The sequence below is a fragment of the Rosa rugosa genome, chromosome 4, assembly GCF_958449725.1.
Source record: "Rosa rugosa chromosome 4, drRosRugo1.1, whole genome shotgun sequence".
Classification (NCBI taxonomy): Eukaryota; Viridiplantae; Streptophyta; class Magnoliopsida; order Rosales; family Rosaceae; genus Rosa; species Rosa rugosa.
This window is the reverse complement of record NC_084823.1, coordinates 32,722,936-32,795,024: the sequence shown is the minus strand read 5'-3', so window position 1 is coordinate 32,795,024 and position 72,089 is coordinate 32,722,936. Positions and strand designations below refer to the sequence as shown.

Here is a 72,089-nt window from a genome sequence, read left to right as displayed (position 1 = left end):
TGGCAGACAGACTAGAGCTCTAACTGATCGTTTCCACCTACCCGGCGCGAGAGCGTGGTTCACGATTTAATACTATTCAGTTCCACCTACCCGGCGCGAGAGCGTGGTTCGCTGATAGTATGCCATGGTCACCCCGTGACCTATTGATCTCCACAGATCACAACAATTTATTGTTCCTCAACAATAAAACTCAACATCTCTCTCAATATATTGTTTCACAACAATAAACTCAATACCCCTCACAATATATTGTTTCTCAACAATAAACTCAATACCCCTCACAATATATTGTTTCACAACAATAAACTCAATACCCCTCACAATATATTGTTTCTCAACAATAAACTCAATACCCCTCACAATATATTGTTTCTCAACAATAAACTCAACACAACTCCAACAATACATATTATTTCACGTAATAATATATATACAGACATTCACACAGGAATGTCTAATACACCAACAATAGTTCATATGATTGCAAAATAAAGCAATTAAATATATTGGGTTCGTAATATGAACCACGTGAGGTTTACTCACCTCCAATTCCAGCTGCGTCTTCTAAAAGCCACATATCCATCTGAATCGTCCACCAACTCGATTCGTCAATCACCTAATCAGATACTATCTTGACTTAGTAAATTACTCATAAACCACACATATACTGAAATCCAACGGTCGGATTCTAATTATATGATGATCCGACGGTCGAATCTTAATTTAATGATGATCCAACGGTCAGATCCTCACGGATCGCCCTTAGGATCATCCTCCAAAATTATAATGAAGATCCAACGGTCAGATCTTCTTGAATCGTCCTTACTAACATCTTCACAAAATTATACGAAAATCCGACGGTTAGATTCTCACGAATCGCCTTCCGAATCACTATTTCACAATTATACGAAGATCCAACGGTCGGATCTTCGCCCATGACCACACAAAGTCATCGGGACAGTCATACGATCATCGTATCAAAACTACAAGTCCATCTGACGGTCCTAACTTCACATATCACAAATCTAACGATCGAAATCGATCGAAACTTAAAAATTCATAACTTCATCATACGATATCCAAAAATTATGAATTATATATGCAAACGATCGTATCGACACGTAGAACACAAAAATGGACAGAAACTGTCCTTGGGGTGGCCGGAGGTCGCCGGAAACCACCATCACAGTGGCGGCACCGCCACCCATCCAAAGTCAAAATTAGACAAAACTCCCAACATGAAAGTTCTTCATCTTAACTCGAATTGAAACTTTCATAACTACACCAAAGTCAGATTATGAGCCAAAAAGTAGAATTTTACCTCGCAAGTTTTGAAACCCGAAGAACCCTAGTTTCCCAATCTTCAAAATTCGATCACCCCGGATCAAATCGCTGCAAGCCTTCTTGGGGATAGCTTCTACTTCCTCTGGGCTAGAAAAGACCTCAAAGAACTCGAGCTATAGTGGCCGGAGCTGGGAGAACCAAGGTGGCGAAGGAAGACGATTTCCAGCTCGGGCTGTGCGGCTTCTCGGTCTTCTAGCGGCCACCACGATGGTTATCTCAAGTCGATGTCTTCTGGAAAGTTGTAGAAAACTTCACGGTGAGAAAAATTGCTTTTGGAATCAGGTCGATCGGAGGCCTGTAGAGGAAGATATGACCAGACAAAGTAGAGCCCAGAAAAAGTGGGGAAGAGCGATTTCGTCTCCGACGAGGCTCTCTTCTCGACCTTGTAGAGCCTCATACAGCTCGTATTTCACTTCGATTTCTTCTACAAACTCGTAAAGGGGGTCGAGACCAGAAAACCCCACTTTGTTTCACATCAATCGGTGGCCGGATGAGGAAGAACGAAGGTGACGAAGGGAGGGGGTCGCGGCTGGGCTCGGGAGAGAAATGGGGAGAAATTTCTGGAGTTCCAGAAATTCTGTCCTCATTTGCAATATTCGGATTTTTTTTCATATTTATAGAAAATCCCAATTTTCAAATATTCGTAACTTATTCATACGAACTCCGAATATTGCGTTCCATATGTCCACGAACTCGTATCGACGCGCTCTACAACTTTCATGAAGGAAGTTTTCCGAAATTCCATACGTATAAAAAGTCAATTTTTGAGACGCTCCTAAATACGTACGATTTCGAAATAAAATCGTTCAAACTAATTCCACCACTTCTCCAAGCCTCGTACTCGCTCCCACTATCGTGAAATCATTTCTAAAAAAACAACGGAATTTAATTTGGATTTTTTTCGGGGTATTACAGCCTTATAGCTATTAATCGTTCCATCTGCATTAAGCTTCACAGTAAATGCCCAACGACATCCTACAGTCTTCTTTCCAACTTGCATAGGTATTAGCTCCCATGTTGCCTTCTTTTGAAGAGCTTCCAATTCTTCATTCATCGCCTTTGTCCATTTTTGATCCATCAATGCATCCTGCACGTTACTAGGAATAGATATAGTAGATAATTGATCAACAACAAGTGCATGTGACCCAGAAATCCTATGGTTAGACATAAAATTAGCTATAGGGTATTTAGCTTTGGCTTTGATATCTGGTTCATATTGTTTCTTAGGAATTCCCTTGGTAACCCTTTGTGATTTCCTAGGTTCGACACTTTCTAACCCAGAAGACTCATTAAAGTTTAGGGGTACCTGAGGTGGATCATTCTGACCGGGATCTTCAGTTGGTGATGCAGAAGGGGGAATATCTTGTGTGTGAGCTTCAGATACGTCTTGAATTTGATTCAAACTATCCAGAAAAGTCGTCTCTTCTGTCTCGGAACTCACAACGCTCTGTTCGGCAGTTGCATTTTCTGTCTCAGAATTCACAACGCTCTGTTCGGCAGTTGTATTTTCTGTTTCGGAATTCACAACACTCTGTTCGGCAGTTGCATTTTCTGTTTCGGAATTCACCATGCTCTGTTCGGCAACTGCATTTTCTGTTTCAGAATTTCTACCTTCAAATCGTTCCTCCAAATTTTCCAAGTCTTCAAAGGCTTCAAAATCAATAATAGAACGAGGATTCCCTTCACAACCTCTCTCCCCCTGAAGGGAAGACTGAGAAGCTCCCCCTGAGTAATAAGGCTCGGATTCACGAAAAGGAACATCAAGAGAGACATGTATAGGGCCAGTAAGAGGATCATAACATCGATAACCCTTCTGGAAGTCAGCATAACCAACAAATATACACTTACGGGCACGGGGATCAAGCATGCTGCGTTGAGGCTTGGGAATATGAACATAAGCTGTGCACCCAAACACTCGGGGCTCCAAATTAGGCATAGAAGGGATGGTCAAAAGTGTATGAAGCTTCTGATGAGGATTCTGAAACTCAATCACCCGTGAAGGAGTACGGTTGATAAGATATGCTGCTGATTTCACTGCTTCTCCCCAATAGGACCGAGGTACATTCATGCCAAACAAGGAAGCACGAACAACTTCCATCAATTGCATGTTATTCCGTTCTGTTAAACCATTCTGTTGAGGAGTATAAGAATTGGAGGTTTGATGACGAATTCCAGGTGACCGGCAAAACTCAATCATAGGGCCATTCACAAACTCTCCACCATTGTCAGACTGAAACACTCTTATGGATTGTTGATACTGAGTTGCCACCATTTTGTGAAATTCTGTAAACATTCCAAATACATCACTCTTATTCTTCAGTAATGACACCCATGTCATGCGAGTGCAATCATCAATAAACGTTACAAAATACCGAGCTCTAGAAAGAAGGAATTTTCGCAGGACCCCAGACATCAGAGTGAATCTTCATAAAAGGAACATGACTTTTATTAAGACTTGGTGAATATGAAATACGGTCACTCTTGGCCAATTCACAAATGTCACAGTGGAAATCCAAATCACTAACAATTGAAAACAAATGAGGTTGCAGCTTCTTAAGATAACTAAAGGATAGATGACCTAAACAGCGATGCCATAACCATACAGCTTCCTTCGCATTCTCTACCCCATTGATCTGATTAGCTTGTCCCAAAAGATGCTTCTGTTTCTTTCCAGTCTCTGTCAGATCCAGATAGTATAATTTCCACCTTCTAACACCATAACCAACAATCCGACGAGTCAGAATGTCCTGAAACACATCAATTATCCATGTACTATTAAAAGTAACCTTACCCTTCATACCTGACTGCGCTACATTAGCGGAGGCATTGTCTAGGTAAACTTCCTCTGTAGTAGCAACAGCGGCCTTGCCCAGATTCTTTCGCGGTTTCTTGGTGAAGTCCCACCAATCAGGGTAACCAATCACTTCATAGCACCGCTCTTTGCTATGACCTAATTCCCCACAGATAATGAACCTTTTGTTTGCATATGGATTTGGTTTACCTAGAGGACGGAGTGGAGAAGGTCCTGAGAAGCCTGGAGGAGGACCCTGTTTGCGTTGAGCCATAATAGAAAATTCGGTAGTTACCGAATGCCCCATACCCTGTTTCTCTGATTGCACCATTGAGGAATTCAGGATTTTCGCAGGATTAGATTTTCTAGGGTTTCAAGATGGATATGAATGTTTTGGAAAAAAAGTTGTTTTTTTTTTCTTTTTCTGAAAAAAGGTAGGGTGATGGTGGTTTGAAATTCAAGATGGTTTGATTTCAACGGTGGTGGTACGCAGCTGTTTGTGGTGTTCTTCGGGATTCAGGATTCAAAGGATGCAACGCAAGTTCAAAGGATTGAACCTGCTCTAATACCAAGTAGAAAAGAATACTTCAATTCAGGGTTAATTCGATAATTCTATTCATCCCACAATGAGGGTATATATATAAGTACAAAGGAGTAGTCTAACTCTAATAGGAAACAAACTTTCCATAATTACAGGATATCCTAATTAAATAAAATCCTAATTACATACAGATTTACAGCGATTCTACAGTGAGTGTGTCATTCGAAACATAGTGAGTATGCCGTGTTGAGATATAGCGGATGTAGGTCGCCTGAGACATGGGTGAGATGCCGCTGAAGCAGGAATAACATATCGTGGAGCATGTATATGACATCGCTGAAGTATGGATAGTGTATCGCTGAAGCATGGATAATATATCACTAAGGTCTAGAGAAGATACCGTTGAAGCGTGGAGAACATGTCGATGAAGCATGAAGGATATATCTCTGATGCATAGATGACGCTGAAGCAGAGATAATTACTGCTAAAAGATAGATAATATACAGCTGAAGCATAGGGGAGTTACTGCTGAAGCATAGGTGAGATACTGCTGGAGCATAGATGAGATATTATTGAAGCATGGAGAAGAGACTGCCAAGGCCTGGATAATATACTGCTGAAGCAAAGATAAGATATCGCTGAAGTGTGGCGAGCATTGTGTGTGTCATTACAGCATGACGACTACATCGTTGAAGCATTGGGAGCTTGTCATTACAACATTGCGAGTGTATCGTTGAAGTATTGGGAAGCATTGGGAGTATGCCATTGCATGGCGAGTGTATCATTGAAGCATTGGAAATGTGTCATTGAAGCATTGGGAGTGTATCGTCGAAGCATTTTGAGTGTATCGTCGAAGCATTTCGAGTGTATCGTTGCAGCATTGCAAGTGTATCGTTGAAGCATTAGGGGTATGCCATTGAATCATTGGGAGTATGTCATTGAAGTGTGGAGAATACAACGTGGAGGCATAGATGAGATACAGCTGAAGCATAGAGGAGATACTACTAAAACATAGAGAAGATATTGCTGATCTGTAGATAATATACTGCTGATGTGTAGATAATATATTGCAGAAATATGGGTGATATATCGCTGAAGCATGGATAATATGCTGCTGAAGTGTAGCGAGTATAGGCCGCTGAAGCATAGGTAATAGACGAGGCACAAATAAGATGTTGCTGAAGCATAGATAATATGTTGTTGAATCATAGATAAGGTACTGCTGAAGCATGGCGAGTACGTCAATGGACACTGTTGGAGCATGGCGAGTGTACTCCACCGGAGCATGATGTCATTGGAGCATGGTGAGTGTCGTCATTCAGGCATGGCGAGTAGGGTGTGCAAGTCCCCCAGTATCAAGAACATTTACCAGGATGGGTGTATGACATTCAGGCTTGGTGAGTTTGGTGTACAAGTCCCCCTAGTATCGAGAACATTTATTGTGGCTAGAGCGAGGACTATTCTTGCTAGTGGGATTTCATGTAGATATGAGCAATAGAGGTGCTAAGCATGTAGCAGTATGTGGAGCAAGTATCGCATGTATATATGTAGCAATGTAATCAAGATAAAAGCATGGCCTGTGTTTATCATGTAATCGCAGTGGAGATACTAATAACATTGTGCAGCGCATTTTAGTCATGCTTGATAATCATGGAGACATTTAAACATTGCATCAACATTAAGGCATAGTAAATATGCTAGTAAAATTATCGCATTTTGTAGGCATGCTTAGATTGTAGCAATCAATGAAACATGTGAAGTATAGTAGTAGCTCAAATTAAAAGGGTGCAAATGAGAACTTATCTGGAGCCGTTCGTAAGTGGTGAAGATATCGTAGAGAGATTGGAGTTGTCCATGTATAAGACTCCATATGATCGGTAAATGGTCGTCGACAACTTGCTTGAGCTTGTTCATATAAGAATATGCCCGATTGAGTGAGTATACCTCCTCAAAAATAAGTAAGCAATTAGCAACTTGTTCTTTGTAGTTGAGATTCCATGTATTGAAGCATAGTATAGTTATGACTTCATGATATTAATTGACAACCAGATGCTCGATTCTTATAAGCATAGCTGAGTGCAAACTTGTATGTCATTTGAAATGTGAAGCCAAGGCTGAGAACTGATTCAACTTGTGAACATGGCATATTGAGCTTTGAATGACGTAAGAAGTCATGTGACATGCGTGTAATAAAAAGTACAATCATCAATCATGGAGGATAAAATGCAAACTCACAGCAAGGCTACTTGGAGTTTGACATGGATGCTTAATTGCATATGAATGTGTTTGGAGGAAATAAATAATTGGAAAGCCAACTCGTATAATTGACTAATTTATCAGTTAAGTATATATGTGTGCTGTAGTGGGTCATCCGTATAGAGTACATTTAAATTGGCTACATTTGTGCTGTAAGCGTGCACAAGTAAACAAGAGTATTATGTTCATGTGTGTCATCAATTTAGAGCATGGCAGATCACACGTAAGATTGAACCATGGCAAGTGTGCTTCAATAGCTTACTGAGAATTTTGCATGTAGTTTTCCCAGTACAAAGAGATGTAATGGCATGAGGGAAATGATTATAGAGACCTTTGTATACTATATGTATGCATATATGTGTCAGTGACTAGCATTAGTAGTATGATTAACGATTAACTCACAAGTTTGTGTGATATGCACATATGAGCACGGGGATGCGCCATATATAATGCCAGTATCACAAGCTATGTCTATGTACGAATGCATGAAAACATCTATAAAGGAGCAACAAATATATATACGTGCCCTATGCATAGGCAAAGTTGAATGTCAATTGAATCATCCTCTCTTATATGTGGCAATAAAGTAGGAGTCGTTTGTTTTAATTAAACACGTGTGTGTGTATGAGTAGGGAATAGACAAATCTAAAGCAAGAGGCTCAGCTCTGACCTTCAGAAGAGTATGAGCTCGTATGTAAGAACTGTGATTTAGCTTATGCGCACAAGCTGGAGAGCTAAACAGGGAAGCATACTTATCTGATTGCTGCAATTGAAGCCTGGAAGAGTGCTATTTGGGACTGGAGTGACCTTGTGAGCACTCATAGAGTGTCCATAGTAGCTACTTGGGTGCCGAGAGCAAGACCCCTTGTTCTCCTTTGCTCTCTCTCTCTTTTTTTTTTTTTCTTTTTTTTTTTTGTTTTGTTTTGTTTTTTTTTTTTTTTAGCTCGGAAGAGAATTCCCTATACCAACACCCCTCGATGATTGTGTAGGCGGCCAAGTTTACAGCAGCGTTGTCGGGTAACCGAGAGCGAGAGAGTTACCGAGAGTTGGTGCCAGAACCCACCCATTGTCGCTACCAGTTTTGATCAACGCCACATCTAATCTCGGAATGCGTATTAGGCGAGCCTCATATTGCGATACGGAGAGCGATAGTTGAGATAGACCGTAGACGCAACGGGAGAACTCAAAAACGGCCATGGGCTCAAAGAGGAGATTCATGGGTGTTCGTAGCAGAAAGTTGTGTTTTGTTTCCTCCTCTTTTCTTAGCGGTGAATATCACCGAGACGCCTGGACTGCCATATTGAGACCTTGTTGGAGTGGTGAGAATGAGTTCAGCGCTTCCAAAAAGGGAGTTCAGCGCTTCCAAAAAGGAAGTTCATTGTTTCTGGATGCCGAGATTGAGAGCCTTACCAATGGGAAGGAGACTGAGATCACTTGAAGGATACCGAGAGCGATATCAATAGGAGGAGACTGAGAGTGAGATCACTTGCAGGCATTTTATGACTGATACAAATGTGTAAGGGGAAGTGTTGCAGGCATCCAAATGACAAGGCTACGAGACCAAGTTCAGGTCTTAAAGGAGTTTCTAGGTGCCAAGACCGAGTTCGAGGCTTAAAGCAGATGCTCGTTTGAGTTCTGAAATCGACAAGCAAGACTGGTCAGCGAGACCGAGATGGGTCGGGGCACAGTTCGATTCAAACACTGAGTGCAAGGTAGCAAGACCAGGATGGCGAGCTTGTTCGATGCTCATGCATGTGACAAGTTGATGAGGCCGAGATCGAGAGTTGGAGCTTGTTGATACCGAGAGGGGATGGTACAGAGTATATACTGATATGGAGTCAAAACTTGCATGGTCTTGCTAGAAATAGATAGACACAAGAAGCAGGGTCATGAGCATGTAAGAATGTAATATCGCATATCCTTATCATTGATGGTAATGAACTCAACTGAAATGATGTAGAGTTTGATAGCCACTAGACATTGACTGAAACGATACTTTAAACCATTAGAGGGAATCAATTAAGTAATGTGGTGCCTGTTTATGTACAATTAAAAATGTCTTACGCATGAGTATTAATTGAACGAGCAATCATAAAGGGGCAGTTATGCGTGAATGCCTCATGCATGTTAACATGTGGAAGCAAGTGTGAGTGTATATAATGTGTGTGGCCTTGTGTAGTAAGCACACGTAGTCACTTGATGATTCTAAGATGTCAAAGTAGAGAAACAGAGAGTAATATTGGTTTTGAGACTTAGCTTTTGGTTGGCTGTGTCGGGCATCGTCCTCTGCTTGAGACAAGGTCTTGAGCCCGAATTCGGACTCCAGAGAATATTGCAGTGGGTGAGAGTGGGATGCTCGGAGAAGAGCATAAGACTATCCAGATTTGCGCAAGTAGTGATACCTTCCTATCGGGACCAACAATCAGGTCGTGAAAGAGAGACACTGGGCATGGCAGGAGCTACAGTATGCTTAGGTCGTTGTTGCTGCGTGTACTGAGCAAATCATCGTCTTTTTCATTTTTTTATTTTTTTATATTCCGGCTTGAACTCGCTACCGAGCATCGCCGGAGGTGTGAGGGTTGAGGCTGACTCATCGATGGCCTGGGATGATGGCAACGATGGTGGTGAGCCACCAACGCGACCAGAACTCGTCGCCCATCAGAGAGAAAAAGAAGCCAGATTTCAAATCCAGAAATCGGTTTGGGAGTGCTGCGATTTCAGAGGAGTGAGAGAGTGCTGTGAGAAAAGCAAGAGAGTACTGTGACGGCTATGGTTTAATTCTAGTTTAGCACTTTGATTCCAAATCTCGAGCTCGTTTATGATTTGCGTTCATCCTTCCCTCAGCTCCGAGAAGTCATGGAACCCTCGAGTTTGTTGTCATTAGTGTGTAGTTCGGAGTTTGTTGGGCAAAGAGAGAAGATGCGAGATTTAGTGTCTTTCTCCCATCTCTCTTTGTCATCAAAGAACTCGACCCCGAATCTTGTGTTGGAAAATATGGACTTCACATTATCTCATAGCATTAAGTAAATGATAACTGATTTAGTTTAAGATAAATAACAAGAAATATAATGCTTTAACTCTATCTAGTTACCTATTGAGAATGTATATCTCCTAATACTCTAATAGGAGTTAGAAGTTCAAGTTAACTTTACCTGGTTAACATCAAGTTAATGCGATAAACTTAAGTCTCCTAATCGATAAGTTTAAGCAGATAACATGGACTCTTTTATGGAGAGAGGACTCTTTGGATTGATGCCTATTTATTAGCAGGAGAAGTCCCTGCCTCTACTACGAGTAACAAGCAGTTCATTTCCAATTTTCCATAGAGTGAGGTTAAACAGTAGTAGAAGGTAGAAGACTTTTCCTTGGTAAGTTGCTGTGGTTATCATCTGCAGAAATGGATGTCAACATGGTTGCCCTTGGTCAGACTATCTTGGATGGAATCAAGAGTGTGGATGCAGGTGGGTGTCCTAATAAAATTAGGAATTCTCTTCTGCAGATATCTTGTTCATACGTTTATGTAATTGAGTATGTGTTTGTGTATTTATGATTTGATCTTTATGTTGTGATGATTAAGTTGCTGCATCATGGCTTTAACATCTTGTAGATTGAAGAAATTAGCAGTGCTAGGAGATGAGCGATGGCAATTTGGAGAAAAGGAGAGTTCTTGCAGTTGTGTGCAGAGCCTGGATAGTAGGGACGAAGAAAAGCCAGATGCCCAGACAGGGAGATGGGTGTCCAGAGTGTTTCTGGGTATTGATATGCCGGCGCGTGAGCCGCTTTCCGGCGTCGCTGGAGGATGGCAGAGGGTAGGCTAGACTCGCCGGAGGACGGTGAGTGCGCTAGTGGTGGAGATGAGCTGCGTTGTAGTGCTAGAGACCAGCCATGGAGGAGAGAGAAAATTTGGATCTACTTTCTCTCTCCTCTGAGCTTTCTGTAAACTTGAAACACAGCAGATAAATGACCTGATTTTTGATAATGGGTTGTTGTCTGAGCTTGATTTTCAAAACCCATAACCTTTTGATGTTGAGTTGAGAGTGTGTGAAGGAGGTGGGCTGCGTAGAGACTAGTTATGGAGGAGAGAGAGAATCTGGATCTACTTTCTCTCTCCTCAAAGCTCGTTGAGCAGAAACCCAGAAGCTCAAAGAAGCTTGATTTTGATTTTGATGTAAGAGAGATGAAAATCAAGAAGAATATGTGCAGATAAAGATGTGTAAGGAGAGAAAACATAGGATGCCCGGAAAAGAAAAATTTTCCGGCTAGATGATGAAATTGCTCTGTGGTGAGCTCGTGGCACCACCGGAGCCCTCCTTCTAGCGCCAAATGTTTCTGTGGTAGAAACGGGGTTATCGTGAGAGCTTCTACCTTCGAGATCCGTACCTGCCAACCATGAACAGAGGTCAGAGAGAAGACCGGGCTAGCCGGCCTTCGACCCTCCGATGCCTAAGTCAGATACATGTAAGAATGTAAACTAGGTAAGAGTAAATGGAGAGTGGTGGCTTACCTTGAATGAGTAGAGAGACATGTATTTATAGTGTGGGGATGAGCTTGTCACCCCTTTGTTTCCAATGTGGGACTAGGTGTGGCCTACCTGATACCACTAGTGTATGGTATCGGCATCATGTCTGGGCGTTATCGACATCATATTAAGTAGCTAGTAAGCCTTATACTTCCGATATTTGTGCCTAGGCGGTATATATACCAACACGAATCGCCTCCTAGAACACCGATTGTAAACCGAGCCTCCTAAAACGGGCATTCTAAAAATAATTGTTGGATCTAACTCAAACCTCCACGGATAGAAAAAGGGAATCAAGACAAATCTTTAGCCTTTCGCGGATCCTAAATCGGAATTACGGATAAAAAATTATGATCCGTTGAAGTTTTAGAGAGAGAAAGCCAGTGAGAGAAAATGTAGAGAGAGAAACTCGCTCAGAGAAAAATCGATACGGAATGAAAGAAAAGCAGTTGGTTCAATCTATTTATATGGAAAGATGACCCATAGAAATAGGCCACTTGTCAAAACCAAAAGCCATCCACCAACATGCTTATGCCACTTGACTCAAGAATACAAAAAAAGCTTATGTCAGCACTTAACAAATGGCAAAATGACTAACCACTTTGATGACATCATCATCATCTAAGTTGCCAACAGGCCACATGTTATATGTTACCCAATAGCCAATTAGAATTCGCCACGTCATCAAACTATTTTATTCCAATTAAACTTCAAAAATTCCTTAAAAATAGTTCGGGTACCCGAAAAATTCACCGAAAAATGTTGCGAACTCATGGCAACTTCTACTTTTCATTTCCAAGCTCAAAAATAAAATTCGACCAACTTCAAGATTCGGAATCTCACAACCCAACCTCCTTAAAAGAATTTCGTCTTGAAATTCACTTCACTTCAAAATACCCAAAACACTTATTGCTCTACGTTATGTCACTACAATCCTAATCTACCACAGATCCTGGGGTTCTAATTGCTGGTTAGCTCTGATACCATTCTGTCACGCCCCAAACCCGGTGTCGGTGGATTTTAAGCACCTAATCCTGAATTTGATCGAGGTGTGAGTATTACAAAGCAGGATGTAAATAAGATCTTCCTTCTAGGCTCGTCCAACCCACTTCGGCTCGTCAAAATCTAAATACTTCTCTGCAAAAGGTATTAGAAATGGGTGGGTGAGCAAAACTACGCGCTTAGTGAGTAGATCATCTAATATGCCAGTAAAGCCATGTCATTTTACACATGAAGGGTGATGCTGGCAGCTAGGGCTAAGGCTCTGAAGCCAATTGTGGTACCGGCAGTGGGTCCGTCCAAGTGCTGGAGTGCTGGAGGAGATGGATTTCATATTAGGAGCGAGTTTGGGGATCTTGGTGCAAGCCCAAACCCTAGGGTTGAGGTTGTTGCAACACGGCTTGTGAGTACACCTATGTCAGGCGGTGGAGCACTAACTATGTTGACTTCTCTCTACAAAATGGCGGGGTTCTCTGTGTTTAACCGGCTGGCAATCCCAAGTTGGGAGTTAGCTGCTGCGGAGTCTACTACAGCAACAACGGTGGCTGCTCCAAGTATACTAAGAGTAAGGCGGGAGCCTCCATTTGAACTGGTTCTTTGCAGGCTACAACACCGTTGGAGGTGGAGGAGAGCTTTGATCTCACCAATGTCAATGAAGTTATTCATATCTTTCCTACTACGAAGAGGGGTCGCTCTAAAGGCAACAAGAACAAGTATAAGACTAAGGGATCCAAACCTCGGAAGACTAGGATTCCTAAACTTAATAGGGAAGCTGTGGTTGTTGAGGAACTGGCTGATAAGAATGCAGTAGCTGATGGTGCAATGGTGGCAATTGTTACATCAGAGGCTAGTGCTATGGAGGAAGTGGCTGAAGGGGTTAACAGTTTACTTTTGAAAAATGCACCCTCTTCAGTCAATGCTTGAGAATATGATACCAAGGGCGTTCTCTTCATCTGTGCCCCCATTTGATTACTCATGGATGAACTAGAACTTCTTTGGATGTGCTTCATGGTCTTTGAAAATGTAGAATTGTTTAGGTAATGGTATTTTTAACAGCCTCACTTGGGTAAACTATTATGTATGATTTTGCTTATTAATAAAAAGTTGTCATTTTATTAGAAAAAAAAGAAAAAGAAAAAAAAATCATCATTTAGAGTATACTATTGCGCTCCTAATATACCTACCTTCTTTGAATAACTGCAAGAAAATCTAAAAATCCTATGTACAGTCCTATTCATATGAACTATGGGGAGTGGTATTGATCATGGGTATGGCTATGTGCTACATACATACAAAGTTCCAAGTTACAATTGCTCATGTTTACTGTTCACAATAGTATCAAAGTTAATAATCTTAATTTTTTTAAATGCTAATTAAAACTAATCAACAAGTAATCCTCTAATCACCTTTTATGAACCGAAGGAGATCTTCTCTCAACCCTAGAGTCTTTCTCTCCCAAACCCTAACAGCAAAAACGGCTACCTCGTCGCTCTCATCTTCCAGTCTCACCTACCAATTCTTAATGGCCCCCATTGACGCCGCCACTGCTAGTTTTTCCGCCTCATTAGCTCTCGCTAAAGGAGGTTAGGCACTGGATTTGGGAAAGATTGGAGGAGGACTTGTGTGCAGATCTCTCAATCCTTTCTCCTTGGGAAACCATTAACTCGCAAGCCCGTGGACTCTGCAACATTCATGTCTCACTTTCTTTGGACATGGATGGTGGAAAGAGACTTCAGAGTGCAAGAACAAGATGACAATCTCTTCCTATTCTCTTTCGAAACAACTCAGGATTAGAATAATGTCCTTAGAGGGGGAGTTTGGTATTCTGATCGTGCTCTGGTCTGTCTGGAGAAGTATGACAGTGTACTCTCTATTGCTGACGTTCCAATGAAGCATGTCCGCATCTGGGTTAGGGTTTTAGGTTTCCTCCTATATATGAAGAACCTGACAACTTTATTCTCATTGGGAATCTCTTGGGTGGCTATCTGGATTATGACAAGAAGAAATTTCAGAAAGGAATCATTCGTATCCTCTTCTCACATGACATCTCTAAACCTATTCTGCTTGAGCGTAAGATTTTCTTGACTACAAGGGTTGAACCCATGTTAAAGTTTCAGTTTGAACATCTCAAAGGAAGATGGTCACAGTTTGGTCTTGTTACTCATTCGTGGGCCAAGTGTGAAGAACCTAATGCGGCAATCTCTACATCTAGGATTCTAAACTTTGGCGGTCCCTCTACATCTGGAGGATCTTTTTCCTTCTCAGCTCAGACTTGCCATGAATTACCCAAGCCCCCATCTTCCCTACTGATGAAAAATAAGCCTATTATTCAGAGATTGGAAAGGTTGGCATCTGGATTGGATTCAACATATGGTACCATGTAGGTTATGGTAGAAGCTGAGGCAACGAAGGCTACGGCATTGCAGTAGGCCATGGCTGCTGTGCAGGGTGTGGAGCAACGTCTGATGGTGGCCTCGGGTTCGGCAGCGAGCCTGGTGTCTACGGAGACTACTATTGACTCCACTACTCCCATGTAAGTTGTGCAAATGGAGATCGTGTCCTCCAAAAAAAGAAACCAGAATGGAGGTTGTACTCCCTCTCCAAAGAAGTTCAAAACAACTCGGGGTCGTAAGCTTCTTACTCTTCTGGTTTGGTTGAAGCTGACAATGAGATTAAGCATGGAATCTTAAAGAAAAAGGTGGGAAGACCACTTGGGAGCAAGAACAAGAATCCTCGCTTGCATAAGAAGGTGGGTGCACTACAAAAAAGAATTCATTTTGCCACGGCTTTGTGCTGTCGCGGAAAGTCTGATTGCCGTCGCAAAACACCAATGGCGACGGCAAATACACCGTTGTTGTTGGTGGCTACGGCAAAACGCCGTCGCAACAAGATTTAGCTACGGCAACGAGCGTAGCAATCCATTGGTCGCTTATTAGGCGACGACATGTAGCGACTGAAAACGCCGTCGCAAGTAACCTATTTGCTACGGCAGATGCCGTTGCTTGCAACAAACTATTTTTTCAAATATTTTTTTTTTCCAGAAATTTTCCCTCCAAATTTTATTAGAAATAGGCTGGAAATTGATTTTCCCTCCATAATTGCGACGGCGTCGTTGCCGTCGCCACCTCAAGTATTGTACATACATGTACATTTGCAAGCATAATTAGCTCTAATGGGCTACGCTCATTCTACCGCCAAAGGTACTAAATTCCAACCAAAGGAATGACATGCAGACACACCGCCAGGTGGGCTACAGCCCCAACGTCGGACCACCTCCTGATCGCCGCCGACGCGCCGCCACGCGCATCGCCAAGATGGCATCAGAAGCTTCTGAAACTGGGAACTGAAGCATATCAGTCCCACATCGAAAACAAAGAGAAGATCAACCTCTGCATCACCTATAAAAGGTCCTCTCCTCTCTCCTCATTAATTACGCATTCAATACTTACCTACTGTTACTTTGTCAACATAAATACATTGACTAACTTAGGCATCGGAGAGTCGAAGACCGCCCAACGCGGTCTCCCTCTGACGCCCTTTGTATTTTACTTGACAGGTAGCGGAGGCTTTGAGAGCATTACAAGTATCGATCCGCCCACCGGATCAGCGTTAACAAAGGTTCAGCTACCGCCGAACTTTTAGACATTAACATTGGCGCCGTCTGTGGGAATCCTTGAACAAAAGGCCATCCCACCACAATTACCATGACTAACGGTAGCGGGGGAAACGCTGAAGAGCAGGCAGACCATCCCGCCGTCCCCCAACCTCCCGACCTAGCAGTAGGCGTTAACCGTGCACTATTCACAACCCCGGCCAACCCCGGCGGTGAGGCAAATCCGAGCAGCAGCCGCCCGCCGGGCCAAGATCTCGTCACTATGTACGAGCTAGCACTGGCGGATCTTCACAAGGCAAACAAGGAACGTGAGGCGGAGCGCAAGGAAAAGGCTGAGGCCCAGCGGCAGGTGGCTACACTCATGACACGTTTCGAGGAATTGAAGAAGACGCTGGAGACCACCGCCCGCCCAGCACAGAGCGAGCAGTCACATAGCACCAGGCACAGCCGACCCGGCACCGGAACGTTGGGACCGGGGCCGGTCATACAGATGCAGGTACCGCTGAACCCACCCGAGTTATTGGGAATGGGACCACCGCCCATACCCCAACCCATGTTAGAACAAGAAGCGGAATCATTCCCGCACACCAACCGCTCGGAGGCTAGGGCAAGGACCGAGAATATTCCGCCTGTGCCAAGGCGCAGGCTGTCCCAGCGGGTTGTTCAGGCTGATTCCACCAACGATGCAACCACCCAGATATTGGAAAGGATGCACCAGCTGGAGCAGAGGTTGATCCGGGCGGAGTCGGGCGTCCCAGCGCCAACTCAGAACCCGCTCTTCGCTTCCAGACCCGGGCCCTTCACCGCTGCCATTCTGCAAGCTGTCAGACCGGCATATGCAAAAACCCCAAAGATGGCGCATTACGGTGGAATGTCTGATCCCTTCGTCCACATGGACACCTTCAAGAAGGTCACCAACAACAAGGGGTTCGACGACGCCACCTTGTGCCACTTGTTCAGCGAAACATTGGATGGCGAGGCAATGAACTGGTTCTTTGAGTGTCCGCCGGGGTCTGTCAGTTCATTCAATGCACTATCCCATGCTTTCCTCTCCCGGTTCATCTTATTATCCGCCGGTCATCACAACACAAGTCAGCTGTTCAGCGTCAAGCAGGGGGAGGACGAGTCACTGAAGGCCTTCGTCACAAGGTGGCGGGCGGCAGCATCTCAATGCCGTGACCTAGACAAAACGATGGCGTCAGCGGCCTTCAGGAAGGGACTGCTCAAGGGACCGTTCCTCTATCACCTCAACTACAATCATCCCAATGCGACGTATGACCACGTCATGAGTGAGGCGGTCATTCACGCCCAGGCGGAATTCATCACATATGGAGAAACCCCACCGCCACCACTAACACCAAAGTCAACACAGCCATCCTCCAGTCATCAGGAAACCGCTAACAAGACCCCCTCAACACCATCAACTGACAAGAAAAGGGAGTGGCAGCAGGGCCACCACCAGAACAAGCGGCAGAAGGACCAGCATTACCATAAGGGCAACCACCCAACCCATGGAGATAACCGCAACAAGCAGGCGGAGTCCTCGCAGCGGTATGTAGTTTTCACGGTCCTGACTGCCTCATATGAAGACATCTACAATCAGTGCAAGGATCAGATCCCACCGCCACCCCCTCCAAAATACCCAAAAACAGGCAAACCCAGGAACACCGGCAAGTGGTGCAAATACCACGAGGACAGCGGCCACAATACCAATAGCTGCAATGCTCTCAAAACGGCCATCGAGACCTTGTACCGTGACGGCAAGTTGGAGCAGTTCAAGGTACGTCAACCACCACCAGTAATTGCCAACGTTGAGACCTTGGGCCGCATCAATACCATCGATGGCGGTGCTCCAATCACCAGCATGTCTCACAGGGCAAGGAAGCGTTATGCACGCGCTAATCACCCAAAGGAAGTCTGCAACATCCGCTACGAAAGATCCGCCAAACTCCCAAAATCAGGTTGGGAACCTATTACCTTTTCGGAGGAGGAAGAGCGCGGAGTGCATTTACCCCATGACGACCCATTCTTGGTCGATGCCATTCTGGGCAAATTCTCGGTGGGGAGAATTTTGGTAGATAGCGGGTCCGCTGTCAACGTCATCTTCAATGGTTGCTACGACCATCTCAAGCGGAACAAAAAACTACTCCAGGATCACGAGCCACTGCTCAGCTTCTCCGGTGACGTCACACAACCGCTGGAGTCAGATTACATGCGGCTGGTTATTGGCACTAGCCCCTGCATGGCGGAGGTACATACAGAATTCATTATTGTCGACTGCTTCAGTTCGTACAACGCCATCATCGGTCGACCAGCACTTAACAAGCTTAAGTGCATCATTGCCGGGTACATGCTTCTCATGAAGTTTCCCACGCCCAACGGCACGGGCTGTGTCAGGGGAAGCCAACAGCTGGCACGAGAATGTTACTCAACGACTATAGCGCGGTCGACGCGCCGCCATGAAATTCTGACAGTGGGTAGTGAGGCACCGCCACCAAACATCTTTGAGGATCCTAGGGATGAGGAGGAGAAGTATGTAAGGAAGGAGCCGGTCGACCCTGACACGTCGCTAAAGGTTGTCTGCCTCTCGGACGAACACCCTGAGCGGACAGTCCGCATAGGCGCCCATCTAAACCCAGAGGTGGAGGCAGAACTCACTCAGTTCCTACGTGATAATGCCGCCGTCTTTGTATGGTCATACGCGGACATGCCAGGTATCTCTCCTGAAATTATCACTCATAAACTGACCATCAAACCCTCCTTTTATCCCATCAAGCAGAAGCGAAGGGCCTTTGATGAGGAAAAATACCGGGCAATCAGAGAGGAGGTCGCCAAACTCCAGGACATTGGGTTCATCCGCCAAGTCATCTATCCCCAGTGGATCTCAAACTTGGTAATGGTCAAAAAGGCCAGCGGCAAGTGGCGGATGTGTGTCGACTTCAAAAATCTCAACAAGGCATGCCCAAAGGATAGTTTCCCGCTACCTCGTATCGATCAGCTAGTCGATGCAACTGCCGGACATGAGCTCCTCAGCATGATGGACGCTTTCTCCGGATACAATCAGATCAAGATGCACCCCAGAGACCAGGAATGCACCACCTTCACCACCGACAAAGGCCTCTACTGCTACAATGTCATGCCTTTCGGTCTGAAGAACGCCGGTGCAACTTACCAGCGGTTGATGAACGCCATGTTCGCTGAGCATTTGGGAAAAATCATCGAGGTCTACGTGGACGACATGCTAGTCAAGAGCGTGAGGGCCAGCGGACATGTGGCAAACCTCAAGGTCATAGTAACCATTCTCTTGGCCTACGGCATGCGCCTCAACCCAGAGAAGTGTTTCTTTGCGGTCACCGCAAGCAAATTCCTGGGCTACATCGTCAGCGAGCGAGGCATCGAGGCTAACCCAGACAAGGTCCAGGCCATCCTTGACCTGGCAGACCCTGAATATAAGGTACACGTCCAGTGCCTCCAGGGCAAGTTAACCGCCCTTTCTCGGTTCATCTCTCGACTCACTGATAAGTGCGCCCCATTCTTCAAACTCCTCAAAACAACGCACAAGAAGGTCATCGACTGGAACCCAGAGTGCCAGGCGGCGTTCCAGGGCTTAAAGGAATACCTGGCGGCAGTCCCTCTCCTCTTTGTTCCTGTGCAAGGAGAAACACTATTCATCTACCTGGCGGTTTCGGCATCGGCGGTAAGTTGCGCCATTGTCCGGCGGGAAGGCCAAGATGAGCTTCCAGTGTTTTACGCCGGCAGAGGCATGAACGGAGCAGAAACAAGATATCCTCAGCAAGTGGGCCATTGAACTCAGCGAGTTCGACATAGATTACAGGCCAAGAACCGCCATGAAAGGCCAGGCAGTGGCGGACTTCATCGCTGAGCTAACCGAGCGACAGCCGGAGCCCGGTGTTGAGACAAGGCCCGGAACAGAAATGGTGACCGTTGAGGAGGTAGCCCCCCCACAGTCAGATTGGAACCTGCATGTGGACGGCTCCGCCAGTGCCAAGGCCAGCGGCACCGGAATCATCTTAACAGGACCCGGGGGACTGAACGCGGAGTATGCGTTAAAATTCAACTTCAAAGCTTCAAACAACATGGCGGAGTACGAGGCACTCATCGCCGGTCTACTCCTCGCCATTGACTCAGGGGCTGACAGCGTCAACATATTCAGCGACTCCCAGCTAGTCGTTAACCAGGTCAACGACAGCTTCCAAGCCAAGGACCAGCAGTTAGCGGCATATTTGGGGTACGTCAAAACATTGCTAAAAAAGTTCAAATTTCACAACATCACACAAATCCCCAGGGAAAAGAACGCCAAGGCTGATTCACTGGCGAGACTGGCAACCGCCCAGCCACATCAGAGTCCAGCGGACACAAGGGTAGAGTACCTTGACAAGCCAAGCATCACAAAGACCCTGGCGGAGATCTTCAACATTGAAGTCAACCCCAGCTGGATGGACGAGATCATGGCATATAAGCGCAGCGGCACATTGCCAGAAGATAAGATCCAGGCAAGACAGCTCAAGCGGAGAGCAACCCGCTACAACATTCAGAATGGCAAGCTGTACCGTCAGGGGTTCACCTACCCCAACCTCCGCTGCCTAACCCCAGAGGAGGGAAAGGTCGTCCTGGCGGCAATCCACGGCGGAGAATGTGGAAACCACTCGGGCGCCAGATCATTGGCCAACCGCACACTGCGATAGGGCTACTTCTGGCCCACGCTGGGTGATGACGCCCGGCAAATTTCGAGGTCCTGCCACAAATGCCAGCAGTTTGCAGATCTCCCACATGCACCGGCAGAACCTCTGTCAGTCATCATCGGCCCTTGGATTCACTCCACATGGGGCCTCGATTTGATGGGAAAATTCCAAACCGCCAAGGGCCAGTTCAAGTACATTATTGTAGCCATCGACTACAACAGCAAATGGATAGAGGCGGAGCCACTAACGGCAATTACTACCGCCAAGGTCATTTGCTTCCTCTGGAAGAACATCTACTGCCGCTATGGTGTCCCACACACAATCATTACAGACAACGGTACACAGTTCAACAATAAGGAACTCATATCGTTCACCGCCAACTTGGGCACCAAGTTAAGTTTTGCATCCGTCGCCCATCCCCAAACCAACGGCCAGGTCGAAGCAGCAAACAAGATAATCAAGAAGCTGCTAAAAAAGAAGCTCGACAGCGCCAAGGGTTTATGGGCGGAGAAGCTTCCAGAAGTCCTATGGGCCATCCGGACAACTCCAACTACCGCCACCGGCGAAACTCCTTTCTGCATGATGTTCGGCACAGAGGCGGTCCTACCTATTGAAGTAACTCAGCCTACCGCTAGGGTCGAGGGCTACTGCCCAGACACCAACGGCGACGGCATCAACCTGGACAGGGACCTCCTAGAAGAAAAAAGACTCAAGGCCCATTTGCGCAACTTGCAAAACAAAAGGCTGGTATCGCGTTTCTATAACGCCAGAGTCAAAGCCCGGAACCTCCAACTGGGGGACTGGGTAATGGAAGAAGTCATTCCACCACCAACAAAGCTCCGCCCAACTTGGGAAGGCCCATACAACATTGTGGAAGTCGTGAGCCCAGGCACCTTCTACTTAATGGACAAGGATGGCGTCAAATCGGCCCACCCTTGGAATACTGAACACCTTCAGTATTACTACAAATAGTCAGACCGCTACCCAGGAGCATCTTGACTTAGCTAAATTTTTGTTTAATATTTAGCTAAGGGAAGCTACCCGACGGGTACTACCCCACTTTTGTACGCTGATCAATCAGCTATCAATGAAACGAGGAATTATTCAAACCATTGTTACCAAGTCTAGCACTGAGGGCAACTGGCAACGCCAGCGATCGTCAACGGACCTCGTCCTCTACGAGGTGCACTTGGACCAATTTTAATTCCTTTAATGTGTCATTGATTGACAAAAGCAAAATGTAACTCAAAGTACTAACGGTACAAACACATAGGGCAAACACAAACTCAAAATTTCATATTATTCAGCAAAACATTACAAAATGGCATGCCTCAACGGCTACAAAAGAAACAAAGTTGAAAAATCGAGAGCGGTCCAAACTGGCCTCAGGGGTGGCCTTCGACATCTTCTGCTTCGGCAGGCGGCGGTACGATCGCTCGACTCGTCTGATCGGATCCTCGCGCTGTCGGACTTGGAGTCTCGATGGTGCCATCCGCACGGGTGTGCGCCGCCAGGAAACCAGCGCGCGACACCTCTGATGGGGTGGGGTTGGGAGTCTGCTGGGACCCTTCCGCCGGATGCGCACCACTTTCCCCGCTACCTGACCGGGCACCTCCCGCTGGAGCGGCCACGCCGTCTCTCTCTGTGGGGGTACTCTTGGCTGGCGGCGCATCAGGCTGCGACGCTTTGGCGAAGTCGATGGCACCCTTCCGCTTCAGCATATCTATGTTTGCCAGGGCCCCGGCCTTCGCCGACTCGGTCATCGCCTTCTTAAACTCCGCAGACCACTTGAATGCCTCGACAGCGGCTGCCGCAGCGGTATTCCCTTCAGCTCTCACACGAGCAACCTCACCTTCTAACCGCCTCAGCTCCGTCGCTTTGGCGGCGGACTCCTGCTGTACGATAATAAGTTTTTTATCCTTAGCGGCAATCCGCTCCTGCAGCAACGCAACGTCCTGCTCCAACTTGGAGATGCGGTCGTTCCTCTCCAAATCGCGCTCGATGGCCACGCGGAGCTTACCGCGGGAGTCGGCAAGGTCACACTCCGCCTTCGCCAGGCGCCGTTCTGCCTCCGCCAGCTTCTCCTTCTCCTCCGCCAACTCCTTCTGGAGACCTTGAATTTCCTCCCTCAGCTCCCCCTCGACCATGGGCTGCTTCGACGCCGCCACGAACATGTCGTGCAGTCCCGCCGATATTTGCCCAAACGCCAAGTTGAAGGGCGATTGGTCAATTGCTGTCGGGCGTGAGATACCCGCTAGGCCGCCGAACCCTAGCCGTTCGCATAGGTGGAAGAGAAATTCCCGCTCCCCATCTGTCATGAACGCCGCGTACTCGGCAAACGAGTCTAGCTCGCTGGCAGCGGGCTCTTCTCCCTCCACCACAACAGTCTTCGACGGAGCTCCTCGGGCCCTCTTCTGTTGGCGGGAGCCGATCACTTCCACGTCCTCCCCCTCTTCCTCGTCAGGAGAGTCAGCCTGCCAACGTTTCCTCTCCGGCGCCCTTTGGTTCTAGGCGGCAGTCTTCGTCACCCTCACCGGCGGTTCCTCCCTTGCCGCAATGACAGTGTCCGCCGGCGGCACCACCTTTTCCTTTTGGGGACCACTCCTGTTGCCGCAATGACCAGCCGCAGCGCCTCCCTTCTTCCCGCCAGCCACTTGAAACCCCGCCTGCACTACCGGCAGGCCATCCTCACCAAGATGGGAGTGGTGCGGCATTGGCAGCACCACCGGAACCTCCGACTGGCTCAGCGCCAGTGTCTCGGGGTTCACCAGCGTCTGTTGGGCAGCCAGCCCCTCGGCGTACATGGTCTCCAGAAAGTTGTCCACCTCGGCGCGGTCCATTGCTTTTTCGAAAGCGTCGCGACTCGACTTATTTCCCGGCGGAGTTTCTGGGAAAATATACATAAGCCAGTCAGTCTCGGCTACTTATTACAAAGGAGACATAGGTGTGACAGAAATTTCTTACCAACGGAGCGAGTAAGTTTCTGGTCGACTAGCAACTCCCAGCCAGTCAGAAGTCTAAAGTCCAGCAGGTTGCGGTTCCGCCAACAGCCTCTGATCTGAGCAATACGACACTCCTCCTCCCGCGTTAGGTTGTACCGCAGTCCCGCTGCACAAACAAAAGTGGATTAGTAAGAATACCAAGTCTTCAAGATAGAAACCCCGCCGGCTACCGCCAGCGGAAACTGGTCACCAACCTCGGATAGATTGGAATTCCGACTTAATCCTAAATGTCGGCCCTTCTTCGTTCCCTCCAGCCTGGTACTCCCATCCCTCCGTGGCGACACAGAAAGTCCCCCCCCCCCAATAGGACATTGAATCCCTTAGGTTTTCTATCAGCTTCGGTGCTCCCTGACGGCGGCTCAGGTTCACTTGCCCTCTGCAACCCTGGCGCTTCACGTACACCAGCTCGTAGAAGTGAAGCACTTCCGCCACGGTAGGCCCCTCGCACCCGGACAACCGCCACAAGGAATTCATCGCCAACAGCAAATGCCACATGTTGGGACAAACCTGACCGAACGCAAGGCCGAATTCACACACCAGGATTTGCAGATTCGGCACCAGCGGTAATGTCACTCCTTGGCGGAGTATCGCTTCGTGAACGGCCGCAAATCCCGCTGGGAGAATCGACGCCTTCTCATCCGCCGTTGGCGGGCGCAGCTTCACAGAGCCCGGCAGCCGGAACGTCCGCTTCATCTTGGTAACGGCGGGGAGAGTCATCCTTCCTCCTGCCTCGTCGACAGGGGTGCCATCCCGGAGGAACCACGCGGACTCAGCGTCCTCCCCCGCTATTTCCTCATCCCCAGCGGATCCGCTGGCGGCACTGTTGCTTGCCAAGCGCTCGTCGCGCCTAGCTTTGGCCGCGGCCACATCACCCGCCTTAGAGCTCTCCGGACGTGACGTACGACCCATCGCTATTGCCCAAGGTATGGTCTGTAGCGGTTCAACCTCTAGCGGTTCAGGCAGTGAGGTTCCTGCATGGGCAGACGGACGCAACGAGTCAATAAATATCCTATCCGCCGCGCTGAACGACACGTCGGACCCGGAATCCTCACTGCTCGATATCTCTATGACGTTAGCCATCCCAAACCCTAAAACCCACACCAGTTAGCACAAACACAAATCTAGCCTATTCTTACATCAGTTATCGACAAGAACATCAGTCACAGTTTACCCAGAAATCACAAAAACAAGAACAAATAACCAACAAACACTAAACCCAGATTCGACCATCTAGCAAATCCAGAAATCCCAACTATCAAAAAACTCCAAAACCCATCCCCAAAAGCCCACTTTACACACTCAAACACCTCAAATCCACAAAACCCAGAAAACTGACAACAGCAAGAACATAGAAATTCAATGGAACAGGGATAAGATTCAGAGAACCAACCTTACTGATGAAACCTTTGCTGTGATTGCAAGCGCTTGTCCTCACCAATAGAAACCTCGTTCCCAAAACCCGGTGACTCCACAGCTTTCGCCCCGCAGAACTCTATTCGCAAATCGCAGAGAGCTTGAAGACGACGACTCGGGTTTGAAGTTTTCTCAAAGTGTCAAATCTCGCTAAGGTTCCCCCCCTTTTATGTCAACATCAACGCGTTCTAGGCCGTCCGCTAAAATACGACATCACACACCAGCCGTACACGTGTCACCACTTTTCACTTACTCTCCGGATTAACCGAGGCGTCGCCTCGGTTAAGAAATCCATCATTACTATCATTAATGGCGAGAAGACAGCTACGCTTAGGGGACAGGCCTCCGCACGCTAACCCTCTACGGGTTCAACACGTGTCAACCACCACCAGACGAAGCGTCTGGTGGGAGCAACCATTTGGGAAGAGTTCCCCAATCGTCCGAAGTCTCCGCTGAGCGAAACCCCGCCGGCGGAACTTTTCCCTTATCATCTGCCAAGTGACGAAGTCTCCGCTGAGCGAAACCCCGCCAGCGGAACTTTTCCCTTATCATCTGCCAAGTGACGAAGTCTCCGCTGAGCGAAACCCCGCCAGCGGAACTTTTCCCTTGTCATCTGCCAAGTGACGAAGTTTCCGCTGAGCGAAACCCCGCCAGCGGAACTTCTCACTTGTCATCTGCCAAGTGACGAAGTCTCCGCTGAGCGAAACCCCGCCAGCGGAACTTCTCCCTTGCCATCCTGCAAGCTGGGCATCTTCCGCTATGAACCTCTAGCGGAACCTCCTTTTCAGCTTGCTAGCGCGTATGTTGTTCAGCACTATCGCTCAACAAAATACCGCCAGGCACGTCTACCGGACGCTGCTTCCTACTGCATTTAGCGGGGGGATATCCGCCAAACGGCGAATCCCGAGGCCACGCCTCACTCTGACAACGACCGCCACGCGGCGTTACCGTCAGACCGTCCCTACGGGACACGGGGACTTTTCAACAGTCTACGACGGCCCTGATCAGGCACGTTGACCCCCGTCATTTGGGTCCTAAAGATTGGGCTCGCTACCCAACACCCTCTGCTCCGTGCAGCTCCTCCTCAACAAACAATTTGCCGACCATCCGGAGGTCTATCTTAGCCGGGGAGTGGGGGACTCCCTGGGGGGCCTAGCAGGGGCCCACCCGAAAGGGTATAAAGCGTTTGCTCAGTAAAACCAACGGTTGACAACGCACTGACGCTAATTATGCTCTTGCAAGTCTGGCGGAAGAAAACGCTTCAAACCGCCGAACAACTCCCCAACCAAGATTGCCCTCCTTGACTGGGGACTTGGGGGACTTGTACATACATGTACATTTGTAAGCATAATTAGCTCTAATGGGCTACGCTCATTCTACCGCCAAAGGTACTAATTCCAACCAAAGGAATGACATGCAGACACACCGCCAGGCGGGCTACAGCCCCAACGTCGGACCACCTCCTGATCGCCGCCGACGCGCCGCCACGCGCCGCGCCAAGATGGCATCAGAAGCTTCTGAAACTGGGAACTGAAGCATATCAGTCCCACATCGAAAACAAAGAGAAGATCAACCTCTGCATCACCTATAAAAGGTCCTCTCCTCTCTCCTCATTAATTACGCATTCAATACTTACCTACTGTTACTTTGTCAACATAAATACATTGACTAACTTAGGCATCGGAGAGTCGAAGACCGCCCAACGCGGTCTCCCTCTGACGCCCTTTGTATTTTACTTGACAGGTAGCGGAGGCTTTGAGAGCATTACAAGTATCGATCCGCCCACCGGATCAGCGTTAACAAAGGTTCAGCTACCGCCGAACTTTTAGACATTAACAACCACAATACTAGTTATCATTAACTAGAGGGGCTTGGTGAGTACTGGAGCATGCTCAATTTCTTGATTACTAGTTGAATGTGGATGAACTCCTTCTCCTATGGACTCCCTTCTAACTTCATGGCCACTGGTTGCATGTTGAACCTATCACATAATGCACAAGTATACAAATATCAAACCGGATTCACATGAAAATGAAACATGAATAGATCGGATACTATCACATGTAGTTTGAATTCAAAATCTGGGATTTTATCCTAATACTGATAAGAATCAGCTGTTACATATAAATCTCAAGTCATATAATTGTGTAAGGTCTATTATCAACAGCCTTTTAGTAATGAACCCAATGTGTAGCATTGAACAACCTGCAAGTAATCTGGACTGTTTTTTTTCCCCCTTCTCCATTTTTAATCGAAAACAGAAAGTGTCAGAAACATGTATTTGTTATTTGTTAAAGAACTGTTGCATGAATGTTATCCTCATGATATTGGTTACAGAACATGATGATTTTGGCTACAGAACATGATGGTTTTGGCTTACTCCATACTCATATAACATGCATTTGTTATGAAACATTTGACACATAATAGATGATACAAAATCATTGAAGCACACAAACACAACTTCCCTTTCTTTCTTCAAAACTGGAAAAAAAAAAAAAAAAAAACAATTCAACTTGCAGCAAGAGTTTCATCAACTGTCATACAATAAACGAAATTGAAATGATATTAGACTCATACTTTTATCCTCTCAGCCATATCAAAAAGATAAAGCTAACATAGTTTGTTCATAAACTCAAAATCAACAACCAAAACTGCAACTAAGTCTGCAACCTATCTGAGCTAGCAATCTCAATATCTACACAGATCGTTTTATACACATTCAATATTTACAAAATCATGCATATATATACACAAACATGTATATAAACAAATTTGTCGAAGATAAAAATAGTCAACTATTGTAACAAATAATATTATGGATTTGTGTACCAACCTGTCCACATGGATTTCTGTTTTGCCCCTCATTGCTCTCTAAAAAGTTAATCCGAGCTTGAAGCATATCTAATTGGTCTTGCATCTTCCTTGTGAAAGCCTCTTTCACTTTCTCTGTAACCTCTTCAGTTATTTTCTGTATGAGATCATTGGTGTTATGAGAAGGCATTGATTCCTGTGGATACACCAAACTGCGAGGCACGGTAGAACCATAGGTACGACAATAACCATGACCATCTTCCCCAAGCAATTCATGGAATATTCGATCTTTTACATCCCTAAGTTCTCGCTGGTCCTCAGGTTCCATTAGCAATTTCTTGTCATATTCCTCCTACATGAAAGTACTGATCAATTAGCTTGGAAAAGATTAAAAAAATAACTGAAATTCTTAATATAAGATATAAGAAGCTAAACATACAGTGACTTGGGCAACATCTGCATTTGATTGGTTGCGTGCTTTTTTCCACACACTCATCTTATCAGTTTGTTCTCCACTTTATCTGTCAAGTACAAAACAATGAATCTATGTACATATAACACACACACACACACACACACATACATACTACCAACAAATCTTACAAATACTTTATAGTAAATAGTATTAAATGTTACTAGAATTTAAAACAATATGGATGCAAACATTGCACAAGAAGTAAACATTTTCTGTTGGTGCCTCCATGCATTTCTGACCAATAATGTTAGAAACAATACCTCATATCGCAGCTGGGCGAAATGTTTTCGACCAGTACTATGAACTGGTCCACGCTGCTCCCGATTGATAGAATTTCGTGTTGCTATCAGCTACAAAATCAATTCCAAAATCATCATGCTAGTGTCAATCTTTTTAGCACAATCTGATTATGAATGTTTCAGCATTTCTACCTTTGCATCTTCACTACTCCAATAAGCAATGAGCTCATTCCACTGCTCTGCTACAATATGTGGAGGAACTAGAGAACTTAGATTTGGATTATCTCTGTTTTTCTGAAAGTAGTTGACTTTGGTTTTGCTCTTGTGATCCTTCCACAGTGTATTGCAACATCTAAGACACACATGTTTATATCCTTCTGGAACATCAAGCAAATTTTGCTACAAATCACATAAAGGAGATTTATCAATAACTTCTAATCATCGTTACCTAAATAAGCACAGATAATTAAGAAATTTCCTACTATTTTTCAAATAACACACATAGTAACATGTTTACCTGAACCTCTTTCCATATTCCCTCTTTCACATCAGGTCCAACAGCCTTCCAGTCAAGTAATGTTAGTGGAATCCTCTAGCCATCGCGTACAATTTGCCCCAATTGTGACTTTAGCTGTGTAGCTCTTTCTCCAACAGGTTGGAAGTTAGAATCAAACATAATCTTGATTTTAACTCCAGTATTCCACTCTGGGATACCTTTATTGTGACCTCTAGTAATAAAGGTAGCAGATTGTGCTTCAGCTTCTACCAAAGTTGCAAGAAACATTAAATTCCATCATTGAAAAACATATCAATAGTGCTGATGTAGGAATTGGTGATAAGTGAATTAGGATGTAAAATAAAAAATAAAAAAACAAAAAAACTTGTTAAGCGAAGTAATACCTAGAGATGGAAGAGGTAATATTGGAGGATAAGGTGCAGCAGGAGGCGGTGGGGGTGGAGGCAGTGGGGGTGGAGGCGGTGGGGGTATAGGAGGTGGATTAGTAGACCTATAGGATGACTGCGATGAGGAACCATTGCTGTTTGAAGAATTAGATCCACTTGAAGTCAAAAACTCAGACATAGTGCGTGGTCTCCCAACCTTCCTTTTCTTCATGGTCACCTGCAATAAGAAGGCAAACTCAATTAAATTTGGTGTTGGTGAGGTACAAACTAAAAACTCAAACCTTCCATACTAAATAAAATAACAAAGTTCATGAAAGGGAAAGGGAACTGAGATATTAACTAGAAACTCAAAATGATGACACCCTTACAAATATTTGACTTCAAACATGAATCATTATCCTTATCAAAAAGTTCCAGGAAGAATACTAAAGTACACATTAAGGCCAATATGCACTAGTCATAACATCTCTATTGTAATGGCCTTATTCATCCATTTCAACACCATCCATTAACTCCCCTGAGCTATCATTTTCTTCAGTATTGTCAGTTTGCACATGAGAGAAGTTTTTTGACTCCATTTCGACGACATTTAGCCAACCTTGTCCTGAAGGATCTGGAGCATACCACACCTGCTGTGCTTGAGATGTTAAGATGAATGGTTCATCCCCAACCCGATCATTTCGATACAACAATCGATTGAAGTTAACTAAAGTGAAGTTAAAAGGATCTAATTTTATCCCTACCACAGGATGTATCGAATCACACCTGAACAACACATATTTGATATCAACAGAGTAGGTGACTTTGATAATCTCTGTTAATCTCCCATAATATGGTAAAACATCTACACATGGATTGTTATTTTTCTTATTGCCGACACTCATGGTATCTGCTTGTAAAGCTACACCACTATTTTGTCTTGATCGCTTGTTATCAACACTTTTCACACGGAAGAATACCCATTAGATGTATATGAATTCACCTTAGTTGCTAAAGGACTAGGAGGACTAGACAAGGCAATAATTTCTTCTGATAACAAGATATCACTTGTGTTTTGCAGAGTTATAACCTGTGAGGAACAAATAAATTAAAGCAAACCTTTACAAAAGTACTACTGAACATAATGTACACGAAAACACCTAACAACTCACATGATCCTTAAACCAGGTCGCAAACTCATCAAAATGAACATGTTGAACATAATGGTCATCTGCATCCGGAAATTGTTGTTTAATGGCAGTAAGATGTTCCCTGCACAGTAAAAATCCGATGTGTCATACTTTACAATCCCTGAAGAAGAATCAACATGTTCCTTCCGACCAGAAAACACATAATCATATATACATAATTTTTGAAAGAAATATGCAGAGTTATTTTCATTACATACTTGAGAAATGGCGTGACTGCCCTTGTATGAAACAAGAACCATCGATGAATTTGTATGCGCGTAACTTCACTGAGAACACAATTTCCCTTCTCAGGGTCATCACGATTCTTTCTCCTTAACGGTCTGTTTGACTTACTCTCCACATCTTTAAGATATTGGGTACAGAAATTCATGCATTCTTCCATTAGATAACCTTTAGCTATTGATGCTTCCGGACAAGCTCTGTTACGTACTGATAGGAGCATAAAATGCGATGTTTATAATGTTTAAACCCTATATTTTGCTAAGTTATTTCCTTTATCTTGATCAATTTAACTTAGTTAGTGTTATACAGGTAAAATGGAGTCTCAAGGTCCAAAAATGGCTAAGGAGAGCATAAAGGGCGCCAGAATAATCAAGAAAGGAAGAAATGGAGTTCTACTCATACTAGGAGACCTGTGGAAGCCAGGAGAAGTCTATGGAACGTCTATGAAGCATCTAGAAGTCTCAAGAAGATCACAAATCCATTACAGATTCGGAAAACTGTCAGTGCAGATCAGTCAACTTCAACGGAGTGTCAAAAATCGCTCAGAGCTCAGAAAATTATGATCTTTATATGGTTGGAAAGCTACGGATGTCTAGTTTCCAGAACTTTTTACAGCTCGTCGATATCTATTTTCTAGAAGAAGTTATGATCATTTTAGTGCACTGAGGTCAAGTCTGCCGGAAATCTGTTTTGTGTCAAAGGAGTTCTAACTCAATTTTGTTTCTTCATCTTCTATCTTAGTTTGTTTTCAAACTTGAGTACCATTTGGACAGAAACTTAGACTGTTATAGTATAAATATATTATAGTATAAATATCTATATCTTGTAATAGGTACTTGAGTGTATAGATAAGTACTTGAGTGTGTAAATATAGGTATGAAGAATTGTGTGGAATAAAGTATATGGGGAAGCAACAAGCATGGCAGCTAAGCAACAAGCATGGCAGCTCTCATAATTGCAGCAACCATGTGGAGTTGCAGCTATGATCATTGAAGCCATTATAATGGACTTCTTACCATTGCATTCACACTACAATGTATTTCTATAAATACCCTATTTTGTGAAAAAAATAAACATCTCTTCCTTCATCCATCTCATCTTCTTTGTCTCTCCATCTCCTCTCCATTTTCTTTCCATTCTCTAGTCTTCTAGTTCTGCATTTTCAAGCAAAGAGGAGAAGAAGAAGAAGCCATGCAATACATCAAGTTCCTAGCCGCCATCCACCCTTGTGTCGTCCCTAGAAGATTGCTTGCTTTCAAGGATCTTCAAGTTCTTCGTCTCAAGGCTTTATCATTCATCTTTCAAGGTGTATTATATCCTTTCTCTTGTTTTCTTTGTTTGATTTTGTAAGACTATGAATTCTAGTTAACAAATAATGTTAAGGGCAAAGTTTAAAGCCCGTTTATATGTTTTGAAATAAAGTTGTGATTTCTATATGTTGATTTATATGTTACTTATGTGAGATTGATCAATTGATTTTGTTTTATGGAAAACTTTTATATGTTTTTGTTCTTTGGTGCGCAACTTAGAATGATTGCATATAATTGGAGCTAGTAATTAGGTTCATGCTTTGTGACCCTAATTCGAATAAGTAGTAAAGGCTTTGGACAAAAGTCGAAATCAATTGGTTTGTGTTATTGAATAGACATGCTTTGTGTACTAGGATTAATACAATTATTGACTAAACTTTCACTTGCTCTTAATGATTTGAAACTTGAGTTTGCATGGTTGCTTTGATTGTGTGAAACCTGTTTTCAAAATATATTGGTTAGGTGCTTTGCTTGATCAATTGTGTAAAGGGAAGTAAAATAAGGGACATTGGTTGCTTTGATCTTTGTTTCTTGGTTGATATATTCTCGTCTCATAGATAACCAACTATTAGAATTGTAACCGGATTTCTTGCATATGGATGTAGTTTTGATCTTTGTTCCTTACGTTCCACCCTTGTAAATGTGTTTTTACATTCTCTTTATTTTATTTAATTTTAAATCTGATTCTATAATCTTAAACCCCCCCTTATTTGTGTTCACTTGTATATATTTTCTTTTCTTTTTATTATTCTTTTTGTAAATAATACTTTATTATTTTAATTCTTTATTTGTTTGCACAATTACAGGTGTACCCTCATTCCCCGGATAGAACGATCCCTACTTTCTTTATACTAACATTCGACAACAGGGTTAAATTGCGTGCTACTTTGAGCGTGTCACGTACATATTCCTTTAAAGTCAACAGATACCTCTCAATGGGGTACATCCACCGAAACTGCACAGCACCAGCAATTAATGCTTCTTGGACTAGATGGACAGGTAAATGCTCCATCACATCAAAAAATGATGGTGGAAATATCTTCTCAAGATCACAAAGGGTCACTCACCACTATACGAGAACGTGCCTCTTCCAAATCTGCTGCACAATTTAGTTTGGAGCACAATACTTTGAAAAACTTGCCCAGATCAATAAGCCCTTCGACCACTTTCTTCGGTAAAGAACTTCGTACAGATAATGGAATCAATTGCTGTAAAAGAATATGATTGTCATGACTTTTAAGACAGCTGATACTTCGATCTTTCAAACGTACCCGCCGTGCAATATGAGAAGCAGAACCATCCGGCATTCTTGTTTCTGATAAGGCTACGAGGAACTTATCTTTCCCATCATTATTCATCTCAAAATCTGCAGGATTAAAGTATTCTGAACCGGACTCCCTCCTCTTCACATGGTACTGCTCTCTAATTCCCATAAGCTCAAGATCACGTCGAGAACTGATATTGTCCTTTGATTTTCCAGCAACTCCTAGTATGGTCCCAAGAACATTGTCACACACATTCTTCTCTATATGCATGACATCAAGGTTGTGACAGATGAGATTATCCTTCCAATAAGGAAGCTAAAAAAATATACTTTTTTTTCTTCCAATTGTGCTTCCTTTTCTTCAAAGGATCTTTCTCAGGTTTCTATGGCCCCATCATTTGCCTTGTCTGCAAATCTTCTCTTCTATACTCTGTAAGGATACCATTCGATTGAAGCTGGGTGAGAAGATCTACTCCAGATAATGTTGTAGGAGATCGTCTATATTCTCGTAAGCCATTGAAAGATCTGGGATCCTTCCAATACTTGTGATCATAAGGTAAAAACCGCCGGCTGCTACCATATGAGAACTTTTTACCGTTTGGCAACCATATAGAAGCAGTTTCAGAGTTGCAAGAAGGGCATGCATATTCACCTTTTGTACTCCACCCTGATAGATTATTATAGGCAGGAAAATCATTAATCGTCCAAAGTAAGGCAGCATGCATTTGAAACATTTGATTGCTTGATGCGTCAAAAGTTTCTATGCCCTCATCCCACAATTCCTTCAACTCTTCAATGAGTGGCTGCAAGTAAACATCGATCTTATCACCAGGTCCTTTTGGGCCATCAATAAACACAGATAGATAGATAAAAGGTTGCTTCATCAACATAATTGGCGGTAAGTTGTACGGAACTAGTATGACAGGCCAAGTACTATGAACTATGTTCATAGTCCGGAATGGATTAAATCCATCTGAGGCCAACCCAAGTCTTACATTGCGAATATCTCCAGAGAAACTTGGATGTTTCTTGTCAAAATCCTTCCAAGCGAGAGAGTCTGCAGGATGCCTAAACACACCATCATTAGTTCGTTTCTCGGCATGCCATCTCATAAGCGTTGCAGTTTTAGAGGACATAAACAACCTCTGCAACCTTGGTTTCAAAGGAAAATATCTTGCTTGTTTTGCTGCCTTCCGTTTCCCAGGTCCCAAATCAGAAACTAAACTGCAACCATCTTCTTTCCATCGAGATGCCTTACATATCAAACATTGATCAAGATTTATGTCTTCATTTCTGAAAAGCATACAGCTATTAGGGCAAGCATCCACTGTGTTATACGTGAACCCTAAATCTTCAGTTAACTTCTGAGCTTGATAATAAGAATTAGGAAGGTTTACACCTTCTGGCATAGACTCGTTACATATGTCAAGCAAGTCTTTGAAAGATTTGTCAGTCCAACCATTTAACACTTTCGCCTGTAGGAGTTTGACAATGAATGACAATGTTGTATGTTTCTTAGAACCAGGATATAATGGAAGGTTTGCAGATTTCATCAACTTTAGGAACTGCTTAGTAGACTCGTTTGGCCCAACAAGTGGATTTGAACTTTCTCCACCACTCTCATCATGTGGTCTAACAACATTTGCTGTTCCTATAGCTTCTTGGACTAGTCTAACCATATCCTCTTCCATATAATCATTTGACCCCATAAACATCTCAGCTCTATGCAATGAATTAGCACCATCCCTGGACTCACCATGCTTATCCCAGATCTTATACTTCTTCCAAAACCCATTACCATGAAGATGCTGTCGCACAATTACTTTTTCAAAGAATTTTCAGTTTTCACATTTTCTACAAGGACAGTAAATCCTTGAACTCGGATCCCTATTGACATATGCAAAGTTCAAGAAATCTTCTAACTTCGCACGATATGGCTTAGAACACCAATCTGCCCAATCAACCCATGACTTGTCCATTTTTTCCCTTATCAATATCTATGTCAGCTAGAAATACAGTAACACAAATAGCTAAGTATGAAAATATAAACCAACTATACTAACAATAAATCTCTACATTAAATGAACAACATCACATCAAGCAGAAATAAACAAAACTAAATCTTTAATTACAGAACACACATGATACAATATGTATATTAGATTAACATCTAATTAATCTAATGTGCACAGATATATGCAAAGTCATAAAACACATGCAGGATAAGGGAGCTTCATTACTTTGGAGAAGACATTGAGTAATAAAAATAATAATAAGAATTATAGAATTCCTGTCATAGATTTTATATCAGAACCCCAACATACCAATTAAAACAAAATGCAACAGACAAGGATCAAGGGCATAACTTTCCACTACATTTACAACCAAATATTATCATCAAAAACAATATAACAAAAAGAGGAGCCTTACTTGGAATCAAAACCAATAGATAGAGCTTCTGATAAGAGGAAGACAAATGACACAGATCGAACAACGAGATTATAATGCAAAGAACCTGTAACCAAAAACAAAAAGAATAATTCAGGCAAAGTCATATGTATGGAAAAATCAAATCAAATTATATATATATATATATATATATATGTGTGTGTGTGTGTGTGTGTGTGTGTGTGTGCGCTTTAATTATAGGCATGAATGGTAGGTTGTGTAGGGTTGTGTTAAAAGCAACTTAATCATTAAAATGTTTGATTATTTAGTAGCAGAATGACATTAAGTTGGGTAATTGCATGGGTATCTATTTCAGCTGCTGGCCAAAGTGCCAAAAATAATGCAGAGGTTCGTGAAGAAAGCAGTATTAAGACAAAGTAGAGGCATAAAATCAAGTTGGAATATATTGGTTTAGTCTCTTCATCAAAATCAAAAACATCAAGATATACTAAAGAGTCATAACTAAGGTTTTTCTTTTAACATAGCGGAATAATGTCCAGACAAGAAAAAAATATGTTCTCAAACTTGGAATATACATAATCAGATAATCTTTAGATTAAGCATTTGATTAACTAGTCAGATGAATATAGCAAGCAAGTATTTCAAACCAATCCAATTCCATCACTTTCTTCATTCCAAACTAACAAAATTGAACTAACAAGATAATTAGATATGATGCAGTACGAGTTTGTGACTAGATACAATTAGATATGAAATGAACTACTTATCAATCTCATAATTCTAGACTTTTTGTTTTCATTTTTTGAAGTTATACATGTCTTCGTTGCTGCCATGGGTGAAGTTAAAAGCAATTGAGAGCTTTTATTTTGCTAAGAGATAATTAAAAATAAAACTTTTGGCTACTTGTGGTGGTGGCGTTAGCACTTAGCAGATAAGAAATGGAATCATGCACTAGCCAAATATAATGGCTTCTTGTCAAAATCTTCTGGACTCTTGTTTGCATAAATGAAACTTTGTCATGCAGCGGTGGCTTTTGGGATTTATCATGAGGTTTTAATCAATTGTAATCAAAAGTGAACAAGACAAAAGCTCAAATCTTGAGGTCTGGAGTGCAGGAACAAAACAAAAATGTTGTAATGGACTCAAATGATATTAATTGACTAACAACTTTAATTGACTACCAACTTTAATTGCTTGGGTAATCCTGATATATGCATAAGTTCAAATTTATGAATCATAAATTGACTAACAACTTGACATATTTATGGACCAACACTAACATTTCTGCAAAGCAACCAAAAAAAATCATATCAAGAAGAATTGAGCATGCAGATCTGGGAAATGAGATTCACTTACAGCAGAGACTGATTTGTTGAGGCAATGTTTCTGTGCTTCTCTCTAAACTACTCCTTATTCAAAACCAAAACAAAATGCCAGCAAAATAAATTCACAAAAAAAAAAAAGTAAAATTTTCAAACTTAACCAAGATGGATCGCTTACCTTTGAGATCAGTTCTCAAGCAGACTCGAGCAATATTTTAGTCCAAGAGTTGCAGCAATACATGCAAAGAGAGTGATACCCTGCATGAGCAAGCATAATAAGTAGAGAATCTAAGGATATACAAAGAACATAAACAGGGCTGAGAAACAGTAATTCATTATGAACAATGTGCACACAATTTTTCATGTCCAACATAGTATGGTGAATGTTGTGGACTTCAGTTCAAACATTTTTCTACAAATTCAATACACACCCCATGATGCAGTTACAATGAAACATATGAAAAGATGCATACATTGCTGTAATAGTTGTTGGAAGTTAATGTTGAGTTTCTTATTGACCTTATGCTAGATAAGACGCACCTGGTTTTTCAATTGCAGGACTCAAACTTTAATCTGATATATGCATAAATTGACTTATGAATTTATGAATTTGTTCCTGATATATGCATAAGTTCGAATTTATGTTTAAATTGCCTTGAATGTTTAGCTGAAAGTGAATAATTTAGTTTTGTTGATGATATATATTTTTTTGTGTATGGAGAAAGAAGTAAGGAATCTGACTTCAATAGATTTTGAACAAATGTTTACTGTTTATCTTTTTGTTTCTGCCTTTTTGATGTGGTTACAAGTGATAATTTTTGTATAGACAAATTTAGTTTTATCAAAAAATGTATTCAATATATAGTCATGTTTAATTTATAGATTGTACATTGATTTGCAGATTATAAAGCATAATCGTTTAAAGATTTTAAGTCATTTATCTTTTTTTTTGATACAGTTATGGCGTCAAAGATGAGATGCAGCAGAACAAAAAAATTGCTACAACAAGGTCATGCTGAAAATTATAATGATCAAAAGAGAATGCAAGAAATCTATAATCATCAGAATTTTGTTTCCAGTACAGTTCAAAGTGAAGGTTCTGTTTCTAAGAGAGGTCAACATTTTGAGGTTAAATCAAGGACATCAAGACGTGGTGAGTGTGTGTATTATCAAATTTTAAATGTTCATTCAAATGAATAATTTGAAGACAATCTGTTTATTCTTTAGATATTCAAAGTAAACTAATATTGTTTAAATTTGGTTGCAGCATTTGAGTTAGGAATGACAGAACAGAATCAATGTCTAGACAGTCAGTATAGTTCTGTATGTCAAAATGTGAATATGTCTGAACATCGGAACAAATGATTTAGAGGTGAGTTTGTTCGGTGATATAAATCTGTATCTTTGTACTACATAGAAATTAAATAAAGATGAAGAAGTTTACCACTCAATATGCTTGTGCAATGACGCATTCAAGCAGAGAGTTGGTTGAATATTTCTTGTGTACTTCAGCTTGTCCCCTTGGGGATCTTTTCAGTTTGCACAAAATTAACCAGTCCATAAGGCACTATTGAAACATTTTTACCCCATAAGATGAACTATGCTGTACATTATGAATGAAATTGATTACAAAAAAGAAGAAGAGTTCAGACTGCAGGAGGTCTAACAATAGCATTTACAAAATTCAACACATGTATAAAAGGGAACACACCTTCCAGAAAAATGATTATAACCCCCACCCTCACTATAATGAGACTTTCCCTTCACCACATCAAAAACCGACCTGATAAAAAAATATGAATTAGTTTCTAGGAATCACCAAGTTTAAGTTCACAGATAATTAGTAATCATATACACATCTAAACAGAGAGAAAGTAAAAAGGTACCCCAATTCCTAACAAGACTGGCAAACTTTGATCAGTCCCATTATACAAAGCCAATTCTTCAACAGTGAACAATCTCTGCAAATATTAGCATCATCTAGATTATATATCCAAATATTCCAATGCAAACCAAAGTTACATAAAATCAAATATACACTATTTTTGTTAGTGCGCAAAGCCCAGAAAAACAAATATCTCATTTGATTTGTTGAAATAAAAGACCACTTCCCTGGAGTAAACCCAAGCCAAATCGAATCTTGGTTTTGATTAATTAGCTCCCAAAACATGAAAAGAAGTGAGCTTTGAGCTTCTGACCTGTTTTGAGAGTGGAGATCGACAACATGCAGTCCACAAAGTGAGAGACGAACAGATCTGATTGATTTCTGGGTATTAGAGTTTAGGATCTGAGCAATGGAGGAAGAAGAAAAATAGGAAGGAGGTGGAGCTGAACTAGCAGATGTCGACTTCGCGGATTGCTATGGTTGACTTCATTGTCGGGACTGGATGGAGGGAGCGGGAAATAGCAGATGGAGGGAGTGGGAACAAGAACAATATTCATGAACCCAAAGTTTTTGCTGACATGTTTAATTTTGGCACCTATATTCACCCAAAAGTCAAAACAAAAAAAAAAACAAAAAATGTATAAAAGGAAAATACACGACGGCACATTCTACCGTAGTTAAAAGTAGAGAAATTTAGCGACGGAAAAAATATGCCGTAGCAATTTAAGGAACATTTATGCGACGGCGACGCCATGCCGTGGCAAATAATTTTTCTATTTGCGACGCGGCATTAGCCGTAGCAAATTTTTTATCAATGGCGACGGCATTCTGACGCCGACGCTAACTAGTGAAGCTAAATGAATTCTTTTTTGTAGCGGTGTGACTCCATTGAGTCTCACTTGCCCTGCTGCTACTATTACTCAGGAGGTTAGCCCTAAAGATAAGGGCAAAGGGAAGCTCTAAATTTCCTGCTCTCTCTACCTAGCATTTGGATTTTGGTCTTTTGTTATTTAAGTTTGGTTTCTCTAGCTGTACACCAATTGAGGTCTCCAGGCCACTAGAGTTGCTATGATAAAGATTTAGGTAATATGGATTTGTATTCATATGGCTAGGTTTAATAATTGTGTTTATTTTGTATACAATGAGGGTTACTTGTCATTTGCTTGGCACCTTGTGCCATCTAGGTTTTTTTTGGTGTAAGACAACATATGATGTACGTGCCTTCTGACCATGGATAAGTAATGAAATTATCTATTCTTAAAAAAAAAACAAGTAATCCTCTAATCGTGCTTATTAGTAGCCCCATTATCTATCCCTATTTTGATGGTTTCTGGCAGCCCGATCTGTAGCATATACAAGTATCTTGTTGCAGATGAGTTGATCATAATCATATTAGCTAGCTAGCTAGGAATTCATATATCTAGTTGACCACACAATTTTCACGGTGTTAAATCTGCATAATCACAAAGCTAGGATGATTCTTGGTCTAATTTGAAACTAATCAATGATGTAACCAATAACATAATCGCATATGATCTTATTTTTCTGAAGGTTATATAATACTTTAAACACAAGGCAAAAGACTCACTACTAAAAAAAACTTCAATTGCGACGGCTGTTTGCGACGGCAAATAGTCATTTTGCCGTAGCAAATACTTTTCGCCACGGCAGATTGAGCATTTGCGACGGAAATGTTAGCATTGCAATAGGTGGCGTCACAAGATCCATTTGCGACGGTAAATTTCCGTCGCAAAAAGTATTCGCGTCGGATAACTGTTGCCGTTGCAATGGTTAAACTATTTGCGACGGGTACTTTGCCGTCGCAAAAAGATATTTCATTTAAAAAAAAAAAAAGGGGTGAATTGGTTGCAACAGAAACTTTGTCGTCGCAAAAAAATATTTCATTTATTAAAACAAAAAAAATGGTGTGAGTTGCACACCAAAGCCAATATCATCTACAGCAGATATCAAAAATTAAAAAATATTGCAAAGATCAGCCAAAGGTTGAATTGCACACCAAAGCTAGCACCAGCCAAAGGTTGTTTAAAAACAAAGATCAGCCAAAGCAACCCATGCCAACACTGCAGCACCTTCATTAGAAGTCGAAGAAATGGCCAAACTATCAACATTATCAAAAGCAAGGGCATTAAGTAAAAAATTCTTCAGGTTTTGGAAAGTGTTAAATTAAATTCACTTGACAAAACCACATACTCATTACTAAGTAAGTAAACTTCCAGAATTCGCATCAAGTAGCTCACCATAACATACATGTCCCACCCCTGCACCAAAAAACAGCTAAAGAACTCAATTTGAAGTTCATGTAAATGACAGAAATTCATATTCCATTTCATTGACCAAAAAGTACAAAATGACGATGTGTAATCCTATTTATTCTGCTGGCTGAACTAATTGATATCAATGGCTTTAGTTAGGTTAACAATCTAAGGGTGAGGGGTAAAATCATGCCACTAACACTATTACTATTATTATTCTTTATCAATAAATACAATACATAAGTTTGATTAAATGAGTGAACAACCAATAAAGCTTTTTCAAGAGTTTAACCTTTCAGAATCAAAATGAACAATGACTTATAAGTTGGCACTAATGAGATAATATCAAAATAACCAAGCTGAACAATGACAAGGATGAAGCACAATTAATGAATCAAATGTACTTCAAAGTTCCAGTAGACTTCATATAATATAAGATATAACATCAACAAAGCCAAGACTAATATAGCATATATAAACTAAACCAACAATATAGGCACCTTCAGTTTAAAGTATGCCAAAGATGTCTTCTCCTATATCAACTCACCCAGCAAAAAAACTCAATGTAGTTTATAATCAGTGCTTAAGAGTTAATAGTTCAAACATCAAAACATCACAACATATAGCCAGAAAATACACAAGTAATCAACGAACCATGGAAATATGAAATTGAAGAAAATTGTACCTCCTTGTCAACTTGATATGCAGAGGATATGTGGTCTGGATCCTGAGGTGCTGATGACACGTTCTCATTGTTTCCAAACTCTGATATTCCATATTTCAGCTGTTGTGTAATTTGATCCACCCGAGTCTGCTCAAAATTGTCCCACCAAACAGGTTGATATTGAGAGAGTTTGTAGTAATAGATTTTGTGACAAACTATTTCGTTTAATTTCAAAAATGAAAACAGAAAATACCTATAATATATAGAGGCTAGCAAAGTTCGGCTCATAATGAAACAAAATAACAAAAAAAAAAATGTTACTTCAAAACAGAAATTTTTAAGTACGTTGGATCATATTTAATTCATATGTCATCATATCCAAATCCCAGAAACCATGTTTTTATGGTACAACATCTATGCCTGCTTGGCCAGTGCATCCATCTCAGACTGATATTGGATTAACTTTGACCTCTAAAATCCCACCCATTTCCAGTTAAAGGCCTGGTTTAGGTTCTTCAGTGAGACTGCAACACAACGAAGCATTTTCTATTGCTGACAAAAACAAACTCCAGTAACTATACTTAACGTCTTAACCAGAGCTACAAAGCCCTGAATACAGAAACACACACACATGCTTGCAAGGGCATGGCATGTGTGTGGACACAGACAACTCCATTAAGTTATTCAACAATTAACCATAGAATAAGCATGCAGCCTAGCGGAGATGAAAGGGAATCAGAGATGTCCTGATTATATATGTTCTAGTAATCAGTTTTGAATGTATTATAAACTAAGATCATTACTTACAAATTTTATATCCACACACACACACACACATTCCGACTATTTCATTTCAAATGAATTACAAGCATAAGTGTAGAATGTAAGTTTTCAGTGTATTGATATCTGCAAGGATACACATATATATATGCAGCTAGCTGCTGCAGTTACAATGCTGTGATTCAATCCTATTAAAACCTATTTACAGTTATGATCTGAACTGATACATAAGAATCATAATAGCCTATGTAGTTAATGTAGGAGAATCAGATGGCTGAAGTTTAGGAGAAGATGTGGTTGTTCTAACACCCCCCTTCAAACTGGGCGGTTTTGGACGCACAAGTTTGGTGCAGAGAAGAAGATGACTATGCTTATGAAGTGGTTTCGTGAGAAGATCAGCAGGTTGATCCACCGAAGGTATATAACTAACACGATGGCTACCAAGGGCGACCTTTTCCCGGACAAAATGATAATCTAACTCAATGTGTTTTGTAAGGGCGTGGAAAACTGGGTTAGATGCCATGTAGGTTGCACTAAGGTTGTCACAGTAAAGTGAGATAGGGAATTGAATATGAGCACCAAGTTCGTATAGCAAGAAGGTTAACCATGTGGTTTCAGCACTTGCATGAGCAAGGGAGCGATATTCTGATTCCGCACTTGAGCGAGCAATTGTGGGCTGCTTCTTGGAGCACCAAGAGATTAAGTTGCTGCCAAGATAGATGAGGTAGCCAGAGGTGGAGCGACGAGAGTCCAGACAGCCGGCCCAGTCTGCATCCGAATAGGCAGAGACATGAACAGGTTGGCGCTGAGGGCTGAAAGACAAACCATGATCTAATGTGCCTTTGACGTAGCGGAGGATACGTTTGGCAGCTATAAGATGAGGAACACGTGGCTTACTCATGAATTGAGACACGGAATTGACTACAAAAGCTATATCAGGGCGAGTGATGGTGAGATACTGCAAGGAGCCAACCATTTCGCGGAACACAGTAGGGTTATCAAGTAAAACCCCATCATCAGCGGTGAGAATAAACTTTGCAGAAAGAGGTGTGCTCATGGGTTGGCTTAGCAACAGGTCATGCTTGGTGAGGATGTCATGTGCATACTTGACCTGATTGAGGTGAATACCGTGGGAATGAGAAGTGACTTGCAATCCAAGAAAGTAGTGGAGTGGACCTAGATCCTTGATATTAAATCCACGACCCAAAGCATTAATGAAGCTCTGGAGAAGCCGATCATGACTACCCGTAACCACAATATCATCAACATATAGTAAGAAATATATGGTGTGCGGGCCAGTGTGAAAGATGAAAAGAGAAGAGTCGACCTTACTGATGCGAAAACCAACAGATAAAAGGAACGAGCTCATACGGTGAAACCAGGCACGTGGAGCTTGTTTTAAGCCATAGAGTGCCTTATGAAGCTTGCACACACAGGAGGGCCGAGAAGGATCAGCAAACCCAGGTGGCTAAGACATGTAGACATCTTCTTGGAGATAGCCATGGAGAAAGGCATTCTTGACATCGAGTTGGTGAAGAGACCAACCCCGAGAAACAGCAAGACATAGAACAGTTCGTATAGTGGCTGGCTTGATTACAGGACTTTAAGTTTCCCCATAATCGATGCCATGTTGCTAATGGAAGCCTTTGGCAATAAGCCTTGCCTTGTAGCGTTCGACGGAGCCATCAGAGTTGCGCTTGATACGAAAAACTCATTTGCAGCTGACAACATGATGGGAAGGAGAGGAGGGAACGAGGGACCAGGTACGGTTTTTCAACAAGGCATTAATTTCTTCGGTCATGGCAGCTCTGCATTTTGCATCTTTGGAAGCCTGTGTGTAACAAGTGGGTTCCAATTCATCAATAATAGAAAGAAGAGCTTTGGGGATAGGGTACTTTACAGTTCCATCGGTTCTGAGTCGGGTCTGAACTATCCCATCTCGGAGCCATGTTTGCATCGAGTGTGTGGAGGGCAGAGGGGGTGCCCGGACTGGAAGCGCCGGAGCGTGTGGAGATGGTGCGTCGTCTGTAACAGGGATGTTGGCGGGCTGAACAGAAGGTGACGGTGTGTCAGTGGAGGTCGGATTCGTTGGACGACGATTGTAGGTCAGTAATGGAGCCGGTTCAGACTGAACGGAGGGGATGGTGGGTGGTGTAGGATCGCTGGCCGGAGAAGGTGCCTCAGCGGTAATCTGGGGAGATATAGGCGCCGGGTGAGGTCGGCGGTGATATGTGATGAGCTGAGTGGTTGTCGTGGGGAGGTGAGGATGAGAGGAGTCATTGAAAGCGAAGGGAGTTGGAGGCGTGTCATGATAAAGTAATCTGGGGTTCACATCCAAAACCAATTGGCAATGGATGGAGTGGCCCAAACCCTTATAAACCCATAGGCAAGGTCTCATTTTTCCCATGTGGGATGTATATATATTCTCAACACGCCCCCGCACGTGTGGCGAATTTTCAAGCCATACACGTGGACAACTTTGGGTGACGTGGAGCCCGTGTGGCTGTGAGGCATGCACACGTGGGTAACCCGCTTTGATACCATATAGAATGTAAGTTTTCAGTGTATTGATATCTGCAAGGATACACATATATATATATGCAGCTAGCTGCTGCAGTTACAATGCTGTGATTAAATCCTATTAAAACCTATTTACAGTTATGATCTAAACTGATACATCAGAATCATAACAGCCTATGTAGTTAATGTAGGAGAATCAGATGGCTGAAGGTTAGGAGAAGATGTAGTTGTTCTAACAATAAGAACATCAAACTTACTTGCAGTCTTGTCTTAACAACCCACAATGGATTTGTTGAAATGGTTGTGGCAGCCCCAGCAGCAGCTATCATATTTTCACCAATTAAGAGTTTGCCATGCCACCATCCTCTACATTATGACAATATAGAATGTTTGAACCAACTACTAAATAGTCTCTAGAGCTCATAAATAAACCACTATTATGTACTTCATACAAATTCAAAAATCACAAACACAAATCGAAACACATAATTCCAATAGATTAGGTACTAAATTTGGGACTGTTAAAAATCGAAACTTGCTCCGAATTCAATAACTTATTGAACCAAGAATTACCTCTTTGACCGGTAAGCATTCCGTGGACTTGTAACCTGGTCTTGATGACATCCAAAGGGCAGATGAACGTAGCCACCATAGAACCTGAAGAGATCAAATTTTTCAATCTCAAAAACAATTCAGAAATGAAGAGAATTTCATCAGATTCCCAAATGCGCCGAAACCCTAGAAATTGAGGAGGTCGGACTTTTGCTAAACAGGAGGTCGGGTGTTAGAAGAAGAAGATGATGCCCTAAATCCAAGAACAAAAATCAACAAATACACAATTCCAAATCAAACGAGATTAGTAGAAGCACTAGCTAAAGTGTACCGTCCTCGCCCTCATCCTCTTCCTCCTCCTCATCCGAATGGACCACCTCTTCGAGATCAAGAAAGTCCGCACCGGAGAGCCTCTTTTTGCTCCGCTTACGACTCCCACGGCCACCATGGTGTGCTATACCAAAACCACACTCAAACACTAAAACCCTCTAAAACGGAAGCTCAATAACGAACACCCAGAAACCAATTCACCTGTAGAAGCAGCCGGCGATGATTTGAAGCTCCGAGAGAACTCTGGTTGTGGCAATTTGACCCATCTGGGCGTGCTTGGCTATATCTGGGTCTCTGTCGACGTCGGCGGTAGTCGAGACAACAGATATGACTCGGAGCTTGGGAGAGAGAGAGAGAGAGAGAGAGAGAGAGAGAGAGAGAGAGAGAGAGAGAGATCGAGCGAGCAAGCAAGCTAGGGAGAGAGCGAATTGGGGCTGTAGAGGGAAAAAGAATTAGGGCTTCAGTTAGTGGGAAATTTGGCACAAAAAACAAAAGAAAAAACATAGGGAAAAAAATTAGGATAGGCGCCAAGATGTTATTTGTTTTTCTGATGGCTGTTTTCCCACTTTTCCATGGTAAGATTTTTTTTTTCCTTTTTATAAATAAATTTTGCGACTGCAAAAGGAAAAAGGGTCGCAATTGATTACAAAGTTACCACGACAAAGATTTTCTGTCGCAAATAATAACTCTTAATCGTGACGGAACATTTTCTGTAGCAATAGGGTCTCAATTGCTATGGCAATTGATGCCGAAGTAAAAAGGCAAAGCAATTGAGGTTTTTTTTAGTAGTGACTCTAGCCTCTTTGTTTTTTTTTTTTTTTGGAACAAAGTTTCAGTACGCGTTTATCTTAGACAATAGGCTAATATATATATAGTTATACAGGGCCCTTTTAGGAAGGGATCCTTTTTTTGAGTCATTTTAAATGATCACTTATTATACCAACTTTTCGGTCACATATGGGTATCTTGACCATTCAGTTTTTAGGTCTATATGAGTAGATTACTTTTACAAATTTTCAACCAAATATATCAACGTTAAGTCATTCAAAACTGTAATTTACAATTATAAACATGAGGGTTCAGGTTAGACAGATTTGATTCGTCTATTGATTTGATCTAGTTTGGTACCTTAATGATCATCAATCTGGCGACGATGTGGTGTTAGCTCAGTGGTTAGAGCACCCACTACCTAGGATCCAGCTGGTCCTGAGTTCGAGTCACCATGAAGGTAGGAGTGAAATCCTTTGATCCTCTTTAAAGAAATAAAAGAAAAAAAAATCATTAATTTGGCTGAAAATTTGCAGTGGTGACCTATCCATAGAGTCCTAAGAACTAAATGGTCGAGATATCGACTTGTGATCAAAAAGTGAGTCCCATAAAGGATCTCTTAAATTAACAAAAAAAAAATGGATCCCTTAGTGGAAGGGCCCTCAAAGTCACATACTTAACTTATATAATTTGTGGCCATTTCATTTAAGATTTTAAGCCCTCCACATATAGTAGCTTAATTGATAATATAAAATTTAAAAAGACACTTGTGGGTAATTTGTTATAAAAAAATAAAAAAATTCTTTTGCTTCCCTATTTTTGGCCATTTCATTTAGGGTGGTGTTATTGACACACCTATTTTCTCTATGTACACAACCCCTCTACTTTCCTATTACTTTGATTCAATTTCTTTTTACAAATTACCATAACTACTCTCCCTTACAATTCTTCTTTTTTCTTTTACAAAGTACTAGAGACTTCTCCTTTTCAAACATTCTATTATGGTTCAATATATTGCATATAAGCATCATCATCAGAGACATTTTGGATGAGTTGCTCTTACTTCATATGTTTTTTTTTAGGAAATATACAACAAAGTTGCTTGTTCTGCGATGATTGAACTTCAAAGCATCACATTAGAGAGATATAATGACTATGCTAAAGAAGTTTATGATGGAAAAGAAAATATGGAAAAAGAGTTTTGAAGACAGACACAAAAGAGGCGAGCAAATAAGGTGACGCAGTCGGAATGATAAACTAGGTTTACAAGCGATAAACCTAAACAAAGGGTTCTGGAGTCCACCAGAGATAAAAGAGAAAATTCTCTATTTGATTGATAATAAGATGAAAAGATGGTTCTGCAGCCGTTTAAGATTGCTTAAATAAGAGAAAAGAAACCCTAGGGCGACTAACAATGAAACCCTAAAGCCCATGGGTAAAAACGAAAACAATCCAAAAATAAACTAGAAAACCAAAACACCGAAAATTAGAAAAATGCAGTTTTGAGGCCCTAAACGACCCCGAAAGCCCGAAAAAGCCCACAGGTCGTGGCATAGCAACGAGTCTTGTTCCTGGCACGATTCCTTTGCCGGAAAGCTAAGGCACGTCCCAATCGGACACCGAGCTATGGCGTGGCTACTAGTCACTTTTCGTTTTCCTCCTCTTGCACGATCAAGCTGCTCTTCGAATTGGACTGTCATCCGTTCTGCATCATAAGGGTTTAGAATTTAGGGATGATTGTCTTGAGAAATAGAAAAAAAAAAATTGTTAGAAACGAACTAAGGATTCATAGCACTAACGAGCATTTGCACCAGCATGAATGGACGGCTGGATAATATTAAGTACACTTTTTGGTTTTTGATTAATAAAAAAATGTTCAAGTAAATCCCTATTTGTGTGTCTGGCCCAAACTCTAGGTTACTTGACCTAGTGGTAATAGGGTTTTAATTAGAGAGAATCTCAGAGAATATCTTAGAGATATTCATTCATTGTATGATTACCTTTCCTTGTACAATTCAGATTTTATGTATTGTAATCCTCTATATAAAGAGGCCCCTATTATCAATGAGAACAGACAGAAATTCTCTCTCAATTATCGTTTCCCTAAAACACGTTATCAGCACGAAGCCCTAAGCCTTAAACAAATAGCCAAACCCTGATTCAAGAAGCTAAAAACCTTGAATCCGAATACAAAACCTTGAATCTTTTCTGCCTCCACCTCACACCTTGAAGCACTCAATCTCAGGAGTCCAGAACCGGCGGCGACACCCCAAGAACCGGGCGGAAACCTACCGAACCGGCCACCGGAAGCTCCATACAACCCGCAGCAAATATTCCACCGGTTCACCATCTTCCGGACATCTAATTTCCACCAAATTTTGTCAAAAGAAGCCCCTCAATCTGAAGTTTCAGGAACAGGAAGAAAAATCACAAAAACCGGTCTAAAAAGTACTGAACCGGCCAACTAATCTTCGTCCAGAAAAACAGGCAGAAGCAGAAAGAAAGAAAAAAAAAGCTAAAGGAGGAGGCCTAGAGAGAAGAAAAGGACGCGACCCAAAGAGAAGAAAAGGACCGGCCCAAGCACTTGACGCAGCCCAGAGGCCCACTGCCAAAGACCCTGCCACGTCATCACACCGTCAGCAGCCACGTCATCACGCCGTCAGCAGCCACGTCATCATCAGGGACCCCACTGCCGCGTCAGCACCGATCAACTTCGGTTGACCGTCTTCGGTCAACTTTCCGACCACTATTCTGGCCACCGGCGACTTTTTCCGACCACTTGCTCCGGTCAAATTTTCCGGCGACCTATTTCGAGGTATTTTTTACAAAAAGTTCCCGTTTTTTAAGTTTTTATTTCTTTTCCTTTCCTTTTCTCAGGGACTTGCAACATCCCTTCTTCTACCCCCCTTTCTTTATCATAGGGGAGACCAAATTAAGCCGAACTATGGGGATTCGTGCTCACTTCAAGCTTGGAGCTTGTAGAGTCCTCCAAACTTAGAGTTTGTTGAGATGAAACGATCGACCGCAAACATCATTGTTTCGATCTAATCCAACCCCTCTTGGAATCGAATTTCTTGGAAGCGACTACGCTCGGAAATTCCTAATTTCTTGGAAGCGACTACGCTCAGAAATTTTATTTGTTTTCGTGGTAGCATTTTTCTCTCCGAAACTAACCCTAATTTCTTGTTCTCTTTCAGGATGAGTAACCTGAACAAATTGGACTTTGCTCCATTGGGAACAACTGGCTCTGAATATCACAGGTGGGTTCGTGATGTCCGCCAGCATCTCAAGGCCGATGGAATCCTAGATACGATTCTCGAGCCTAGCCAGGACGTGCTAACTGTTGAGCAAGCTCAAGCTTTGGAAGCAAATAGAGCAGCCTTAGAGGCAAATAAGGCGAAAGCCATCATCCTAATGACTCGTCATATGGATGATTCGCTCCAGTACGAGTGTATGAATGAAGAAGACCCCAGAAGGCTGTGGGTCTCACTCGAAGAAAGATTTGGCAATGTCCGTGACTCCCTGCTTCCTGACCTAGAAGTGAGATGGCATAGCCTCCGCTTCTGTGATTTCAAGTCAGTTCTTGACTACAACTCGGAAGCACTTCGCATTAAATTCTTAATGGAATTCTGTGGTAAAGAGATCACAGATGCGATGTTGATTGAGAAGACTCTCTCTACCTTCCCCGTCTCTGCATTGATGGTTGCTAAGAACTATCGAATCGATGTTACTGCAGGACTGATGACAAGGTTTCATGAGCTTATTGGAGCTATGAATGTCGCTGAAAAGCATGACAACATCCTTGTGAAGAACTATAATTCGAGATCCATGGAAACAGAGCATATTCCAGAATCCAATTATAGTCGCTCCTCTAAGAGAGGGCGCCAAGAGCGAAACCCTAATCTTAGGGATACTTCTGGACGTTCTGGTCTATATAATCGCTCTACTTGGGAAGGTAAACGCCAAAATAGGCGAACACGGAACCGAAGAGGTCAACGTGGAAATAGAGAGGGAGGCAACGCCTCTGGCCATGTTGGTGACGCCACCAACACTAAGAGCCATCTAAATGACGCTTTCAAAGCGCCTCAATCAATGGAGTTCGAGAAAAGAGATGTATGTTCTCGATGTGGAGTGTCTGATCATTGGGCACACATTTGAAGAGCTCGTGAAGAACTTGTCACCGCCTACAAAGCATATTGTGAAGCAAGAGAAGCTCACTATGTGGAACAAGAAGATCAAGAAGATGATCTAGAGTGAAGGGTTGAAGACTACAAATCTGGCTGGGATCAATAGATCGCCAATTCTGTTTTAAGTCTTTATTTTTCCAAGAGATGTAATAGGCAATTGCCATATACTTTGTAGTAAATGCCAATGGTTTAGTCTTTCTTCAAAGTAGGCTCGCCCAAAGTAAGTGTGATGTCTATGAAGGTTATGAGATTAGTGGTACTTAAGCGAGCCTTGCTCCACCGACATCTCTCTACTCACCTGGTCACATTTATTTTGGAATTACCGAAAGAAGTTAGACGACTACCATTGTTTTGCATTAGCTAGCATTTGGATTAGATTCCCCTAATGGTTAGGAGACAATGATGTAGTCTGTTGGCTTATGAATAAAATTTCGAGTTCTTTCCACTATGACTCCATTTTGATTATGAGCATATGACTTTGTGACTACGATGGCTGGGCCATCAGTATTAATTCAAGGACATGGAATAGCCCAAGTTCCACTTGCCAGATGGCACCTTGATTACAGCTATCACAGAAACTCTCTACGCTCTTAGGGCAAATCGTACCCTATGAATAGCCAACGAATTCCATGCGAAAATGCATGTAGAGAACGGAAATGAGTTCCTTTGCAATACCTTTAATGATTGCGAACAAAGGCGCATCTTAGAGAAGTTTATGTGTCTCTCTAGTGGATTCTATGTCACTATTTGAGCTATTAATCCAATAAAAGTTATGAGAGAATATCTCTTAGATTTAGACACATATTGGCTTTGTCACGACAGTATCCGGTCATTGGGCACACATTTGTAGAGCTCGTGAAGAAATTGTCACCGCCTACAAAGCATATTGTGAAGCAAGAGAAGCTCACGATATGGAACAAGAAGATCAAGAAGATGATCTAGAGTGAAGGGTTGAAGACTACGAATCTGGCTGGGATCAATAGATCGCCAATTCTGTTTAAGTCTTTATTTTTCCAAGAGATGTAATAGGCAATTGCCATATATTTTTGTAGTAAATGTCAATGGTTTAGTCTTTCTTCAAAGTAGGCTCACCCAAAGTAAGTGTGATGTCTAGGAAGGTTCTGAGATTAGTGGTACTTAAGCGAGCCTTGCTCCACCGACATCTCTCTACTCACCTGGTCACATTTATTTTAGAATTACCGAAAGAAGTTAGACGGCTACCATTGTTTTGCATTAGCTGGTATTTTGGATTAGATTTTCTTTGGTCAAATAGACAATGATGTAACTCCGTTGGCTTATGAATAAAATATCGAGTTCTTTTCATTATGACTCCATTTTGATTCTAAGCATATTACTTTGTGACTACGATGGCTGGGCCATCGGTATTAATTCAAGGACATGGAATAGCCCAAGTTCCACTTGCCAAATGGCACCTTGATTACTGTCACAGAAACTCTCTACGCTCTTAGGGCAAATCGTACCCTATAAATAGCTAACGGATTCCATGCGAAAACGCATGTAGAGAACTGAAATGAGTTCCTTTGCAATACCTCTAATGATTGCGAACAAATGCGCATCTTAGAGAAGTTTATGTGTCTCTCTAGTGGATTCTATGTCACTATTTGAGCTATTAATCCAATAAAAGTTATGAGAGAATATCTCTTAGATTTAGACACATATTGGCTTTGTCACGACAGGATAGATCATCCTAGTCATGATATGATGATCCGTCTACAAAAGACTTCACACGGACATCTATTCTCTCGAGCGAAATGAAGTATGAATCAAAGGTTGATTCTTGGACTAAGTGTGACCGCCGCCGCTGCCCCTGGCACCGCCGCCGTCCACCACCAGCCTAGGGCTGGCGCAGTCCCTATCCATGACACCATACACCATGGATGGTGTCCATCATGGTGATGGCGCCCCAGGTGATGCTGCAATCACCAACTTGCTTCAAATAGCGTTTCAGACGCTCAGGCCCAACCAAAATGCTCATTGGTTGCTTCTAAAGCCTCTCGCTCATTTTACAAAGCCCGTTCCTTAGGGAAATTAGGACTGAGACCGTCCTATGAAAAGGATATAAAAATACTCATTCTGTTCTTACATAGAATCTATGGGGATTTTGTGGACTGATTCAACCAACTTGCGGACGTTTAAATATCTCATGATGTTTGGTTGACACGCAAGTATCATATGTTATCGAACCACGCTCCGCTGGTCACGTGTTGTGCCATTATCCACTTGTAATGTTGCTTATGCTACACTCCTAGCAAATATCATATGACAACGGGCTCACTCCCCTGATCATCCTATTCCGTCAATTGGACTTGACGATGCTAGAGAGTTTACATCGAAGACTTTCTATGGTTATTGCATTGGGACTGATGTCGGACATCATATTCCCATAAACACACCCAAATGGTCTAGCGGAAACGACTACGATGGTAGTCCGGACATTGGTAATGCACACCAATCTCCTTATATCCGCTTGGGGTGATGCAATATCACATGCAACTATGCTAATTCGTCTACGACCCACCGCCACTCAATCTACCTCTACGTTACAGCTAGTGACTGGGTACAAGTATCGTACTTACACATATTTGAGTGTGTTATTTATGTGCCAATTGCGCCGCCACAGCGCTCTATGATGGGTCCTCACAGACGAATGGGAAACTACGTTGGATTTGAGACTCCAACAATCGTCCGCCACTTCATGCCCTTGCTAGGCGATCTCCTTACCGCTAGATTTGCGGATGTCACTTTGATGAGACAGTCTTCCCATCGTTAGGGGGAGATAAGAACACAGATGTTCAGCAGGAACGACAGGAATTGTCGTGGTCTGTCCCCACTATGTCTCATCTCGATCCTCGTTAAAGTGACGAGATCACACAAATATGCTGCAAACATGCCTGCAAGGATGGACGTCCCTACGAAAGGACGTAGCGCCACCCTACACGGAGGTAGGCATGGCACCAACGCCAAAGAGAGTGGCACTCTGGCGTTATAGGCCATGGCTCCAGCTAGGATGCGTGGGAGGCCCGTGGGTTCGAAGGATACTTTGGCACACTCCAATCCTTTGATCATCGACACTCAAAATCCGTCTCATGAGTATTTTCCGGGTTATGGTTATCATTGGGGGACGCCTCAACGTCAGAACCTATTCCTGAGAATATAGAGCTCTATGAAAATTACACTAGTGTACATGAGACGTGGGATAGAAACTCCATCATAATTGATGATGTAACTGCGTATTTCGTTGCGCATGAGTTTGTTGAGTCCGATGATATCGAACCACGCTCCGTTGATGAATGAATACCAATGTAGAGAGATTTGGCCTAAATGGAAAGATGCGATCCAGGTTAAGATGGATTCTCTAATGAAGAGGAATGTTTTTTGAGCCAATGATGCCAACACCTCCTAACATAAAACTTGTTAACTAATGGGTCTTCATTAGAAAGCGTGATGAGAAAAAGAGATGACAATCTCGCCTTATGGCGCAAGGCTTCTCACAAAACGGCCTGGAATCGACTACGATGAGATATATTCTCTCGTAATGGATGTCATTGCACTCCACTACCCTGTCAATTTGGTAGTTTCCGAATAACTGAACATGCAGCTTACAAATGTGGTCACTACGTATCTCTATGGGGATCTAGATACGGAATGTACATGAAAGTTCATAGTGAACTTCATTTACCCAAGTCAAGTGGCTCCAGACCACGGAGCGCGTTTGCAATAAGGTTGAAACGCTCACTAAGATGACTACTTGATTGGGAAGGGATATGCCCACGCGTTTCCATAATAAGTTTCAGATTCTATCGCGGTTCATGTTTGACATGATCTTCAGAGTTAAGGGAAACCGCTGAACACTTGAAATCTGAGTTTGAGATGAAGGATTTTGGGAGAACACGATTATGCATCGGTTTGGAACTTGAGCATCTTGTCGATAGATGCTTAGGCATTTTTGACAGGGTCAAACCCTTCAAGCACTCCCATGATCGTCCGTAGTCTTGATCCTGAAAAGGATCCTCTTCGTCCAAAGGATGATGACGAAGATGTGCTAGAGGCAGAAGTGCCTTACTTAAGTACAATAGGCGCATTATTGTACTTATCTCAAATGCACAAGACCGGACATCTCATATGTTGTGAACTTGTTAAGCTAGATATAGCTTTGCGCCGACGCGACGCCATTGGATTGGTGTAAAATATATCTTTCGATACTTGAGATGTATGATTGATATGGGCTTGTTCTATATATCCCTACAGAGAGACGATGGATTCGGACCAATCACACACCAGGAACGCCGCCAACACTGGCCTGCGTCTTCTATCCCCATCCCAAAAAGACATGTGTTTTGGAAGGTTTTGCTGATATTGGGTATCTCTCTGACCCACACAAAGGTCGTTCCCAAACTGGTTAAGTGTTCACCATGGGTAAAGACCGTGATATCTTGGAGGTCTACAGAACAGACCCTAGTCGCTATATCTTCGAACAATGCAGAGATTATTGCTCTTCACGAAGTAGTTCGTGAATGTTTATGGATTGGATCCATAATTACGCATGTTCGAATACTTGTGGTTTGAAGTCTTCCACAGATGAGCCTACGAGCATTTAGGATAATGCTGCTTGTTTTGAACAAATGAAGCAAGGCTGCATCAAAAGCGACAACACCAAGGATAATCAGTAACAACAGACTCTCCTCAAGATCAAAGTGAACCAGGTTCTATCTGAGGACAGTATGGCAAGCTTGCTCACTAAGTCATTGCCTAAATTCCACTTTCGAGAAACATGTTGGTAGCATCGTTTGCGGAAGTTATCCGAAATCCAATGACCGTAGTCATCAGGGGGAGATGCAGACATTAGGGGGAGGTGTCTACATGTATGGTCTAGAAACGTGAAGGGTGTGTTGTGCTCCTTTTCCCCTTCGACCGAGGTTATTTTTGTCCCATTGGGTTTTTGTTACTCGGCAGGGTTTTTAGCGAGGCAACGAGAGAAGCACCGCGTTTGGGCGACACAAGGGGGAGTGTTCAAGTAAATCCCTATTTGTGTGTCTGGCCCAAACTCTAGGTTACTTGACCTAGTGGTAATAGGGTTTTAATTAGAGAGAATCTCGGAGAATATCTTAGAGATATTCATTCATTGTATTATTACCTTTCCTTGTACAATTCAGATTCTATGTATTGTAATCCTCTATATAAAGAGGCCCCTATTATCAATGAGAACAGACAGAAATTCTCTCTCAAATATCGTTTCCCTAAAACAAAAACAAAAGTTAAATATAAACTTGTTGAACAAGGAAAAAAAAATCACATCTCCGGTTCAAATTTTAAAGGAAAAGATAAGCTTTGTGGCAATTAAAACATGTGGCATTCAAATTGGAGATTGATGAGGTTTGTTACAAAATCAGTCAAAGAAAGAGGAAGTGATAGACCTGCAAAAGCAAAATTGGGTCAAAAAAAATATTTCAAAATAGAAGAAGAAGATATAGTCAAACTGTTGGTGTCTCAAATGGTGAGCTTGGAAAGAAACATGAGGAATCTTGGGTTTTGTTTGAAATACAAATCTAAGAGATAGTGCAGTTAAACCCTCATCATTTAAAGTCATTTCATTATAAGACACCTACAGATGCAGTTTAATTTCTGAGTCAAACCTCTATCTTGATCAAGCAATCTCGTTTAAATTCAAATAAGAAAAGTGATCAGAGAAGAGGCTATGTGATCCACACCTCATCCATTAGCCTATAAATAAGGCTCTTTCCACCCAACAACAAAAGGAGAAGCAAAAAAGAGAGAGAGGAGAAAAAAAGCAGAGAGGTTAGGTAGCAGAAGCAAAAAAAGAAAAAAAGAGAGAGAAAAAAAGCAGTGGGAAACACGCAGAGGAGAGAAGAAAAAGACTTTGAGCAAGGGAAGAAAAGAAAATTAATCCGAAGCTAAGAAGAGACCACGAGAAGCTACAAATATTCAGCAGTGGATCTAATTTCTTCTATATGTTGTCAATTATCATTTTCTCTCAAGTCTTCCTTTTTTTTTGTGTTATATGATTACAGAAAGCTAATAGGTGATCATGTAAAACTATGAGCACTCCTAAACAAGAAGTTGATGGTCTATTCTCTCTCCAAGAGTCCCTCGTTGCTCTCATCCTCATAAATCTCACCAACGTCTTCCGGGCAAGACACAAAGTCGACATCAAGCCCTCATTCGCAGCCGCAGTTTCACTCTTTGCTCACTTTGTCTTTCGATGTCTATATAGTGGTGCGTCCTGCGTATAGGCGGCGAAGGCAAGGTGAGTTAGACCAAGCATGGTGATTCCTTTCTTTCGATGTCTATATGGCGGTGCGTCCTGCGTATAGATAGCGAAAGCAAAGTGAATTAAACCTAGCATGGTGGTGCCTCTCCTCTACCAAATTAAAGAAAGATGTTGCTTCCCAGAGACAAAGTGATTGATCACAGTTTCTCATCTCCTCCATCTCGCTCAAACAAGATTTCTGACCAAAGCCGGCCAAAACAAAGCTGCATGGATGATCATCTCAGTAAAAGCCACAAATACAGACGACAAGCCAAGAAGCATACCTGCACTACGTCGAGCTATCAGCTTAAGTCAAATGTCAGAGCCGCAATAGAGATGCAATGGAGGTCAAATTGAAGTGACGGGTCTATCACCGATTGCACAAAGTAATGCAATCAAAATTACTACCTTCAATAATTGTGCATGCACAAAGCCTCTGTCATTAAAAAGCTAGCAAAGCTACTGAATGGCTCAGAAGCAATGACCACAAAAAGAATGAAGGAAATGTTGCAATGTGATTAAAAATATGGCAATGATCATAAGCACCTTGAGAATCAATTAATGCATGGTTTGTAGTTGACACGCCTGCACTCCAAAACAAAAGCTACAGTGTACATTAATTAAAGAAGGTTGTCTGCAACATAAAATTGGTGACGGCACATCTTCATTTGAAGCGGTGGATTTGTGGGTTGCACAGAAATTACCCATGACAAGCAAGAAATCTCAAGCTTGTGAGAAAGCCAATGTTCTTCAAAGTCCAGGTCTTTGAACCATCGAAGAAACACAATTTCGGTACAAGAATTTGGGTATGGGTGTTAAAAGTACAAAGCCCAACTTAGAAGCTGACATCTTTCTCCACAAAGGCCTGCCTTCAAATTAGGGGCGCCCATATGAAGACATCGATTGGGCGACATCAAAATTCAAGCCCGATGGAGAAACCCGGCAAGATGGGTGTCCAAATCAAATTAGTAAGCACTTGCGGTGGTGGTGGCGGCGGTGGATGCGGTCGGTGTCGGGGTTGGACCGACTTCCGGATTGGGCAGCTGAGCTTTCGGATTCTATTCACAAGGTTGTGCTTTCATGTGATAGTGATTCTCATCCTATCGAGTTGGGAAGTGCTCGTGGTGGGAAGCAGAATGGCAGTCCGTTTCCGTCGGAACTTTTATCCAGAGTGCCACTCTCTGATCAACTTATCTTAAACTCTTACCAACCAGGTGAGGTGCGAGTCGACTCTTGCCTTCTCCATTCAGATTTGTGGCATGAGGAAAAATTACAAAGTAAAAGATTGCTTATGTCTTTGGGTTTGGGGGGTTATAAATGCTATTTGTTTTGAACATACTGAACCATCTTTTGTTTTTATCATTGTTTATGTGTTTTTGGGATACTGCTATGAATTTACCAAATGAGACTGACTTCATGTCTGTGCATTTTAGTCCAGTTGAAGGAACAAGTGGGGGCTTTCTAGAGGATCAGGGAAAGGATCCAGTGACGACCAAGATTCCTGTTTATCTTACACCAGGATCCCTGATTCTAATGTCAGGAGAAGCACGCTACCAATGGAAGCACGAGATCAACCGCAAACCTGGATTTCAGAAGTGGCAAGGAGAGGAGCTAAATCAGAAGAAGAGAATCTCCATTACTCTGAGGAAGCTTTGCCAGGTTGAGTAGCACATTAACCGGGCAGACTAGTTTTCTTTATTCCAGTTTTTACTAGTGACCAACAATATCGGTAGTAGAAGTAAGCTTATGTCGGTGCAGAGGAAACCTACACCTCGATCACACTGGTGTGTGATAATTGTCTGCTAGAGTGAAATGATAATTCCATTGATTATATATACACATACGCATTTTTACTACTTTGTTGAACAATGGGAACATTTTCTCCATGCCGGAATATACCGGCTCTATAGAGGAGATGATGCTTTTATAGTGGTCATCTCATCAATGTGATATGTGGGTTTAGACTATACTTTTCCTGTTTCATTGGAGTGCGCATTATTGCGATCTATTGCAACTTCAGTTGTAGTGTTTTCTTGCTGAAAAGAAAGAAGAATGAAAATGAGTAGTTATACATGTCTATTGCGGGGCAATAATATGATTATTGGGAGGCAATAATATGAGTATTGGGGGGCAATAATATGCATATAAATTGATCAATTGTGCCTGTAGTGTATTCATTTTGGTTTTTGGAGTTTATGCAATTCACTGGAGGGCAATAATATGAGTATTGGGGGGCAATAATATGATTACTGGAGGGCAATAATATGGTTACTGGGTATTATTAGGGGGCAATAAATTTAGACGCCGGAATCCGGTCACCAGTCCGGTAGCCGGATTCCAGATTCCGGTGACCGATTGCCGGATTCCGGTCATTGGTTGAGGGATTCCGGTCGCCGGCGTCGGGTCACCAGTCGCCGGAGTCCGCCACCGGAGTCAAGCAAGGTCTCCAATGACTTCTTTCTCAAAGTGACAAAGATGGAGAGGGCAAAATTGTTCCAAAAATAAATAAAAATGAATTAAAAAATACTAAATTGGGTATTAAGGAAATAATCTCTTAGAGTGTTTGGGTAAGTGGGCAATTTTTAAGCTAAAATTGGGTAAATGATCATTTCCCCTTATATTTATTTATATGTAGCTGTGGGTGTTTGGAAGGAAAGAAAGGTCGATATGCATGTCATCATCAAGTCAGTCAACTTTCAATATTTGCATTACAATATGGCTAGGAAAGAGCTACAGACTTTCATTTGCCTATAAATTAAGGTTTCGTAATTTGACGACTAATTTCTGGGCAAGTTTTGTATTTGACACTGCTCTTTTAAATAACTGGTACTTGCTCTATAAAGGTCGACATGCATGTCATCATCAAGTCAGTCAACTTTCAATATTTGCATTACAATATGGCTAGGAAAGAGCTACAGACTTTCATTTGCCTATAAATTAAGGTTTCGTAATTTCTGGGCAAGTTTTGTATTTGACACTGCTCTTTTAAATAGCTGGTACTTGCTCTATATATAGCTGTGGGTGTTTGGATGGAAAGAAAGGTCGACATGCATGTCATCATCAAGTCAGTCAACTTTCAATATTTGCATTACAATATAGCTAGGAAATAGCTACAGACTTTCATTTGCCTATAAATTAAGGTTTCGTAATTTCTGGGCAAGTTTTGTATCTAACACTGCTCTTTTAAATAGCTGGTACTTGCTCTATATATATATATATATATATATATATATATTTTTTTTTTTTTTTTTTTTTTTTTTTTACTTTGTCAAGGGGAATCCAAAGGCTTCCTAGAACCAAGATGTTTCCCCTTCAACGCATGTGAAATGCTCCAACTGTGCATTGCAGCACAGTGTCTGGCCACTTTAACAGCTTCAGGGTTCAAACTTAGGTTGGGGAGCACACCCAACTAGGCAAAAATCACTAGGCCACTTGCAGTGGTTACTTGCTCTATATATAGCTGTGGGTGTTTGGATGGAAAGAAAGGTCGACATGCATGTCATCATCAAGTCAGTCAACTTTCAATATTTGCATTACAATAGAGCTAGGAAATAGCTACAGACTTTCATTTGCCTATAAATTAAGGTTTCGTAATTTCTGGGCAAGTTTTCTATCTTACAGTGCTCTTTTAAATAGCTGGTACAATTATTGTTGGCCGGCCGTATAAATTATATTTTTTTTGGTTGACGAAAAGACTATCTTACTCTTGGAAAATTCTACAGTACTGTAGCTTGTCTCCTTACTCTTACAGAGAAGTTTACGTCGCTTATATATAGTTAATTCATGTTTCGTATTCTGCATCTTAATCTGATCTTCGATCAATTATCAAAATGGAGCTGGGAAGGTGCCTCAAGCATGTTTATGCAATATCAATATTTATAGCGGCGCTCCTGCATACTAGTGCTTCCTTATCCCTCGGCCACCATGGTTCTAATGTGACCAAGTGCATAGCGAGGGAGAGGGAGGCACTCCTTGCTATTAAACAAGACCTGGTGGATGAATACAATCGACTCTCTTCGTGGGGTTCAGGAGGAGCAGAAGTCCAGAACCAAGATTGCTGCATATGGGAAGGAGTCTATTGTGACGACCGTACTGGCCATATTCTTCAACTTGATCTTGGAATTGATATGTGGCGAGATGGTGAGTTTATTGACTTCCGACCTTTACAAGGTAAGCTTAGTCCTAAACTGGCTGAGTTACATAATTTGACATATTTGGACCTCAGAAATAATTTCATTTCTGGGGGAAAAAATCCATGGTTCATTGGTTCTCTCACCAATCTAAGATACCTTGACCTCTCTGGGGCTGGTCTTTGTGGTCTAATCCCATACAAAAACCTTACTCACTTGGAATATCTCAATCTCGCCTGGGGATGCTTCAGTGATTCTGAAGAAAACCTCGATTGGCTCCCTCAATTTTCTTCTTTGAAATACTTGGACCTGAGTGGCTATAATCTCAGTAATGTTTTTAATTGGTCAGAAATAGTAAAGAAGCTCCCTAATCTAAGGAACTTGACATTACGTGAATGTGGTCTTCCTCCTCCAGTTCTTTCTCATACAAATACTTCCAACTCTCTTGTTAGTGTTGGTTTGTCCTACAACCCCACCATCAGCTCTTCAATATTCATATGGTTGTCCTACTACACAAAGTCTCTTGCCTTCCTTGATCTCTCTGATAGCCAATTAAGTGGACCAATTCCAAATGTTTTCAGAAATGTGAGCTCTCTTGCATTTCTTGACCTCTCTTTTAATGAATTAAGTGGTCAAATTCCCGATGCTTTTGGAAACATGAGCTTTCTTGCACATCTTGCTCTCTCCTACAACCAACTTGAAGGTGAGATCCCAAAATCCATCAGCCAGTTATGTGCTCCACAATCATTAGAGACATTGGATCTCTCGTATAATGATCTTGATGGGCCACTGCCTAATGTAACAAATCTTTCATCACTGAAGCAATTATCGCTCCATGAAAATCATTTGAGTGGAATACTTTCTGAAAGTATTGGAAAATTGTCTTCTTTGAAAGAATTGAATCTTGCCGAAAATCAATTAAGTGGTATTATACCAGAAAGTATTGGGAAACTGCTCTCAATGCATTTCTTTGGTCTCTCTGGAAATCGCTTCAGCGGAAGAATACCAGAAAGTATTGAGCAACTGTCATCATTGCTTTTCTTAGATCTCTCCAGAAATCAATTAAGTGGAAGAATACCAGAATGGATTTGGCAATTGTCATCGTTGGAAACATTAGATCTCTCTTCTAATCAATTAAGCGGAACAATACCTCAAAGTATTGGGCAACTGTCCAACTTGTCTACTTTGAATCTTAGTGTGAATTCTTTGGAAGGGGTGATTTCAGAAATTCATTTCTCAAAACTTTCCAAATTATATAAGTTGGATTTATCAGATAATCAATTAGTTTTCAAAGTCCAATCTGATTGGGTTCCTCCTTTTCAATTGTATTCTCTAAATCTGAGGTCTTGCAAGGTCGGGCCATCTTTTCCAAAATGGCTTCGAACTCAAAAAATTTGTATTGATCTTGATATTTCGTATGCTGGAATTTCTGATGTGCTTCCAAGTTTGTTTTGGAGTCTCTTTGGTAAGTTTGAGACTATTGATCTCTCCCATAATCAATTTAGAGGAACATTTTGGAATTTGACATTGGAGGTTCCATCATTCAGCGTGCGTGAAGTGCGTTTTAGTTCGAACCAAATGGATGGCCAAATACCCTCAATTCTATCAAATGTGTCATATTTGGATCTCTCCAATAATAGATTTTCAGATATAGCTTCTTTCTTTTGTGCTCCGAAGGTTAAAATGTTAAAATTTCTTAACCTCTCCAGCAACCATGTTTCAGAAGAACTTCCAGATTGTTGGAGACATCTGGTCAATCTAGAACTGCTGGATTTGAGTAACAATGCTTTTTTTGGGAAAATTCCAACCACTATCGGCTCTTTATTTCGAATGGAAACATTGAAACTAAGAAGTAACACTTTTGTGGGAGAATTGCCTTCATCCATGAAGAACTGTACAAGCTTGAAAGTTATTGATCTCGGAGACAATAAGCTTTCAAATTCAGTGCCTGAATGGTTAGGGGTTAGTCTTCCAAATTTGGTTATACTTATCCTTCAATCTAATCAGTTTAGTGGAAGCTTGCCTTCACAACTATGCCATCTAACACATGTTCAAATTTTGGATTTCTCTATGAATGAAATCTCTGGAACTATACCTAAGTGTCTCGATAGTTTGACATCTTTGGCTCAACAAGGGAATTCAAGTCCAACAATCCAACATTCTTTACAATCATTTGAAGCTGGAAGACCTTCGAGTTCTCCTTATTACGAGGATGATGCAACCATCATGTGGAAAGGAAGAATGTTTCCATACAAAAAAACTCTGGGGCTTCTCAAAACAATTGATTTCTCAAGCAACAGATTGACTGGGGAGATTCCAAGTGAAATCACTCGACTTGTCGGGTTGGTTTCTTTGAACCTGTCGCGAAACCATTTAACGGGACAAATACCTCCAGATATTGGAATGCTGCAGTGGTTAGATTTCCTTGATTTGTCCAGAAACCAAATAGATGGTGAAATTCCAACAAGCCTTGCTCGGATTGATCGACTTGGTTACTTGGACTTGTCAAATAACAACTTGTCTGGCGAAATTCCAACCGGTACTCAGCTCCAAGGCTTTGATCCATCCGTTTTTGCTGGAAATCCTCAGCTTTGTGGACTTCCACTTCGAAACTTGTGTGCTCCATGGCCAGATGAAACAAGTCGAGACCGGCAAAATGCCTCGAGTGATGAAGAAAATACAGATGAGCTTATAACACGGGGATTTTACATTAGTTTGGGACTTGGATTTGTTGTTGGATTTTGGGGAGTCTGCGGGAGTTTGGTATTTAAGAAATCATGGAGATATGCATACTACAAGTTCTTGAATGCTTTAAATGATTGGCTTTATGTGAGGGCAGCTTTGATCAAGCGGCAATTGCTCAGTTGATCGTAACTGTATGGTAATCTCTCTCTCATAATTAATACTAATACTTAAGCAGTGCTCTTTTACGTGTTATCATCGATCAAGATTTATTTGGAATTTTGGATTTCAGGATTAACTTTCATTTCCAAACTAACAAGTGTTTATTTCGTTGTATAATATATTTATTAGATGCTGCATCTTCTTGGAGAAGTACTGGATGCTTGCCTCCGATCAGTTGAAGTTTCTCTGGACAATAATCATCTGCAGAAGTTTGCAAGCCTACATAGAAGTGTGTTTCTTCTTAACTCCATATTGAAGAGATTATGTATTGAAGTAGTACGTAGCTAGCTCTTTGGGTAACGCCGTATTGTTTTGTAGTAAATGATATGTAATTGTCACTTGTAAGAACGTGATTGGAGTTGAGCTGGCATGGGACTTTCCCAATCAACTGTTTCCCATGAACGTAGCTTGTTTTTATTTTAGAGATTCTCTGTTGTATTTCTGGATTAAATAATCAATTTGCTTGAATATTAGAAAGTTGTTTTGTTCAATAATCATCATGCTAAAACTTGTCAAATTACACACTGCACATCAACCATCTATTCATTTGATACACGTACATAGATGAATGATAGACGTACCTCTAGTTTCATTGCTTCTTTGCTAAGAAGTTATAGATGAGAGAATCTTGAATCACATTTGGCCGGGTTATACGCAACATATGATGTGAACATAAGAAGTGTCCATAAATTTGTACATTTGTATACTTTTAAGGAAAATTCTACAATGTGTTAACGTATGACATGCATACAATTGCCTTAAAAGTGGTAAAATGAGTCCTCAAAATAGTAATATTAGTCCTCAAAGTGGTAACATGAGTTCTTAAAGTGGTAAATTTTCCTAGTTACCACATGAGTCCTCAAAATAGTAATATTAATTAGTCCTCAAAGTGGTAACATGAGTCCTTAAAGTAGTAAATTTTCTTAGTTTACCATATGAGTCCTCAAAATAGTAATATTAGTCCTCAAAGTGGTAACATGAATCCTTAAAGTGGTAAAAATAGTTGATGTATGAGAAATGTTAGATACAGGTGTATACTGTATTATTTCACACACATGTAAAAATGAGATTAAGAAGTCGACATTCTTAGAGACGTATATATGATAAGAATTGCAGGTGAGCGATGGTCAAGCACAAACATTGTTATCCCGGGTGAGCACTTCAGAAAGAACTGCAGAAACATGGTTCAATCAGCCAGCCCTCAAGACGAGGAGAAGAGAAGGTCAGTTATAATCAATTGATTACCTAATTTTTTTTTTGTTAAACTTGTTTATTCCTTCAAGTGTATTTGATGGTTAATCAGATATCTTACTATATATTTCTTTCCTAATGGTCATGTTGGATGATTCTGTCTCCAGCTCGTCATGTTTGTTTCGATGTATTAATTATTTATTGCAGGCTGCAGGTATCCCTCGCAAACTTGCTCCAACCATTGGTATATCCGTTTATCATCGCCGCAAGAACTGATCTATGGAAGAATTTCAAGCTAATGTTCCGAGGTTGAGAATTATTAAGAACAAGTTGCTTGTGTTCCCAAGACGTGCAAGAAAATTTAAGGTAAGGAAATTCAGTTTCTGATTAATTAGACGTATATTCAGTGATGTTCTTCATATGGAAGCTGAAAACTTGATGCATGAACTTGCTGTTTAGGCCGGCAATTCTAATGCTGAAAACTTGATATCGAGCATTCGAGCTTGCCAATGCTACGCAAGTTCGAAGGGGAGGGAGGCACCAACTGTTGATTATTTGAAGGTGACAAATGATATAGAGGCGTCTCATGCTAATAATTTTGATATTCCAACGTTGGTTGTGATAGAGGCTTTTCTCTATAAGATGTTGCAGTCGATTTCGTATCCCATGTTTATGGATAAGGTGTCATGAGGTCAGTGGCCAAAGAATGCAATCAGTTAAGGCAATTAAAATTAGCGCAAGTAGGTAGCATGTAGAATGAGACCAACAAAACTACTACACTCACACAATAACAAAACAAGAGTACTGGAGCCGAGCAACAAGGAAGAATATTATTAATCACACTCTCTTACACACACCACAGAAAGTACAAGAGCAGCACTTCCATATATAATAGATGTGCAGCAACAGCAAGAATTAAACAAAAGCTGCTCTAAAGCAAAAGTGGCTCTGAGCCAAAGAGACAGCATATTCCACGCCAAAGAGACAGTAACATAGAGTACTCCACCTAGAGCACTCCGGACAACACTACCACACTAGCACTAGGTAACTATTAAAAACAGAGAACAATTAAACAAATCAAGTTTGGTTTACTTTTCCAACAGCCTCCCTTAAACCAAACCGAGATCTTCAAACTTCATCATCCCCATTAGCTCTTTCAGTTTCAAGAAAGCAACTGTTTTCAGAGGCTTTGTAAATATATCAGCTACTTGATCTCCAGATGGACAGTAGTGAACTGCAACCTCTTTCATCTTCACCAAATCTCGAATGTAATGATGCTTGGCATGAATATGCTTTGTCCTCTCATGAAAAACTGGATTCTTTGACAATGAGATTGCTGAATTATTATCACAGAAGATTGTTGTAGGATTTTTCTGTTCTTGTTGCAAGTTTCCAAGAATTCGACGCAACCAAATTGCGTGAGTAGCACACCTATTTGCTGCAACATACTCTGCTTCAGCTGATCAAAGTGCCACCACTTGCTGCTTCTTTGAAGACCAATATATAGCACCAGAACCTATATCAAAAACATAACCTGAGGTGCTCTTTGCCTTTTCATCTCCTGCCCAATCACTATCTGTGTATCCAACAAGTTCATTCAGACAGTGAGCTGCATAGAAAATACCATCACTTTGAGTTCCTTTGACATATCTCAGTATTCTTTTTGCTGCCTGCATATGTGACTGACGAGGAGACTCCATAAATCTGCTTATCAGTCCAACTCCAAATGTGATGTCAGGTCTGGTAGCCGTCAAGTAGAGCAAACTCCCAACAAGTTGCTTGTATCGTGTGGGATTAACAAACTCGCCACTGCCATCTTTCTTCAATTTCAATCTCTGTTCAACTGGAGTTAAGATTGGGTTGCAAAACTCCATCTTAAAACGTTTGAGGATGTCTCCAGCATACTTCTTTTGTGAGATAAAAATTCCCTTCTCACTTTGCACCACTTCGATACCAAGAAAATAAGTCATCAGCCCCATATCAGTCATCTCAAAGTGAGATGCCAAAGCCACCCTGATTTCTTCAACTAGCTTTGGATTATTACCTGTGATAATAAGATCGTCCACATACAAGCACACAATAACGACATCTCCCTGCAAATTAGCTTTAACATATAAAGTATGCTCATATGGACACCTTTTAAAATCGTTCTCCACAAATTAGGAATCAATTCGGGTGTACCATGCCCTCGGAGCTTGTTTAAGGCCATATAGCGCCTTTTTCAGCTTATATACTTTCTCTGATTGGCCTTCCTTAACATAACCAAGTGGCTGCTCAAGATAGACTTCTTCCTCAAGAGTTTCATTCAAGAACGCAGATTTAACATCCATTTGAAATATTTTCCAACAATTATGAGCAGCAAGGGAAATCACCATTCTAACAGTATCAAGCCTAGCAACAGGAGCAAAAACTTCAAGATAATCAATACCTGGTTTTTGCTTGTAGACTTTGGCTACCAACCTCGCTTTGAAGCGATCCACGTCTCCATTCGGCTTGTACTTTGTCTTATACACCCATTTGACTCCAATTGCTGCCTTTCCTTCCGGAAGTGAAGTGAGCTCCCATGTGTCATTCTTTTCAATGGCATGAATTTCGTCATCCATTGCCTTAACCCAATGTTGTTGACGACAAGCCTCATCGAAAGTAAGAGGATCACAATCAGCATACAAGGCAAAATTGACAATATCTTCATCTGATATGCTTCTCCTTGTAGTGTTCAACTCATAGTCTTTCAAGTATGATGGCAAACGATGCTCACGCTGAGGCCTTGCTGATGCAACTTCTAGTGGAGACTCTGTTTCTAGAACTTGGTTAGCTGGAGATTGAACTTCTGGATTGTTAACCTGCTAATCATCTTCGATTAAATCATCTTCCAATGAAATGAAAGTTGCTGGTCTGTCTTCCTTTGAACACCAATCCCATGCACTTTGCTCATCAAAAGTTACATCTCGACTCACTATTACTTTCTTTGTCTTCGGATTATAAAGCTTGTATCCCTTTGTCACCGTACTATAGCCAATAAAAATGCACTTATCAGCTTTGTCATCAAGCTTCTTCCTTATGTGATCTGGAACATGAGCAAATGCGATACATCCGAACACCCTCATATGTTGAATGTTGGGTTTGTGACCACTCCACACTTCATATGAAGTACTTCCATCAATGCTTCTACTAGGAGACCTGTTTAGAATGTACACTGCACAAGAAACCGCTTCTGCCCAAAAGTACTTGGGCAAACCTTTAAATTTCAGCATGCATCTCACCATATCCATAATGGTTCTGTTTTTCCTCTCCGCTACGCCATTTTGTTGAGGCGTGTACCTGGCTGTCAGCTGGTGCTTAATACCATTTTTCTTCAAGAAGTCATCACACACAATATATTCTTGGCCTCGATCAGTTCTTAACACCTTTATTTTTCTCCCACTTTGCTTTTCAATATAAGCCTTGAAGACTTTGAATGTATCACATGCTTCAGACTTATTCTTCAAAATATACACCCATGTCTTCCTACTAAAATCGTCAATAAAAGTGACGAAATATTTTCCACCACCATGTGAAGGAACTTCAACAGAGCACAAGTCAGAGTGTATAATCTCAAGAGGCATTTGAGCTCTCAGAGTCTTCCCTTTCGGAAAGATATCTCTATGCTTTTTTCCAAGAACACAAGTCTCACAAACTTGATCTGGAACATGAATAGGAGGCAATCCACAGACTAAATTCTTCCTTGCAAGAGCATTTAAGCTATTGAAATTTAAATGCCCAAAACGCATATGCCACAACCAATTATCACCATTTGCCATAGAACTAAAGCAAGGTAACTTATCATACTGCATATGCAATGGAAACAAGCGATTAGGAGCCATGGTTACCTCTGCTATTAGTTTCCGTCGAGGATCTCTGATGGTGAAGACTCCTCTGAAAATTCTCATGTCATACCCCTTCTCTGATAATTGCCCCACACTAAGCAAGTTGTGACTGAGGCCAGGCACATAGTATACATCGGATATGGTGTTGTACATCCCATTCTTCAGCTGGATAGAAATCTTGCCCTTTCCTTTAACTGGCATCCTTGAAGCATTCCCAAAAGTAATCTCTGACCGTATTGACTCATTTAGCTCAACGAACAACTCCTTGTGACCGGACATATGATTGCTACAGCCTGTGTCCAGGTACCATGTGATCTGTTCACCATTACTCATAGCACTGAAAGCCATCAACAAAGTCTCTTCACTGTCATTGTTGTCCTCTGCAAACTTGGCATGAAACTGCTTGTTCTCCGACCTTCTCAAGCTGCATTCATTCTTGTAGTGACCATATCCATGACAATTAAAGCACTGGACATTGGCTCTATCTCTTCCTTGACTCCAATGAAAGCCCCTTCCTCTTCCTCTTCTTGTTCCAAATCTACCTTGTGAACCTCTCTTGTAACTTGAGTTTTGGTTCTTCTGAGTTGAGCTTGACTCACCACGGGACGACCAATTTTTCTCCTTTTTGAAGCTTAACTGAGTCTGCAATGCTTCTTCAATCACCATTTCCGACTTCTCATTCAGCCTTTGTTCATAGGCCTGCAAGGAACTCATTAAGTCATCCACCGTCATAGCATTAAGGTCTTGAGACTCCTCAATGGTTGTGACCTTTCAATCCGTCAAGGTTCGGAGGATTTTCTCCACAATCTGGAGTTCTTTGATGACCTCCCCATTGGCCTTCATTTGGTTGACAATGGCCAATGTTCTTGCAAAGTAATCGGAGATACTTTCCTTTTTCTCCATTTGAAGAAGTTCGAACTGTCGTCGTAGAGTCTGCAACCTCACCTTCTTCACTTTATCTCTTCCAATAAAGGTATTGATTAGACAATCCCAGGCCTCCTTCGATGTGGTAACATGTGCAATCTTCTCATAGACTTCAGAATCAATTGCTCCATAAATATACATCAGGGCTCTGCTATCTTTCTTTCTGTTTCGAATCAGTTCCTCCCTCTGATTTTGTGTGAGATTTGCTTGGTCTCCTGGATCTGCAAATCCATTTATCACCACCTCTGTGTACTCCATTAGTTTGAAGAAGAGCTCCATCTGCGATCTCCAGTGCTGGAAGTTTCCTTTCCCATCAAATTTACCAACTGGGCATTGAGGAAAATCATTCCCTCGGTTCGCCATCGATCGCTACACCTGCTCTGCTATATTTGCTCTCTCTGCTGTACCTGCTCTGATACCAGATGTAGAATGAGACCAACAAAACTACTACACTCACACAATAACAAAACAAGAGTACTGGAGCCGAGCAACAAGGAAGAATATTATTAATCACACTCTCTTACACACACCACAGAAAGTACAAGAGCAGCACTTCCATATATAATAGATGTGCAGCAACAGCAAGAATTAAACAAAAGCTGCTCTAAAGCAAAAGTGGCTCTGAGCCAAAGAGACAGCATATTCCACGCCAAAGAGACAGTAACATAGAGTACTCCACCTAGAGCACTCCGGACAACACTACCACACTAGCACTAGGTAACTATTAAAAACAGAGAACAATTAAACAAATCAAGTTTGGTTTACTTTTCCAACATAGCAGTATAGGTTGAAAGCTGGTAAGCAACAATTGATTGCTGACATAGAAGGACAATATATTGTCCTACCCCTTGATTCAATCTTCGACCAATTCAGAGAGCTTTCCAGTAGCCCTCTTTCTCTTTCGATTTTTCTGGATTGTATAGATCAAATAAAGAAAAATGGATGTAAAATCAATTAGGTGGTTGTTTGCAGTTGCAAACATGAACCTACTTAATTGCATTAAAAATGCATTGGGAGGTGTAGTGACCCTACCGTCCATCAACATATCCAAATCTTCAAAATTAGCTCCACTCTTCCTAAATCAAGCAAAACCAACAATGTCAAATCATCATCGATCAACTTTACTTCACCTGCAATTGTTATTCGCACACATTTCAACAGCGTACTATACTTAGAAGCTAGGAACAATGAACTGACACTCTCTAGCTTCTAATCCAGTGCTCACCACGTACATTTTCCACAATGATGTCATACACTCCTTGAGAATAGATGTTCTTCCCCTGACGGGGCATATGATTCTCATATTGATCGATGTACAGTCGGTAAGTCTAAAAATGAAACGTTTTGAGAGATACGTATATATGTAATGTGCTTTCTCTCCGGTTTTTAGAAACTGTTAAGTTATACATGCTTTAACATAAGTTGTGACATGTTGGTTATCTAAAATGATTTCCATAACCATAAATTTCATTAACATTATTATAAAACAAAATGAGA

At 41.9% G+C, this 72,089-nt stretch overlaps 3 protein-coding genes and 1 long non-coding RNA gene across 4 annotated transcripts in view; 2 read left to right on the top strand and 2 right to left on the bottom strand.

The window, feature by feature from the left end:
• LOC133706664 (uncharacterized) overlaps positions 1-1,986 on the bottom strand; it is a 2,486-nt gene extending 500 nt beyond the window's left edge. Inside the window, exons 1-2 of the long non-coding RNA XR_009844660.1 lie at positions 1,322-1,986; positions 544-616 (exon numbers count right to left, since the gene is read on the bottom strand). This is a non-coding gene — a long non-coding RNA (uncharacterized LOC133706664). The remainder of the gene's footprint in view (positions 1-543; positions 617-1,321) is intronic.
• Positions 1,987-30,094: 28,108 nt separating this feature from the next.
• Positions 30,095-35,577, bottom strand: LOC133744669 (uncharacterized). Its single transcript, XM_062172739.1, has 8 exons — positions 35,494-35,577; positions 34,041-35,406; positions 33,606-33,859; positions 33,462-33,542; positions 33,264-33,373; positions 30,764-30,863; positions 30,572-30,681; positions 30,095-30,377 (listed from the first exon to the last, which is right to left on the bottom strand). Exons 1-8 carry the CDS (start codon positions 35,575-35,577, stop codon positions 30,095-30,097), a joined length of 2,388 nt encoding a protein of 795 aa, XP_062028723.1.
• A 22,983-nt stretch (positions 35,578-58,560) lies between these two features.
• Positions 58,561-59,535, top strand: LOC133744668 (uncharacterized). The gene is made up of 2 exons (XM_062172738.1): positions 58,561-58,796; positions 58,985-59,535. Exons 1-2 carry the CDS (start codon positions 58,578-58,580, stop codon positions 59,243-59,245), a joined length of 480 nt encoding a protein of 159 aa, XP_062028722.1. The 5' UTR covers positions 58,561-58,577; the 3' UTR covers positions 59,246-59,535.
• A 1,872-nt stretch (positions 59,536-61,407) lies between these two features.
• LOC133744667 (receptor-like protein EIX1) lies at positions 61,408-64,575 on the top strand. The gene has a single exon (XM_062172737.1). It carries the CDS (start codon positions 61,408-61,410, stop codon positions 64,573-64,575), a length of 3,168 nt encoding a protein of 1,055 aa, XP_062028721.1.
• The last annotated feature ends 7,514 nt before the right edge of the window (positions 64,576-72,089 follow it).

What these genes read in the sequence shown, in the direction of transcription:
- LOC133744668 (XM_062172738.1), top strand. Translation starts at nt 58,578, where the DNA reads ATGCGGTCGGTGTCGGGGTTGGACCGACTTCCGGATTGGGCAGCTGAG. An exon ending in ACTCTTACCAACCAGGTGAG is followed by an intron (nt 58,797 to 58,984) that starts GTGCGAGTCGAC and finishes TTACCAAATGAG; the next exon opens with ACTGACTTCATGTCTGTGCA.
- LOC133744669 (XM_062172739.1), bottom strand. Translation starts at nt 35,577, where the DNA reads ATGGACAAGTCATGGGTTGATTGGGCAGATTGGTGTTCTAAGCCATAT. An exon ending in ATCTGGGCAAGTTTTTCAAA is followed by an intron (nt 33,374 to 33,461) that starts GTATTGTGCTCC and finishes GATCTTGAGAAG; the next exon opens with ATATTTCCACCATCATTTTT. An exon ending in AATTCATATACATCTAATGG is followed by an intron (nt 30,378 to 30,571) that starts GTATTCTTCCGT and finishes TGTGTTGTTCAG; the next exon opens with GTGTGATTCGATACATCCTG.
- LOC133744667 (XM_062172737.1), top strand. Translation starts at nt 61,408, where the DNA reads ATGGAGCTGGGAAGGTGCCTCAAGCATGTTTATGCAATATCAATATTT.